Below are 71,058 nucleotides of genomic sequence, written 5' to 3' on the forward strand. Positions count from 1 at the left end.
ACGTAATTAACGTCCAAAACATTGGGATTTCTATATTTTGTACTTATGATATTAAAAACTAATATTTTCAAACTTTAGCATCAGACGTTAGAGTAATTACGACATCAATTTATAGTAAAAAATATCAAACTTTATTTCAAACGTTCAAGCCCTTACACCATGTAAAGCGAAACTCAGTATATAACTGGAGAAAGGTCAATGGACAGACTCATAATCCACCGAGTTTAGAAGATTATAATTGGTCCAAAAACAACGTGTCACCGAGTTTAGAAGATTATAATTGGTCCAAAAACAACGTGTCACGAAAGAGTTATTGTATTATAAAAATAAAAATAAAAATAAAAAATTCTCGATACCAATCGCACCTAATCAATTTTCACATTTCCCGCCATTTAACAAATTAGGGCTTAACAAATTCAGCTTCAATATCCAAATCCCCCAAAAATTTTACAAGCAAAGCAAAAAATTAACATCAATGGCGAACCAATCTGATAATTCTGTAGCGTTTTCAGCAGCGGAGGTTTGTTTACTTCTTAATCTTCTCTATAATTTGCTTAAAAATGAATTTATCATTTGATTTTATGCTGATTTATGGTTTTTAATTGTTGTTTTTGCATCTACTAGATTCATCATATAAGCAGTTGGATGTATTTCTCCAACTTGAGCTATATGTAAAATTGGGGGTAGAGGGAGTGGAAATGTGGGGAGGGGAGTTTAGGTAGCTAACCAGTTGAGCTATTAAGATTCTATGTAGATATGTGTGATAAGTATACACAGTAATATTCAAGTACTTGTTTAGAATCCTTGGTTCGCATTTGTTTCAAGTGAAAATTAAGTTGGAAATTTTTCATTTGATTTTGGGTGTGTTGGGTAGGAAGAAAAATGTTTTCCATGTGAAGTGTTCTAATGGGAAATAAGTGGATTTTTTCTTACTTATTTTTTGGTGAAATATTAATCCAACAAAATGCATTTTATGTAATATATTCAAATATGGTAACGGTGGGGCGGAGGGTTGGAGTGTGGGGATGGAGGTTGGGGTGTGTTAGAGGGTGTGGAGGAGACTATTGGTGTGATATGTCACTTATGGAACTTGTTCTTTCTACATATTTAAGGAGGTTGTTTTCCGAGAGAATATTTTCCAAAAACTTTTGACCAACTAAACGCGGGAATACACCCTTTGTGTTGTTTTGTGTTCTTAATGATCTTGGATCAGTGATTTTTAACTTCTTTGTTTCTCAATTATGCAGTTGGAGTTTCTAGCGGAAGATGAAATGGTTGAAATTGTGCCCAACATGAGAATGGAACCTCTCAATCTTATATCTGTATTATTCTACTCCTACAGTGACTAAATTGATTCATATAATCTCGCTTGTATTCATGCTGATTTTTGTTGAAAATGTACCAATTGACAGGGAGATTTTGGACCTTTCCGTCCACAAATAGCAGCACAGGTGCCTCTCTGGCTAGCTGTGGCTTTGAAGAAAAGAGGGAAATGCACCATCAGACCACCTGAATGGATGTCCGTCGGTAAGCTTTTGATTGTTAGGAAAATTTGCTAATCTGTTCTTCCAAATGCAGTGCTTAGTTAATTTATGTTGTGATTCAGATTTGTTTGTTGTGTTTTCTCTGTTACGGAGAAACAGTTAGTGATTCTATTTTACTAATTTGGAGTTAGTTGCTGGAGTTCCTTAGAGTTGTTGCTAGCTCAATTTGTATGTCTGAACAAGGATGTTTGAAATCTAGATCCCTTAAAATAAAGTGTTCAGTATTGAATGGAGATGAGCCAAAATAGAGCGGAATGATAAAGAGGAATCATGTAGCCATCCCCAACTAGTCTGGGATTCAGTTTAATACATACCTTCTTGTGGTTTGGATATTTACTTTATTTTTAGTTTGGTAAGGAGATAATAGTAATGCTACTATACTGGTACACAAATTCTCATGGTCCGTCTTTAACATCTTGTTTTTCCTAGAAATCAGGTTGTTGTATTAGCCTCAGTCAGAGGCATAAGATACTGACTTCTTGTTGGCGAAACTGTTCAGTACTTTGGTTTTCCCCAGCATGCTGTTATATCAGCCATTTCGGATAACAGTATAATGTCCAATACTATTATAGCCCTTGGTTAAATCTTCCTCAATTGCACCTCTAACTGGACATTTAAAATCCCATTCCTCTAGTAACTTCGTTGGTGCTTGAATTACTGGATAATTGTCAAGAACATGCCTTTCTTTACAAAAAGGATGATATTTATCTAAGACAGCAGGTCAAGTTCAACCTGTCAGCAATATGCAAGCAGTCTTTATTTCATGTTTCAAAACCTGTAACTGTTCCACAATCTCTCTTAATAAGTGGAAATTCCAGCTTTAAACTTAGCGGTTGACAATAGATGTGTTGTTTCATTAATTCCAAGAAAAAAAGATTACTGCATGAATGAAAATATTGACACAAGTATAATGGGAAAATCTCCGGTAAAGTATCTGGCTCCTATAACCAAGAGTTTTGTGTCTTCTCTGATTTCCTGTTTGTCTAGGCATAGCACACAAATTACTTCAACCAAGATAAGCCCGCTCTATGTTGTATTGGACAACCAGATGGTTAATTATTTTTTTTTGTTGTTAATCTGATGTGACTAATTTCACACTTGCTCATCAAGCTTTGTCCAGAACTTTAAGGTTTCCTGCTACAGATCATTTCAATTCCAATAGAAATTTTATATTCACTGCTGTCATATAATCATGTAGATTGTACTTGTTAGGTTTCTTACTAATCTCTGCTTTGTCGACTAGAAAAGTTAACCCAAGTTCTGGAGGCTGAAAGAGACTCTGAAAAGTTCCAATTGCTACCATTTCATTATGTTGAAATCTCAAGGCTTCTTTTTGATCAGTAAGTGATTTCTTTTTTTTTCTTTTTTTTTTATATCAAGATTTATCATGTTGGTCTACTGATGACACTATTAAATGATTTAGTGCCCGTGAGGATATTCCTGACATCTATATGGTGAGTCAATTATTTTCTCAGTTCAATTGGCTTCAAATATTTAGTAATTCAGCCAGAACTCTTATTCAAACATGCTCAATAGGTGAGGTCTCTTATTGAAGATATTAAGGATGTGCGGTTTCACAAAATTGGAACTGGCTTGGAGATAATTTCAAAGGAGGTCACATATGCGTTGAGGGTATGCTTATTCATTTATCAGAAAATGCTTTTCTCATTCTGATGCATGTGTCGTTTTGATGATCAATATCTTAGTCATGTGAGGAATCTGCCGGGTTTTTTAATAAGGAGGCATATACTGATTTAGTTACATTGGTGCTTATATCTTAAAATATGGAAGCACAATTACCATCCATTCTATTGGAGTTACTCAATACTGCAAATTCAGCTGACGGTCCCGTGGATGATCGGGTGTATTAATTTACAAAATCAATTCCGTTTGAGTTAATAGATGTAGTTTAACTACAATTGAATAACTAATTAAGCCTGAGTTGTGCATTATAAAATTTCTCCCCTGCATAGCTAGAGCTATCTAGAGCTGTGTAGCATTGGAGGAAAGAGATAAGATTAGGAATGAAGATATCGGGGACAAGGTGGGAGTGGCCTCTGTTGTTTACTGTTGCTTCAGTTAATACATTATTTGGCTATTGTTACTGTTCCTTGTTTTGTGAATGCTGTATAATGCTTTCCTTATTATTTGCCATGTCCTCTTTACTTGTGTATTTTTTTTTTCAAACTGCTTTGATGTGTTACTTGAGCCACGGGTCTCTCGGAAACAACCCCTCGACCTCCATGATGTTGGGATAAGGTCTGTGTAGACTCTACCCTCCCCAAACCTCACCTATGGAATTACACCGGGTCTGTAATTGTAAAATGCTACATTTTGTCCTGGGATAACTTTGTCCCAGATTGAGAATGGCCAAAGGAAATAGAAATCAGACTGATGATTATAAAGTCGTTCCATGCTTAAGGTGTAGAAACAACTGTAGCATTTGCCATAGCTTCCTATAAGATAATGGAGTGAACCTTTTCATATGACACAACATTTGGGGAGAGAGTGGAGAGGCAAATACATACTGTAATTCTTCCTTTTCTTTTCTGAGGCGGGGAGTGGGTTTAGGGGATTTTCCTTTAGTGAATTTGTGATTTGCTATTTTGAGGAATAAATAGAGACTCTTTCTGGTAGGATCTAATATATTACACCCGAAACTTTACAGCTTAAAAATCTCTCAGCAATGGAGGCAAATATAGTACGTCCATTTGTTACCAAAGCTTTGCAGACATTTCATAAGCTAAATACTACAGAAGCAATACCAGAATCAGGCAGCATTCCAAACAGACAGCGCCAAGCTGTGAATCAGCGGGACAAGGTAAGTTCTTAACTATTTTATCTCCCTTATCTAACCATTCACACTTGTAGTATGAAATTATTGAGTTTTATCATTTTGCTAGCAACAACATTTGTCATATTATTTCGTTGTCATTACTGTCCTTTCCTCTGTGTGTTATGTACCAATCTTCATTTCACATTATTCCATCGTTCTTACTTGTTACTTCTCTCATTTCTATATACCCTTTTTCAAACTGTTTGAAAATGCATTTGTTCAAGCCGAGGGCTATCAGAAACAGCCTCTTTATCTCTACGAGATAGGGGCATACACTCTACCTTCCTCAGACTCTACTTGTGGGTTTACGTTGAGTATGTTGTTGTTGCTAGTTATTCATTTTTTGACGCTGTTTTCTTTGACATCCAGCGCGTACTAAAAGGTCGATGAAACTATTCTCTCTTCACTTTGCCTCATGCTGTGACGCTCCAAAGAGACGTGAATTGAGCATCCATCCTACTAGCAAAGAAAGAACTATTATTAACATGCAAGTTCATTTTGTGTATGTATCATATATATTGCCACTTCTTTTAATCAGCAATGCAATGACTTGTACTATAAATTTTGTGGTTATCTTTGTTACCAGAGATCTCGAGTTTGAGCTCTTGTAGTGTCAATATTGATTTAGTCTGACCCTAATATGGGTATCGGACATCGGGATCAAAAAGCCTTATTTTTCATTAGTTTTGCACAACTTATGCCAAACTAACTTTTACTTGCCTCACACTATAACTAAACAAGAAGTTTTCTCTCTTCCATACATTTGCTTCAACATCGCAAATTAAGCAAAACCATATAATATACATGATCCTCAATTTATTCAAAAATCTCCTATAAATAATCCTTCGTTTTCATTCTTCATTTCTCAATAACAACCAAAAAAAAAAAAATGGAGGTGTCTAATAAGAAAATAACATCTCCATTATTTACTTTCTTGTTTATTTCATCTATCTTTATTCAATTTTTTCCTTATGTTTCTTGTATAGGTGTTAACTATGGTACCCTTGGCAACAACTTACCCCCACCATCACAAGTTGCTCAATTCCTCAAAGACAAAACTATAATTGATAAAATCAAAATCTTTGATGTTAATCCAGATATCTTAAAGGCCTTTGCTAACACAAACATCTCAGTTACTGTCACTGTCCCCAATAGTGAAATCCCAAAATTGCAAGACATTGGTTATGCAAAAAGCTATGTTGAAGCAAACATTAAGCCATTTTATCCACAAACAAAAATTGATGTAATTGCTGTTGGAAATGAAATCCTTCATTGGGAAACACCAGAAGTACAAAACAAGTTAGTTGGTGCAATGAGGACACTATATCAAGCACTAACACAAAGTGGTATCAACACTGTTAAAGTGTCAACACCCCATTCTTTAGGAATTTTATTGAGTTCAAATCCACCAAGTCTAGCTAAATTTAGACCAGGTTGGGATGTAGGTATCCTAGCACCAATGTTACAGTTTTTACGCGAAACGAAAGGTCCTTTCATGGTGAACCCTTATCCATACTTTGGTTACAACCCTGAACAAGTTGATTTCCTATTGTTCAAACAAAACAAAGGCGTTTTCGACAACTTTAGTAAAAGGACATACACAAACATGTTTGATATGTTGTTGGATGCTGTATTTATGTCAATGAAAAGACTTGGTTATGATGATGTTGATATTGTTGCTGCTGAGACAGGATGGCCATCATTTGGTGAAAGCTTTGAACCACAATGTACTGTGGAGAATGCAGCAGCATACAATGGTGGATTGGTTAGGAAAATTGTTGGTGGAGTAGGGACACCATTGATGCCAAATAGAAAAATTGATACATATATATTTGGTTTGTTTAATGAGAATACTAAACCAGGTTCTAATGCTGAGAGGAATTTTGGATTGTTTAGACCTGATTTTACTCCTGTTTATAACGTTGGAATCATGAAAGGACAACAAGTCTTGCCATTCCCACAACCACCAAAGGTAAACGTCATTCTGTCACTTACAATATCGTTTGCTTGTTTTTCTACCTTCACGTTAGGGCTGTGTATCGGCCGGTTTGGTTCAGTTTTAAAGTTTATCGGGTTGGCTTATTGGTTATCGATTTTGTAGAGATGCTAAACCGTTATAGAACCATTAAGATATTGGTTATTGGTTTATCGATTTTTGATCGTTATCGGTTTAACCGTTAAGATTTGGCACAAAACAAAAAACATTGAAAATCACTTAGAAACAAAGTGATTAACCAAATAAACCATGCACTTGAGTTCACAAGTTATATCTTGCTTAAAAGCAAACACTTTTACATTGTAGAATAATCAAGTATTTGAGACAACCAAAAATAAAAGTAGGAAATTAAAATCTAAGTCGAGGACTTTATATACAATATGGTATAAATATTATTATTTAATTTACTATCATGTTATCGGTTAACCCGTTAAGAAAAAACTTTAGACCGTTAAGAACCCGATAACAAAAAAAATCAAAACCGTCATCAAAAGCACTAACCCAATAATATAAACCAATAACTTTTTTATCGGTTCGACTTATCGGTTTAGATTCGATTTTGAACAGCCCTACTTCATGTCATGTTTTAACGACTCGAACTCTAGAACTTTCTGAATCAACACCATTTTGGTTCATAGTACATATATTATTTTAATGAGATAATTACGGCTTGAACGATTCAACTATCTAATTTACAAAATATGTGAAAAGTGGATATGTGTATATTTTGATACTAAATATACATATAATATGCATTAGTATACACAATTAGTATATATTGTGTATATTTTTGTCTTGTTGGTAAGCTAGTTAGCCGAATAATATATATTCATCAACTTTTTTTTTAAATGTTGTTAGTGCATAAAACTTAAACTCGATTTTATTAACAAGTTTTTTGATTTTGATGTATACAGCCTCTTCCACAACCGCAACCGCAACCGCAACCACAACCAAGAGGCCCAATTCCTGTGGCAAAGCCAGGCCCAAAAGTCCCAGTCCAACCAGCCCCAAGACTACCATCCCATCCAGGCCCAAAACATTCAGCCCGTCCAGGCCCAAAACTGCCAGCCCAACCAGCCCCAAGACTGCCAGCTCAACCAGGCCCAGTATTGCCAGGCCCAAAACCTGTAGGCCCAATGGGGAAGAAATTTTGCATGCCCAAACCACAGGCTACAGATGCACAATTGCAGGCCAGTTTAGATTGGGCCTGCACTAATCAAGGTGTGGATTGTGGCCCAGTTCAAGCTGGAGGCCCATGTTTTGACCCAAATACTGTTAGGTCTCATGCAGCCTATGTTATGAATGCTTACTACCAAATCAAGGGCAAAAATGACATCAACTGTGATTTTTCGGGTTCCGCAGCCATCGTCTTCGCTGATCCAAGTAAGTACTCAACATTTTTTCAATCAGTGTAAAGAATTTTTATACTATTAGATCACTTTGAAAAAACAACATATGTTTATTCAGAGTTTAACTCCATACATACGAACAATGTATAGATCATCAAAAAGACAAAATATTAAAGCACGTGTTAATTTTGCACAGTAACCTAAATATTAAGCAAAATACTCCAAAAACAAGTTAAATCATACAACTGTAAATTTATATAAGTTAATCACTGACGGTATAACATGTTTAACTATCTGTCGTACCAAGTGACCTGTCTTGTTTTCTAAATTACTAATTTCACCTTTTATTGGCTATTTACCTACATTTATCATTGAGGCCATCGTAAATCATAAAGATTCCTTTTGCACTATCACATTATAAGAGTTAAACTCAAAAAATAATTATCTAGACGTAGCTGTTTAAACTATATGAGATTAATAATTAATCTGAAAAAATAAGATAAATAACTTGATATGACATATTACGATACAATATATATATATATATACACACACTTGGATTTTGTTTTAATTGAAAATCTAATGATGTCTTTATTGAATTTGTTTGTGATTTTTTGTAGGTTATGGTACATGCAAGTACCTTTCTTAAATTCTATGGACAAAAAAGGAAGATTTTGAAGCTACTCCAACATTTAAAGGATTAGTTTTGACATATTGAAATTTTGATTTTTAAAGAATTTGTTTCTTTGATGTTTTCACAAACTAATCAAATTATGTTGATGTGTAGTATGTATTTGTTGCAAATAAAACAATAATAAAAAAAATGTTGCCTACTTCATTTGCCATGATTTAAAATTTTATCTATATTCTACATTCTTTAATAATTTGATAAATTAGTTTATCACATTCTACTAAAATTAAACAATAATATAATTACTATTTGAGGAATTAATTATTTTTATTCTTTAAGTGCGATTTATTTAATACTGAAAAAAAGAAAACACGATTAATATTAAGTTATCTATCTCATAAAAAGGCATGAAAATGCTATTGATGGATTAAATAATTCATGTTATACTTAAAATTCAAATTTGTAACTAAATCAAATGAAGCTTATAATAGAAATTGTTTATACATTATTGACTTGTTATAAGTAAATTACCTACAATTAATTTTTTTTTATTAAAATGAGAAATTAGTTCAAGTTGGAGGCCCATATTTTGGCCCAAATAATGTTAGGTCTCATGCAGCCTTTGATTGTGATTTGGCCCAATCTAGAGGCCCATGTTTTGGCCCAATTACTGTTAGGGCAAAAAATGACTTAAATTGTGATTTTTTGGGCTCTGGTGTCATAGTGTTTGTTGATCCAAGTAAGTATTTGAATCATTTTTTAGTTTAATTTCGAACAGCTCAGTTGAAAATTTGTCGTAAAAAAATTATATATAGAAAATTATATAAAGTATATTGGTCACAAATTACTTTTTTCATACATGTAGGTTAATTCTTGAATACTCTCCGTAAAACTTCTGATTTCGCCACTATTTTCGAGTGCAAAAGAATTCTATACTATTAGAATCGAAGCGAATTCAGAATTTGAAATATATGGGTTTCTACAATAATCTATCATAGTTATAGAGCTTAAAGTAAAATATTTATAGTTATTTAGTAAATTTCATACCAGAAATATTGAGTTTACGTATATTCGTAGCCTGTCTCTTACATCACATTAAAGATATCATAACTTCTATATACTGACAAAGCGAGGTAAGCTAAAATGTACCTAATCTAAAAATATGACGAGTATCTTATTACTACAACATATTACGATACACTGATAGTATAACGCCGATTCTTTATATATTGCATATATAAATATAAATTATTTTCTATTTTTTTCCCTTTATAGTATATAGTTGGAACAATTTTCTTTTTATTGACAATTTAATGATGTTTATCTTTTATTTGTTGTAATTTTTTTTTGAAGAGATCGATTTAATTTTTTTTTTACTGATATATCCTTTTGGATTTTTTGATAATTTTTTTTACCCTTTGTCTTCTGACTCAGTATATTATTATGGTGTACTTCATAATCATAATTGTATAAGGACTTAAGTAAACAACAAAATGATTTTTAAACGTATAAAATCAATATTGGATTAGTAAAAATAAATGCGGGAAATGAAAGATGTTTAATTAATTAGCTTAAGAGATTAACCAATAATTAGTTTCAAATGGAACGTATAATCATGCAAATAGATATTGAAACTTTGATTGACGTGAATATTGATTTGATAATTATAAAATATATTATTTAATTAATTAGATGCATAATTAAAGAAATAATAGGGACTTCATATTGATAAGACATTTTAATTGTTTTCTTGTTATATTAATTAGAGTTAAACTAATTTATCTATCCTATTTAGAGATTTGCTTAAGATATCGCGTGTGCCTTTTCTTCTGAAACTCAGCTGAGTTGGATGATGTTTTCTAAATTTTGAAATAATAACTTTACGTTAATAAGACCACAATTCAAGCTAATATCGTTGAATATTATTAGTTAAATTTTTGTTCGAATTTTTAACTTTATTCAAATTTATCAATTCTTCTTTTTAATCCATCCTTTTAACGATCCGTCCTACGTTACAAAGTGTTACATTTTAACCAAACTCTTAAAGCATCGTAAATTCACTCTAACGATATATAAACAATTTTGTTTGTCAAAGCAATTAATAATAATTTCAGTACCCAAACAAAAAAAGTTGATTTTTTTTTTCAATTCTGTGACTATTATTTAAATTTTTGAATATATAAATGATTGCTAAATTCTAGGAGATTCGAGATTAGAAAAATAATAATAGTAATACATAGGGAAAATAAAATTTTGTCATTGAGCTACATTGGGAAATAATTTTTGGCCCACATAATAAAATTATCACATACATTTTTCCTAGACAAAAATATATTTGATACAACATATTATTTGTCTCAAATAAGAACAAAATCTAATATTATTATGTACATTTGAAAACTTCAAAAAATAAAATCTAAATATGTATAATAAAGACAAGAATTTGCCAAAAAATTGATGAATAAATGATGATTGAGGGAAATAGAACAACTATACAAATCACAAGAGCAATAGTAGTCACAAGAGCGTATCTGTATTTAAATTTGATTAATCTACGTAATATCGAAGTCAAAAATTTTTTAAAATAATAAATATATATTTTTAAAGATGCAAATTATATGTTCATAATAGTAAAAATATAAATGTTTGCTCATATTTATTTTTTTACATGGAGAAATAATTCATTCATTTTATTTTATTTTTATCTTTTGCCATCTCTTTGAAATGATTGATATATATGGTGCCTTTGAGCACAAACAAACTTAATTTATAAGACTTTTTTGTTGTCACAAAAATAAGTAGATGTCAAAAACCTTATCCCTTAACAAGAAGAACCACACAAATTAAGTAATTATTTTCCCTTTTCTTTCATTTCTTTAATCACTTTGAAGTAAAAAAATAAAAATAAAAAATTCATACATTTAATAAGATAGTTAGAAAAGTTTTAAATGGATAACCATGGTTAAAATGCTGGGGTAATTATAATTCGAACACTTGACGTTATAGAACGATTTCAAGTTGAATTTTTTAAATATATGTATATCTGTCCAACAAAAAGCATTAATATTCGCGTCATGTCAATTTTACATGAAAATTGAAGAAGAAAATAACGATCAGTACACAACATCATGCTTGTTATATAATATATAGTACATCCATTTTTGAGTTTGATCGATAATGACGTGTTTTTCAAAAAGCAAATTTACGAGACTTGTTGATCGAAAACGAATCATACTTTTATCACGAATAGATCAATACACAATATTATGCTAGTGATACAATATATAGTACATTCGTTTTTGAGTTTGATAATAACGTATATTTCAAGAAGCAAATTTATGAGACTTATTGAGCGGAAACGAACCATACTTTATCATGATTCTTATTGTTGTGTTTCCTTCAATAAAAAAGTATTTTGGTAATCATGTGAGCAAACAGGGTTGAAAGAGTAAAGTAATTAATAAGAATAATTTTAATCATTTTATTGCGTTGATAATCGTGATTTATGTCTACTAATAATAGATATATTGTTTTTATTTATTTATTTAGATATATTCAAAAATTGATAAATTAAATATAGGAGAAAGATTATAAGTAATTAAATTCTTTGTCCCAAGTTTACTCCATAAATAATCATAAGCTTTACCTTTTTATGTTTTCACTTGAAGTTTAAATTACTTCACCATAACTTGAAAATTATTAATCCAATTTAATCTGCTGTGAAAAAAAACAACAAGATTATTTGCCTTATTTTTAGGATTATCTAATAATTAATTTCAATTATGTTTGAGAATACCTTATAATATGCTTGATATTAAAGATTCGATTTTATGAAAGTATTACGCTCGATTATAATTTTGATTCAGATTATTTCCTTTTCTTATAATTTTTTTTATCGTATGCAGAATATTGACGTTATTCAATATAATATAAATTATACTTATATATTTATCGAAAGAAATAAAAAAAAAGCTCAAATTAATTTTTGAATTTTAATAAATATTTTAAAATCATATGACAGGTTCAACATGTGCACATTTCCAAGTTATAATTTATTTTATTTACTTAAACAGTACATTGAACTTTGAAGAATATTCTCAGTAGAAAAATAAAGGTAATATATATAAATAAAATATGTAATAGACAAAAAATAAAATAAAATAGATGTGACTTCTCTTCGAACTCCGTATAAATTAATAATTGTATAATTTGGTTTAATAGTCAATGATTTTAGTAAAAATTATAAAAAAAAATCAATATTTCAATCTTAGCAAAGATAAAGAAAAATTAATTTCTTTTGATGTACTTATATTTTAGTGATTTAGAGTGAAACATTAAAATTAGATTCAATAGCGATAAAAAATAAAAATCAAACAATTAAATAAAAATATTCTGAAACTAGCTCAAATACTATTATTATAAAAGGAGTAATAATATTGAGCATATAAAATAAAAACAAATTATAATTATTAAAGGAAAAAAAGGACAAAAGAAGTGGCATAAATCATAATTGTGAAGCTTTCACAACTTTATCTAGACAAAATTAAAGAGAACAAATCTTTTTCTAGTACAAAAGCACCCAAAAGATTATAATATATAAGTATTATTTTATTCTTAAATTTAAATAAAAAATTTCGTGTGTTATAAGTAAAATATTTTTGGTAAAAATTTAAATTAATCAAATTATAAAAGTCAAATACAAAATATTAATATATAGTTGGTTTGAATTGATTTTTATCTTATAATTTATACTTTTGATTTATTTTTAATTATAAAAGAAACTTAAAACCAAATATTTATAAGCATTTTCTTTTATTTTATCTAAATAACATAAAATTAATTTGACTTAAAAACACCTCAAATAATTCAGTCCAAAAATTAAAAAAAAAATCCATATGGATACAAAATAAAATAAAAATCACTTATAAATTTATTAATTTAGCTCAAAGATAACATACTTTATATGCAAAGTATGATGTCATTTAAACAAATCGAACATCTACCAAAAATATTTTATCGATATATATTTCATCGATAAAATTATTATTATTATTATTTTACGAAATCTTATATATTTAAAAAATAACATTTTTAAAAATGAATTTAGATTAATCAAATTTTACGAATTAAGAAAAAAAAAAAATACAACCAACCATTTATGTAATGAAATAAATTAGTACAAAAATAAATATGGAATTTATGCAAAGTGGTATTCCCTTTACTTGTTATCATCATTACATATTATTATTATTATTATATAAATATATTTTTATATATTATAGTTTTTTTAAAAATAAAATTATCAAAAGCTAAATATTGTGTTCTTCTTCCTCATTTCTTCTATCTTCTTCATCTTCCATGGGAGAAAAGCAAAAGCTTAAAGAGAAAGAGAAAATCAAGAAGCAAAAACACAAACACCCAAATGATGAATCTCCAAAACCCACTTCAGATTTCACTTTTAAACCCATTTCCGATGTTAAAGGTCTTCGATTCGGCGGTCAATTCATCGTTAAATCCTTCACAATCCGCCGTGCACGGCCGTTAGAACTCCTCCGTATCCTCTCCCTTTCTCCGCCGTCAACCAAAAACTCCAGTTCTAGTTTCAATTTCACTTCAACTACAGCTTATTTACCCACAAATTTCACAATCTTAGCTCATCATGCTTGGCATACACTTACATTAGGTCTCGGAACGAAGAAATCGAAGGTGGTTTTGTTTGTTTTTGAATCGGAGAAAATGAAATCGGAAATCGATCGGGTTTGGCCGGTGGAGATTCCATTAGGTGAAGTGAATAAGAAGATGATTCGAGGTTTAACAGGTACTGAAATGGCGAGATTTAAGTTTAGAAAAGGTTGTATAACTTTCTATGTTTATGCTGTAAGAAGAATTGGGGATTTAGGGTTTACTTGTGCTGAAGATCTGAAATTGATTTTACAATCTGTTGTTGCACTCAAAGATTTCTTCGATCATACTGCTATGTTAGCTATGCCGAATCAGAGAAGTATCAATTTTCCATCGGAGATTCAACAAATGGGAATTGCTCATTAGCCGCCGCCTCCTCCTTCATCTTCTTCTTCTCCGTCCATTGTCGCTCGGATTATTTAAAAATGTTGATAAACTCAGTGATACAGAGGTTCTGAATCATCATCATGTCGTTCGGATTATTCAAAAATATTGGTTACCATCTGTTGATAATTCGAGGAGTTTGAGTAATATAGGTTTTTGAATAATCATAGCTGAGTTCTATTCTATGTTGTTCGGATTATTTGAAAATGTAGTTTGGATTCTGATAAGTACTTGTTGATAATTTTTAAAGAATCCGAGTAATATTGATTTTGAAATCATTTAAATTCTTTGTTTGGATTATTCAAACATGTTGAGGGATAAATTTGTGTTGCTTGAATTATTTGAAAATATTTTGGGATTTTGATATGTATACTGTTGAGTAATATCGGTTGTGAATCTATCATTTGCTATTTCTTGTTTGGATTATTTAAAAATGTTGTGGGATTCTGATACGTATATATTATATATTGATAAATTTGAAGAGTTCGAATAATATAGGTTATGAATCATTATTTTATCGATTCTCGTCTGTGTTGCTTGGAGTATTTGGAAATGTTACGAGATTTTGATACTTATGTGTCGATATTTTTGAAAGGTTCGGACAATATCGGTTCTGAATCATCATTTCTCGAAGTTGTTTTCAAAGATTAAACATATTGTTGGTGTAATTATGTGAAGAGTTCGAGTAATATTGGTTCTGAATAATTATTTATTTATTTTCGTTGGTGTTGTTTGAATTATTCAAAAATATTGTGGAACTGTGATATGTACTTGTTGATAATTTTGTCTTGTTCGAATTATTCAAAAATATTATGAAATTCTGATATGTACATGTCGATAAATTTAAAGGGCTCGAATAATAGAGGTTCTGAATTATCTTTTTATTAGTTCTCATCTATGTTGCTTGAATTATTTAAAATATTGCAGGATTTTGATATGTACTTATTGATAAAATTTTAAAGAGTTTGAATAATATAATTTTTAATCGCCGTTTCTGAAAGTTTTATTTGATGATTAAATATATTGTTAGTGTAATTTGTTTTTAGGTGATATAATAAGTTTATACGTGTTGTAATTGGAGTTTTTATTATATTTTGAAGGTTTTTGAGCTTAGTTTTACTAAGGACAATAGCATTTTAAAAATATATTTTGTAAAGGATAAATAAAAGTTTATGTCTAGTTATATTCAACTCTAACATATTTATTTTTAGTTAATTGAAGTGTTTGGTTTTTTAGTTTGTTGATGTAAGAAGTTTGATATGTCTAAACTATTCTTAGAATAATATTACTATTAAATATGAAGTAATAAGTAATAAAATAATTAATAATTATGTTAATTTATTAATATTCACTAGTAAATATTGCAATTAATTAAAGGTAAATATTATAAGAAATAAATAAGATTGTTTTAATAATAAATAATTAACTTGATCAATCGAGATACTAAATTTTTTTCTACAAATCATTTATAATAACCTTTAAGGTGTAACAATATTTTTTTTTTGTAAGTTAATTTGTCGGTAAAATGAATTCAGAATTTAAACTTTGAATTCAAAATTATATTTATTAATTTCAAAATTTTATTATTTATACCTTAATACTTGTATTGGATGAGGAGTTCATTTCATTTTTTTTTTCTCTTTGTTGACTTGAAATATATTATAGATATGAAGAGGGATTTGTTTAATTTTTGTGGAAATCTTTTATACTCTCTTTTTTTTTTATTATATAGAGATTATTTCAATATAATAAATATAGATTGAATATGACAGAGTTAAGAGTTCAAGAATTGAGATTGAAAGCAATTGTTTTGATTATTTAATGTCATTTAAATTATTTTGAATTTTTCCCAACATATGAAAAAGTTGACTATTTTAAGATCCAGCTCATGAATAAACATGATTGCTTAAATTATTGAACATTTCTAAAAAAAAAAAATTTGCTAAATTTTATAAATCATTTTCATGTGCTTTCCCACAAAAATTTAATACATTGTTGAAATCATTTTCTTATTTTAATTATAGTTTATGATTTAAAATCATATTTATATCTGAAACATATTTTTTCGATGTTAAAGGCATTCCGAAGAACAAGAAATATATGTATATATATATATATTTTACTGGTAATCAATTAATATTTATTTTTAAAAGTTTATTTTAGTTATTTTTTAATATCAATCTCTAGTAAAGGCGGATCAAATATATTGTGAATGATATACATAAACATTGAAATGTGCTTAGTTTACTCAAACTCTATAAATATATAATTATATTCGTGAAATATTTAAAAAATATATTTATGTGATTTAAATTATTATCACACATATATTAACTTAAATTATAATAAAAATTTATAAATTTTAAATTTCAAATCCATCTCGGAATATATGGTGAGTTAAATTGAAGTGTTATTAGCTAGTATCCTTTTAAGATGACACCAAAATAAATGCACATTCTGTTATTAATTTAATTTGATGATTTATAATAATGTCTTGAACAATTTTAAGAAGGTATTAAATAGGAGTATATAATAAACTTCATGAACAAAGACCAAATTTATGAAATTTAATTTGCTTTTTTTTTTTTTCTGTCATTCAAGTAATGTGAACTTTACTCTCATTCATGTGATTAATATTCAGGTTGTTCATGTGAACTTTATTACATATTAGATACTTCGCGTGATTTTACTTGTCATGTTTTTTATGTATTTTTTACGGATCAATGAAAGAGTGTTTGATTAAATTGTCCCTATTTATTCTCCGACCTCTATTTAATATTTTTTTTTTTATTCTTATTTACTTGTTCATTTTTTACTTAATATGCCTATTTTAAAAAAATAATTGATATTTTAAATTTATCATTTTACTCCTATTAATTGATAGAATTCCAAAATCAATTTACTTATCAAAGAAACTCTTCCTTTTTCAAAAATATATATTCTCTCAATAAATTAAGGATATGATAGGTAAAAAAAAAAAATTAGGAAATTGTCTTTTTTTTATTTGTTAAAAATGACAACTAAATATGGAAAAATAAAAATTTTCAACAAGCAAAAAGAGATAGAAGGAGTATCATATTTATTAAGGATAAAGTTGGTAGAAATAAATAGTTAATTATATCTTGATTTTTTAAAATAACAATTATTTTGAATCAACTATTTTTAATAAATATGATGACCAACATGAATCGGAGGGAGTAAAATTTTAAAATAAATAATCGGAATTGCCAATTAAGCATACGACGGTGAATTCTACCAAAATGGAGTATGGTAGAGGCAGAGAAAATTTCTCTTATATAACGATAAAATGCATAGAAATTAAAAAAAAATATCAATAACGAAAGCAATCTGCTGAATCGACATATTTTCATGAGCCAATATTCTCTTTCTTCAATAACTATTTCATGCTTGCATGTCCCATGCAATTTTTCTAAATACAACCTTTTAGTTGGTTAGAAAAATTGCCTATATTATAGGCAACTATGTATATAGTGTTATTAATATGTAGATATGTAATATCTACATCAAGGAAGTAGGGCATAGTAGTAAACACATCTCCACATGGTCATTTTTCCAAAATTGAGAGGTGGCTAATAACGGATTGAATCGAATTTGAATGAATTAGACTGTGTCAATATGAGATAAATTGACAAATACTTAATTTTGGGCCTTTAATTATGTTTTAAACAGTGTTTTAAAACTATTTAGTGACTTTTCACCTTTTAACGTAAAATAAAGTTTGCCAAAAATATTTTTAGTTAAAATAGATTCTTTTTTATTGGAGTTTGAATTTGATGAATTGCTTTTAGAGTTTCAATCCATAGAGGAAGTTTGAATTAAACCCCAACAAATTTATGAACTCCAACATATTGTGGTGGAATTTCACTTGTTAAAGCTTGGAAGCTTAAATACAATAAGGTGAAATTTCAATTTGCCGAATGTTTCAAATCGTATTTTAGTTAGGTATATCTTTACTTAATTTGTATTTGTATATTAAATAGTGAAAATCCTTTGATTACATTTAAAACAAAAGATCAACTTTAATTGCCGACTCAGATTTTTATCAGACCACCTAATTTTTACAATCAAACCAACAAACAAAATCATGATCCAGTCCGTCCAAGATTACCTGAATCAATTAAATATATGTCATAACTCAACTCGCTTAATATGACCCAATTACCAAACCCTCAACCCATTTATTTTGGTTCTTCAAAAAAAAAAAGTACTAATTCTAAGTAGTTTGATTCTTTTAAGTTACATTATTTTGATTTAATAACATATTAGGTCATTTTAAATTTAACCTATAGAATTAAGTCAACAAACAGATCATAATCCAATCGTTTAAACATAAACAAATTAGGTAAAATTACTAAAAATGTATTATTTAAGTTTATTATCTCTACACAAATTGTTACCTCATTTTATTATAACTATCAAATTAAAAAAAATAAATAAAACCAAGTAATATATTGATGAAAAGGATGTGACCTTGATGATGATTATGAATAATTAGATAGTGAGGAAAAGTTAGCTAGAAGAAAATAATGAATCATGGGGGAGACAAGAAAAAAAAATATAGTGCCAACTCTTCACAACTTTATGTATACCCACAAAACACTAAAAGTGAAAAAAGATTAGAAAATGAATTTTAAAAGCTCACAACTTCAATTTTTTTTTTTTTTAAAAAATATTATTCACTACCTTTATCTTTAATCATTTCTTGAGAAGGTCCCTCCAATAGAAACCAACTTTTTTTTTTGGTAGTTGTATATGAATTGGGATGTTTCATAGGTGTGGAATTCCACAAGGGATCAAAAATCTACTTTTTTTTAAAAAAAAAAAATTATTGTTATCGTTATTTATAATGAAAGTTGATGAATTTAAATTTGCGTCAGATGAAAATCAAAGAATGTTACTATAAGAAATAAATAAAGGATGACACAATAACAATAGTAATATATTTCGTGTAACCTCATAAGTGCGATATATGAAAAGAACAAAATAGAGAGATCGTTTTCGATAAATAATTAAAAGAAGAAGATGAAGAAAGATCAAGGCATGGCATACCCTACATTCACGGGGGTTTAGAAAGGGTCGAACTTTAAAGAAGTGTGATATAGACAGTCGACCTTGATGTAAACATTAATAATTGATTCTATGGCTCAAACTCAAACTCATGACTTATTAATTGTACGTAAATAATTCTCCGTCATTTCAAAATAAATGACATTACATGTATAGATTTAAACCATGCTTATTTTATTCATTTATTTGTTCCAATTTCAATCTATATATTAAAAATTAATATAAGGTAGTTCTAACTTCCAACTGCAAAAGCTAGAAAAGTAAGTATAAAAAGGCTAATGCTTAGATCACAATGTCTTGTGCACCTGTGATTCTTTGATTTGTTTACTATAGGTTTGGTAAACTTTCATCCATTTATAATTGACAAAAGTATAATTTTGTTTTTAAATAAAAAAATTAATATTATTAATACCTGATAAGTAATGATTTTAACAACCATTAGAGTATTAAAGCTAATCAATTTATATTGAAAATCAACTGTGTATTATTTTATCGAAAGAAACGAATTCGAATAAAATGAAACATATCATGATGATTTATATATCCGAATCCAAGTAGTTACTGAAGTGTAATATCTCATTAACATGGTTAGATAAGAAAGATTAAAATAATATTCAATAAATATGTAAAGAAAAACAAAGGAGAAAAACAATATTAATTGCACAGTCTGTCTTTCAAATAAATTGATATTTAATTTTTGCTCTTAGCAATCGAGCTTATGTCTAGCAGAGCCTTAGTTTTATAAGAGTGTAGAGTATATATTCTAATACATTGGTGATCTCTTCCTTCTATGAATCAAAGTCAATGATTAGTTACTACGAGATTATGTCTTTTTCTTCAAATACGCATATTTCGCGAAGTGCAAGAGAACGTATAAGCCCTTTCATATATAGCAAAAAAAAAATCATATTTATATAATATAACAAACTTTGCATAATTGCGCTCCATAGCAAACATAAAAACTGTATAATTCGCTATACATATACAAGTGTATGATTCGCTGGCCTAAATTGTATAATTCGCTGGCCTATTTCGCTGCAATTGTATAATTTGTTTTGCATACAGTTGAATCGAATTAAAATGTATGTATATTGCATAATTATAAGTGTATAGCAAGAAGATATATGTTTTTCTCGCTTTATACAAAAACAGAAACATAATATATACACTTCTATTGTATAAAGCTAGAGAAAATTGTATTTCACTGCAATTGTATAATTCGCAATTGTATAATTCGTTGGCTATTTGAAGTAAAATGTTTGTAAATTGTATAATTAAGTGTATAACATGAAGATATACATTTTTGCATGTGTATATACAATTTTCTCTCGCTTTATACAAAACAGAAACATAATTATACACTTCTGTGTATAAAGCGAGAGAGGCGAGCGAGAATGGAGAGTGGCGAGCGAGATTTTTGGGAGAGAGACGCTGACAAATTTTAGCTAATGTTTGCTATGGAGCACAATTAAATCAAACCCTAGCTATTCCATTTAATTTAGGTTATTAGTTTGCTATTATATACAATTTTCCCAAAAAAAAAATCAGTTTTTTTGGGCCTATAAGATAAAGGGCCTGGGAAAAAACATAAATGGGCTAGACTTGCAGAAAAAAAAACAGTTACACGCCCACCGTGGGGCTCGAACCCACGACCACAAGGTTAAGAGCCTTGCGCTCTACCAACTGAGCTAGACGGGCTTTGTTGTTGGAGAAGGTTTCTTAGTTAATATTATAATCACTAAACATTTGATTCAAACATTCTTGTGTCCAATTTGGGAGCCTGTTCATGCGGATTAAAAAATATACCTTCAGACTATTGTAAATGATATGCAGATGTCTTTCGTCATATTTTAGTGCCATTGGTACCTTTTTCGTCCAAAAACTAGAGCATATACATCCTTTATACAAATGGAAGAAAAATAGAGCGAAAGGTATATATGCTTTAGTTTTTAGACGACAAGACACTAATGTGTCAAAAGTATGACATAAGATATTTGTATACCATTTACGATAGCTCAAAGGTATATTTGTCCTTTTTCCTTTAAGGATTTAACAATTGTGAATGTTCAAACTAATTTTTTTTCTGCAAGCTTACTAATATTTTATAATTCATTCAGTAATTGAAGTACAAGAGATAGAAAAGTTGACGAACAATAATAAAAAAAATATGAGCAAAAAAATCAAATTGTGAAAATGTATATAAAAAGAAGAGAAGAAAAACTATGAAGAAATTTGAGTTTGCTCTATTCATTTAAAAAGGGAAAAAAACAAATATATATGTCTCGCTTTAAGGAAAGACTAAATAAGGATATGTGGCGTAATTGTTTTCTTCGATTCGATATTTAATAAATGTTGAATCGATGAATAAGATTATGACACAAGTATGTTCGTTAGTACAAATAATATATATACTTTAATTTTTGAATAAAAAATGCACTAATGTTCCATAGTATAATGGAGAATATATGCATATCATTTAAGCTAATTCAGAGATATACTTATTCTTTTCCCTTTAAAATAACGAAGAATGTTATCACTTAATTTGGTCAATAAGTGAAAACATATTATATCGAAAATGTTTGTATATAGCTTATATACGAAGTGAGAGTGAAAATGGAGGTAATACGAATAAGTGCCATGGAGGCTAAGATAGAACGTATTTTAAGGTAAAAAAAAATTATCAATATTAAACGCGAGCTATATAATAAAATTGTAACACAAAAATAACATAAATATATAAAATTACATTACACTATCAAGTGCGACCTGATTAAAAAATATGTTCATAAGCTATAAACTTATAAATCAGAGGTGATCAACTTATAATTGATTTTTGAATTAACGCATAGTCTAATTTTTTTTTTTTACGTTACATCATCGATCACAACATTTAAATTAAATTTACTTAACGTGAAATATTACGTGCACTGAACTCAATTTTATAGTGGTAAACTTGTTGACCTCGGGTCAGTCGGGTCACTTTTTTTTTTTTTTTTTTACAGAAATCTGTTAACTTCGATCTTCACTCAATTTGTTCGATTTAACCCTACAAAAATGGAATCAATTTGGGCGATTTTGGAGTTACTACTGATCTCAGCTATTGTTCTTGCATTTGGATTAGCTGCTGCAATTGTATTCGAAACATTCAGAAGAAGATTCAATCATACGTATGTATTTACAATAACCCCTTCTAATAAAAAAAACCCTATTTGCAGTTCTTCTGAAATGTTGGTGTATGGGTTTTCGATTTTGATTTTGTGCTTTAAATTCGGAAATTCGGAAGAAGATTTGATCATATGTGTGTTTATAATAACCCCTTTTAGCAAAAAGCTCTATTTTTTTTTAATTTTTTTCTGGATTTTTGGTGTATGATTTTTCGATTTGGATTTTGTACTTTGAATTCTTTGATCATTATGTATGTTTATAAGAACCCCTTTTAGTAAAAGAGCTCTAGTTTGCATTTTTTTGAATTATTGTTGTATGAATTTTTTGGTTTTGATTTTGTACTTTGCAGGCATGTGGAAGCTCCTCCTGTTTTTGAAGATCCGACTTCATTTAAGCCGGTACTTGCTTATCCACCTCAAAAAGTTGAATCTTTTACACTTGTTATGTTTCCCCTGAAAAAGATAGAGTAGAAAGTTAGTGTCTTTATTGTTTTGATTGTTTACGCGAGCAGTACATATGTGATATGTTGTTTACTGTTGGAATGAAATGGTGCCCCAACGAGAGATGGATACAGGATTTATAATTGACGGGTTCAATATTTAGATTCTTATTGCTGAACGTTTTACACTTCTGAAATCATGGGTTTATAATGTTTGATTTTTTGAAGTGATCTTTACATTTATTATTATGGCCTGAATGTAGCAGAGTTGTTCAGTAGATTCATATAGGCAACCCAATGTAGTGTCTGGTAGATAGTGGGATATGTTAATCGATTGAAACATGTCATTTGGCATGCGGTTTGAAAGAAGTACCAAAAACAAAGTGTGATTCTTTTCCAAAGTGCTTACCTGTGGAAATGTAGTTGACTCTTGAGCTGTGAAATTTGGTTAAGGAGAATGCTATATTAGATTTTACTTTGGGAACTGTGCGATTGAGAAGCTATTTTTTTGTCCTGGACTTGGGGAATCTTGTGTTTGTGACAGTTAATTGATCTTGCAAATTCAATGTATCTTCCAGATTTGAAGTTTCTTAATGTGCAGTGTAATCTGATTAATTGCATAAATTGAGTATTGAATTTGTAAAGAACTTGTATCACATTTTAAGATATGGGTGGTTGAATTGGATATAACAAAGGTGATTTAAATAGATCCGGTATAGGAATGAGGGGGGTGGGTAAGGAGGATCAAGCTTATGTTCCTATAGCTGCAGTAGACATGTCAAAGTGATTGACTTAGGTGTATCCTAAGAGATGTTTTAAGAAATTGTGACTTTCCTAAATACTCGAGCTTACCGATTCACCGGCTGAATGTATTTGGATCAGTTCTGCGGATGCTTCAGTAATTGAATTTGATCTCTAGTACTTTATATTGGACTGTGAAACAATCTCTAGCCATTGATCTTAGTCTTTGAGCTACTTTACTATCTTGAAACTTCTTAATGGCGTGAAGTAATATTTGTAATTCAGTTGCTCTTTGAGTTAACCTTTTGAGCATATAATTCAGGTTCCTTGTCCTCATATATTTGATCCTGCTGAGAAGTACATATCCTTGGTCATACCTGCATACAATGAAGAGCACAGGCTTCCTGGAGCCCTTGAAGAAACTTTGAAGTAAGCGAATGATCTTCTATCTCTACTGTTTATATTCCTGTGATGTCTGATTCCATTTTTTTGATAGAATCTGTGATGTCTGATTCCATTATCTTCTTTAAAAAATTTTGGGTTCGAAATTTGCAGTTATCTTCAACGACGAGCAGCCAATGACAGCACATTTACATATGAGGTATGAATTAAGACGTAATATGTTTTCGTTTCCTTTAGTTTGAATTCTCAAAGGTTAAGACCCATACTACCCCTCCCGCATTTAAATTTGAGAAAAATAAATTCTCTCCCTATAATCTCATAAGGAAGCTGACTAGAGAAGATGATTGTTTAAAGTTATGAATATACAATATTACAGTCCAGTTCATGTAGACTTTATGACAATATTTCAGGGCTTATATTTCACGGTGTGTTAGCTGCTAATATTTCTAATTGGACAAACTATCCTTGGTGGCATAGTTATCTTGTTATTACATGGATTTGCTACATTTATCCTAGAGATAATAAGATTCCAGTTTTTTAGTTCTTGAGATTCAGGTTATCCACTGAAAGTCTGTATTTCTGACCCCCTTTTAGTATAGGATGGAGCACGAAAAAAGGTCACAGAAAAAAGTGGGATAAATACTCTACACTGTTAGGGTCTGGGGTTGTGCTATCTTCTTTCGGGTGTGTGTGTGGGAATTCTGATCTTCTTCTAGCAATTTGAGCCCATCTGCCTGCTAACAAAAAAGACAGGATGCAGAAGAAAAATATGGTCTTTGTTTTGTGTTTTTTATACTTTATATCTTTCCATCATTTTATTTATCGAAGAGTGGTGAGCAGAAAGGAGTGTGAGTTGGGTTTTGAAGGAAGAAAGATAAGAGTACAGTGCCTGCACTGATTGTCAGTTCATGCTCCTTTACCCTAGTCGAGCAGTTCAAGTTATATTGGTATTATTGATCAGTAGGTAAAGCTATAAAAATCTGAAATAGAGATGAATGTTTCACCATAGACATGACATGAAGTGTATATAGATCACTGGGAAATGCATAAAGTTGGAACTCAGGGCTTCAAAAATTTGGTTTTCCTATGAATAATCCTCGCTATTGCTGTGGAATTTATGCCTTTCTACATTCTTAACTAATTGATTCTTCAATAGGTTATTATTGTTGATGATGGGAGTGCTGATGGAACAAAAAGAGTGGCTTTTGAATTTGTGAAGAGACACTCTGTAGACAACGTGCGAGTCATCCTTCTTGGGAAGAACCACGGGAAAGGGGAAGCTATAAGGAAAGTGAGTCCAAGCTCAATATCCGATGAACTAATTCAGAAAGTCCTCTGTACTATGTGTTTACGAATTCATTTTTACTCTCTGGCAATTGATTAAAGCCATTTGCTTCTGCGAAAGCATTGTAAAAACAGGGAATGCTTCACTCACGTGGTGAACTGCTTTTAATGCTTGATGCTGATGGTGCAACCAGAATAGATGATATGGAAAAGCTTGAAAACCAGGTTTGTGGCCCTTCACTGCTGATTTCATGCATCTTTAATTGCACCCATCAAACTCTTTGTTAGTGGAAATTATGGCTATTTTCTTTGTAGTTAATTATTTTCCAGCCAGATTCATGCAGTTGCTAAAAAGGGACAACAATCTGAAGATTCTGCTGGTAGAGATTCAACTATAAGAATATCAGATGTACCGGCAGCTGTATTTGGTTCACGTGCTCACCTTGAGGAGAAGGCTCTAGCTACAGTTTAGTTTTGATTGCTCTTGTTTATTGTGTATATGTTGAAGTATTCCTTCATAGTTCTGTGTATATTTTGGAACCTTCTTATGGTTTTAATATCTGTGCCATGTTTCAGAGAAAATGGTATCGCAATTTCCTGATGAAAGGTTTCCATATTGTGGTTCTCTTGGCTGCTGGTAGTGGAATTCGTGATACTCAGGTAATCTTGTAAACTATAAGTAGCTCAAATCTCTCGTCTGGATTGAGTTTCTGCATAGAAGCCTCAACTAGGTCTTCTACTTTTACTTGATTGAAAATTGCTTGGTTTATGCAGTGTGGATTCAAGATGTTCACCAGATCTGCTGCCAGGAAACTTTTTCTAAATATCCGCTTGAAAAGGTATTTGTTCAAGCGCTTTCTTCCCTACCACTGTGTTTAAGAGGATCTATATTTTCACAGATGTTTTCCTTGTCCTGTGCCTAAATAGTCTTTTTAAGGAGCATTATGAGCATTTCAATAAGCTGGTATATATTTTACCATCTCCTTTTAACTTGTAGAAGTTTTTTTGCTTAAGAATATGCACTCTTCAAGTGTGTCTTTTCCTGGTTGAATCAAGTTTCTGCCGGACTTGCATAGAAAGCTGTTTGTCCATTTATTAGACCTTCTACAAAGCCATTGAATTCCCGATACCTTTATGGGTTGTGAAAACTAGATTCATATTGGGATGTCTTGAGAAATTCGTGTATATTCTCTGTGTCTTCATGGAGAAGGACAACTTAAATGTCCTGATATTACATTTGCGTTGTTTCCCTATATGCTACGCCATTGGTAAGCCACCTTCTACAAACATTAGTTGAAAAACGCCATCAGGGTTCTCTCCTGATCTCTCGCTGTCTGTACGCGTAGGTATTTGTCTCATAATGCTGTCTGCAACTTTGTCATCGTCAATTTGTTTTGCCTTTCCTCGAGATCTCTTACTTTGGACAACAGGAACTTACTGAGAATCCTTTTTCACAGGTGGTGTTTTGATGTCGAACTAGTCTACCTATGCAAATGGTTTCGAGTTTCTATGAATGAGATATCCGTTAATTGGACAGAAATACCAGGATCAAAAGTCAATCTGTTAAGCATCCCAAACATGTTGTGGGAGATGGCAATCATGTCTTTAGGTTATAGAACTGGCATTTGGAGAATCTACAGCTGAGTTTCTTATAGTACTTGGACCACACTCTTTAACACATGTAATGCTTCGCGATATTGATACCTTGTTTATGAACTATATAATTTGCTCGTTTAGAAAGATTGTATAAGAGTTCGACAAGTTTTGACAGTTTTTCACAAATTGTGGGATTTTTATGTTTATGAGAAAAATATACAATCTCTTAACTTCAAACCAATCTAATTGCAAATCACTATTTGAAATCTTGTCCAAAACAGGCCTCAAATTGATATGCATTGATATTGGATCTCATTAATTGATACAATATGAAATTTTGATTCAAATGTTTGAAAGTTGATACCAAACCAATTTTATGCATATGTTTCGAATAGCAGGTGTTTGATCATGTAATATCATATTACGATATGAAATTGTGAGATCGAACAAGTCTTTGGACTTGCAGTTTCAGGCTATCATGAGATAGAATCTCATATTCTCTTAATATCATGATTTGAGATTTTTTAAATATAAAAATTGAACTACAAGTTTACATTTTGTTAAAGTAAACTACATTTTTATCTACTAGTCATTTATTTCCTTCATATCATTATTTTTTATATTTATTATATTCATCAACATAAAATTTATTATTACTGTAAAACAGTTTCTATTTTATTATTTATTTTCGTCAAATTCATTATTTTTTTATTAGATTTATTTGTCAACTAAATTTATTACTGCTACTATAAGGTTCAGTAATAAAATATCTATATTGAGTGAGCGATTTTATAAATTTTTATTTATTTGGTAAGATTGGATAAACAACTTGGACTATTTTAATAGTTTTACAACTTATGAGATTCTTATTATTATGAGAAAGTATACAACAACAGAACTCCAAATCGCATATCGAAATAAAACTTCAACTCCATCTCATGATTTCATATCGTATGATCAAACAGACCCTTTTTTAAAGCATAGTTCAAGACTGTCTCTTAAATTACTAGATATAGGACCCCGTGCTATCATGACCCTAATATTTATTTTTTGTTTCAATTTATGTGATATTATGGAACTTGAGATGTTATCCAAATTTTTATGACTTTAGTTGTTAGTACTTTTTTACATTATTTTAAATAAAATAATATATATTACTCTCTTTATTTCGATTTATGTGACATATAATGAATTTAAAAAATTAACCATTTTCTTATATGTTTTCAAATATATTAAATTTTTAATTATTGTAATTTATACGTACTTCTTAAATATTATATGTTACTTACCATGTCTCGATCTATGTGGCATTGTTATATATATTTTTTTGAGTCAAGTGATTTTTATATGTATCTTTTTCTTTAATTATTAATTAGTGTGACTAATAGTAATACTTTTTACATCATTTTCAATCAATATATATGTTTATCATCTAACCTATTTTATGTGGTATTCGAGAGTCAATGATTTTTATATAGCTTTTAAAAATTTAAGTTGTTAAGTTTTGTGATTTATAATATTATAAATAATTTCCAAATATATAACAATATTTTTTTTTTAAAAAAAACATAATTTTTCAATATAGGACATTTCCAAATATAATTACATAGTGTGAGTGTGTGTTTACATAGGTCCAACAATTGCACTTTAATGTTTTGCTTTGCATTAGATTAATTAAATTGTGTGTGTCTGCACTTTATTTTTTTTTTATTATTATTAGATACTATTATTATTGTTAGTTGAAAAATAATATTTTTCATAGTTTAAGGCTTGTCACCTTCAAAATAAATGATTTTTAATTATGTAGTGATGAAATTTGAAGTTTTATGAAGTATACTGATTTCTTCTAATTTTCAATTGATAATATAAGCATTTTTATTTTAAATTATTTTTTATGAGATATAATATATCAAATTTTTTCTAATAATTCCTTGATTTTTCATGAAACGTTTACTTTTTCTACAAATAATATTCAATATTTGTTAAAAAAAAAAAACTTATAACCTATTATTTTAAAAAATAAATTCCCTTAAATTTGGAGGTTTAAAACACATGTCTTTTTGTAACACTATCGAGTCAGCTCCGAAATTCATTACATAGTGTGTGTTTACATAGATCCAATAACTACACTTTAATTTTTAGTCTTCGTTGGATTAATTATATAGTGTGTGTGTTTACATAGATCCCCAACGAACTGCACTTTGTTTTTTTAGCTTTGCATTAGATTAATTAAATTGTGTGTGTCTGCACTTTAATTTTTTTTATTGTTATTATATACTATTTAATGGAAAGAACTTTTCACTTTCTTCTAATCATTTTTTACTTTAAGTTGTTAGTTGAAAAGAATATTTTTCATAGTTTAATGCTTGATGATCAACTTAGTAAAACTTATGTAAATATATTATATTAAAAAAAATATTTATTATTTATAGTAACAATATTATTTTTTTCACTTGATAACTTTTAATACATTTATAATACAATTAAATACATATTACAATATTTTATCACACATTTTAATACATTTATAATAACAATGTGTCAATTTCTTACGAAAATAACTAGTACTAGTATATTTTTTAAAAAAGTTGTACTTCAAGGCATTAGCCATATATAGTTTATGTTATGTTATTGAAATCTACAAGACATTAGTCTATGTTTACATCTCAATATATTGAATTATGCACTCTTATCATGTTTTATTAGAGTTAATACCTCATATGATCAATCGATTATGTACTTGTTTCTCAGAGAGTTACTTAACTTTCAATTTTAACTCAATAGTCATTCAACTATGCATTTCTCTCTCTCAAAAAGTCACTTTACTTTGAATTTTAACTCAATATTCACTCTTCTCAGAAAGTCACTCGATCTATTTAATTATTTTGTAATTAGAATTTGCTGATATTAATTATTTACATAACAAACTAATTTTTTTTTAAAATAAAAATATAATTTAAATCATTTAGTGATCCACCCACCTAACTTAACCTATTAAAAAAAGTATAATATTACCCTTTTTTTTGCCCTTAATCCTAAATTATTCCCTCTCTTTCTCCTATTAGATTTAGGATTAAGGGCAAAAAAAAAAGGATCATATTAGATTTTTTAATAGGTCGGTTTAGGTGGATGGATCACTAAATGATTTTTTTTTATTTTAAATTTTTTTGATTGTTATAAATAATTAATATCAATAAATTTTAATTTAAAAATATAAATAGATTGAGTGACTTTCTGAGAGAAAGTGAATAGTTAAGTGACTTTTTATTTAAAATTCAAAGTTTAGTGACTTTTGGAGAAAGAAGTGCATAGTTGAATGACTTTTGAGTTAAAATTATAAGTTGAGTGACTTTCTGAGAAAAAATGTCATAGTTGAGTGACCATTTGTGATATTAACTCTTTTTCATATGCTAGTGAATCTTCAGAAATCACAATTATGTGATACAATTTCAAAAGAGATAGTATATATCATAAAACTATTTCACTCGTTCTAAAATAAAATATATCTTAATAAAACGTTACGTTTATTAAGAAAATAATAAATATAATATTTAATTGACTAAATTGTTTCATTTTAATAAATGTCTTTTAAAAATTGAACACAATAAAAACAGAAGGCATTTTTAAATCTTTGATATTAACATTTTCTCCATCCTATATTAGTTAATTATTTTATTAGAAACATTTATTCACCTAACTAAATCGAAAAAACATTAATTATTGTTTCTATATTACCCTTACAATGATTGTTCTTTGTAACGTTTATTTATAAAATTTTCAAGATTTTTTTATTGAGTGAATTAATAAAATTATTAAACCTATACCATATTTTTAAAATTTCAACAAATTATATCAATATAGAAAATTTTTATGTTTTCCATGTAATTATATATATTACTAACATTTATCATCGACAATCTCTCTATATATATACACACGCCATTCTACATATTTTAATTACATAGTGATGAAATATGAAAATTCACAACTACACTTTAATTTTTTGTTTTTAGAATTTCTTAGATTAATTCCTAATCAACTATCTAATTTAATGATATTTATTATCTATAATTTCTCTCCTCTCTATAATATATATATTACTACTCTACCCCTCTACTAAATTAAAATAAAATTAATTAATTTATTAAATACTAATATTTAATTACACAATAATTGTGTTTACATAGGTCCCCAACAAACTGCACTTTGTTTTTTTTTTGCTTTGCATTAGATTGATTACATTGTGCATTTGCACTTTAATTATTATTATTATTAATTATTATTATTATTATTATTATGTGGGAAGAACTTTTCACTTTCTGCTAACCATTCATACTTTTAAGTTGTTAGTTGAAAAGAATACATTTCATAGTTTAAGGCTTTTCACCTCCAAAATAAATAATTATTAATTTTCATCAGTTACCTAACTTCATTTACAATAAATTATCTTATATATTCCATTTGAATGATCAAATTTAAAGATACTTACATAAATATTCTATATTAAGAAAATATTTATCATTTATAGTAATAATAATTTTTTTTCACTTTATCACTTTTAATACATTTAAAATATAGTTAAATACATATTATAATATAAACTTTATTAATGATTAATACATTTATCACAATCTTAATACATTTTATAATAATAATGTGTCAATTTCTTACAAAACAAACACATCATATTTTTAAAAACAATTGTAATACATATTTATTGCATACATAATTCACTTTTAATGGATATTGCAGATTTAACATAGTGTTGATATAAATGGTAATAAATAAAAAATATCACTAAAATCAATAATTATTTATTAAAAAATATCAATTCCAAGTAATTTTTCCTCAACTTATATAAGCTGAGTTATAAATTAAGAATATGTACAACTAGGAGTATGCACTATTTGGATTAAACCGAAAAACCAAACCTCAAACTGAATTTTAATTTTGATTGGTTTTTTGAATTCTTGGTTCGATTTTGAATTTTTAACTTACTTTGTTTGGTTTTTTATTTGGTTTTGGGTTTAGAAAAAAAAAATTGAATTATATATATATATATATATATATATATATATATATATATATATAAGTTGGAGTTTACCACTTTTTTCCTTTTTTAGTTTATTTTCATTGTGATTTATTTATTTTCTTATGTTTAGATATCTATAATTGATATACTTTTAAGTATTGTGTTTTATATTTTACTTGTGATTTATATTTAAAAGTATATTAAGAAATTCGATATATATATATATACACCGTTCTGGTGGTCGAATATGAAGTTCAACTACACTTTAACCCTCCCCCCTCTATATATGTAAATTAGGGGTTATACCCCTTCACTAAATCAAAATAAAATTAGTTAATTACTAAATTGTGACAACAATATTAATATTTTAATTATTTAGTGGTATATGTATTTGAATTATTGTATGCATGAGCTGTGGAGTTTAATAATTAGAAATTTACATAAATATACTAATAATAAAAAATACTTACCATTTATAACAATAATTTTTTCTTTCATTTAGTCACTTTTAATTCATTTATAATACATATTACAAAGAACAATTTATCATTTATATATAATACAAGTTTTAATGATAGTTAATACATTTATCAAACATTTTTTTAATACACTTATAATACAATATGTCAAATTTTTACCAAACAAATATAATATATTTTAAAAAACAATTATAATTCATATAAATTGCATACATAATTCAATTTTAATACATATAGTAGATTTAACATAATATTGCTATAAATGATAATAAATACAAAATATAGCTAAAATCTGTAATTATTTATTAAAATGTATCAATTTATGTAATTTTTTCTTTAATAATTATAGGATATTGAATTACTTAGTAATAATATGCATTTTTAACAAAAGTATTTTCCCCATCAACCTTAGAAGCCGAAGAAAAGCGATCCAATAACTACACTTTAAATTTTTTGATTTTTAGTCTTCGTTGGATTAATTATATAGTGTGTATCCCTAGTTAGTTTTTTTGTTACTATATTTATGTTAATTCGATTCTATCCCTAGTTAATTTTTTTGTTACTATATTTATGTTAATTCTGATAAGAAACGATTATTTGTGTCTTTGTTAGGTATTTGGCTATAACAACTTCTAAACCTCGCACAGATCCTTCGACTTTTACAACTCCTACAACTTCCACATATCCTTCGACTTCTACAGATCCTAACATAGAACCGGATTTTGAATTTGAATGTGAATTCAAATAAAAATTGGAATCGGGACGAAGAAGGGCGAAAACAACACATATTATAGGGAAGGTTAAATTGACAAAGGTCTGACGGAGGATAGTCCCTTTTATTAATACTGCAAGGCATTAGCCATATATAGTTTATGTTACGTTCTTGAATACTACAAGACATTAGTCATGTAGTCCCTTTTTATTAATACTGCAAGGCATTAGCCATATATAGTTTATGGCTAATGTCTTGTAGATTTCAACAACGTAACATAAAGTATATATGGCTAATGCCTTGCAGTATAATTAATAAAAAGGGACTACATGACTAATGTCTTGTAGATTTCAACAACGTAACATAAAGTATATATGGCTAATGCCTTGCAGTATTAAAATAAAAAGGGACTACATGACTAATGTCTTGTAGATTTCAACAACGTAACATAAAGTATATATGGCTAATGCCTTGCAGTATTAAAATAAAAAGGGACTACATGACTAATGTCTTGTAGATTTCAACATAAAGTATATATGGCTAATGCCTTGCAGTATAATTAATAAAAAAGGGACTACATGACTAATGTCTTGTAGATTTCAACATAAAGTATATATGGCTAATGCCTTGCAGTATAATTTACATGACTAATGTCTTGTAGATTTCAACATAAAGTATATATGGCTAATGCCTTGCGGTGGACTATCCTCCGTCAGACCTTTGTCAATTTAACCTTCCCTATGGGATTTTTTCTTTATACGCTTCTTCTTCTTCTGAATCCGAATGCCATTTCTGTTCCGATTCCTGCAACAGAAATAAATAATTAGCACATAATAATTAAGATAAATAATCAAATAATTAAGATAAATAACCTACCGGTGCTGTAGAAGTCGAAGGATATGTGGGAGCTGTGGAAGTCGAAGGAGCTGTTGTAGGAATGATAGGTCTATCATTATAGCCAAATACCTAACAAAAAAGACACAATTAAATCGTTTCGTAACGAAGAAAAAAAAACTAAGTAAGGGATATATAGAGTGTTACTATTAAAGAAGCACCCATAATGGCCGGTATGAGAGGGAAAATACATCCGGGCAAAGGAAAAGGAAGATAGGCCGTTTCGAACATCCGTCTTAGGTGTAGTAAAACCAAAAAACCATATATGGATCTCTTGACGATTTTCTTCACCATCATCTTGCCTCTCGTCCTATATATATCATCAATAAATTGGTATAAAAAGATGATGAAGATGGAAAATAGGTTTGAGATGAAGACAACTACGGATAAATCGTCTTCGTAAAACATGTATCGACCCACTTGAAACCCAGTAGAAATGCAATCAAATATGAATCTACTTTCCCCCGATATCAAAAAGCGTACGGCTTTCCGTAGTAAAACTTCAAAATGGTAGGCACATAATACCATCAAAAGAGGAGGATTCAACAGTAAAATAGGTGTAATGATGTTTTGAACATTATGACTCAGAAAAAATTCTAAGAAATGGAGGGGTTGAGGAAAAAAGTAGTGTGTTGTTTGATAAACTAAAACATAAAATAGAAAATACAAAACAACAAACAATGGTATTTCTTGATCCATGACAACAATGTGGAGTGTGGAATGAAGTTGCATGGTTTTATAGCATTTTAATGGAATTTGGTGGTGAAAAGCCTTAAATTATGAAAAATATATTCTTTTCAACTAACAACTTAAAGTAAAAAATGATTTAAATAGTATATAATAATTTAAAATAAGAATGCTTGTATTATCAATTGAAAACTAGAAATGTCCGTTTGACTTTTGCTTTAGGCCACTATTAATATACTTAAGCCGCTCTCAATGTGAATCCAACGAAGACTAAAAGCAAAAAAATTAAAGTAGAGTTTCATATTTCATCACTACATAATTAAAATATTAGTATTGTTGTCTTTCCCTTGCTACCACGAAGGACAATATAATCACGCTTCGCTTTTCTTCGACTTTTAAGGTTGTTGGGGAGAATACTTTTGTTAAAATAGTAGTATTGTTGTCACAATTTAGTAATTAACTAATTTTATTTTGATTTAAGATGCTAAGTATATATAATATTCTTTTATAAACGATGTTCTTATGCTTTGTTGTTTTGATTGTAAATTTCAACTGTTAAAATATTTTCCACGTTATTTATCCACTTATAATTTTGTGATTAGGAAACATTAGTAAATATAAATCATTAACAAATTAAATATGAATATTCATTCTTTTTCTTTCATTTATCCACCTTTTCTTAATAATTTCAGCAAATTTAAGGCATAGAAAATATATTAAAGCTTCACACAACTTCAAAGTTAAGCAAAGACTCAAACTAATGAATAGGCATGACAAAGAAGAGGATCAAAAGTCAAATAAATATATATTTTTATGAATATATTCACGAAAAGTAATAAAACTTGAGAATATTGTATTATGGTATGGTATCATGATATGAAATCATGAGATGAAAATTAAACTTTTGTTTGGACATGCGATATAGAATTTTGATATGTATATTTTCTCATAAACATAAAAATTATATAAGTTCTAAAAATATTAAAATAGCCCAATTGCTTATTCAATCTTATCAAATAAACAAAATATATTAAAAAATGGCATGATAAATTATTACAAAGTAATTTGTTCTCCACTTAAGTAATTATTTTATCAATATATTTGAGTAAAAATGTGAAGTGTGAATTAAAGTCACTATATATTGGTGAGAAGAATAAATTTTAAAACATAATGATGTGATTATATATTTTATTTACATGTGAAATAAATGGTAAGTAGATCGATATAAATATTCGATTGTTTCAACAAATATAAACTCGTGAATCAATTTTTATATTAAAATATCTCAAATCATGATATGATATTCTCATATGATTCCATTAATTATAAAAATTAGTTTAATCGAGTCAATATAAAAATCATATTTTGAAAATGGATCCATTGATTTCTTTTTTTTATTTGTTATTATATATACCCTTATATTACTAACATTTTTATAATATTTCTCTCTATATATATTTTAATTACATAGTGGTGCAATACGAAGACTAACAACTCACCTTTAACTTTTTGCTTTTAAAATTCCTTAGATTCTAATTAACGATAATTTAATGATATTTATTATTATTAATAATTTTTCTCCTCTCTTTCTCAATATTACTATTCTATTCCTCCACTAAATTAAAATAAAATTAATTAATTTATTAAATATTAATATTTTAATTACATAGTAGTGAGATATGAAGTCTAACAATTGCACTTTAATGTTTTGCTTTGCATTGTATTAATTATATAGTGTGTGTTTACATAATTCCCTAACAAACTGAGCTTTGTTTTTTTTGCTTTGCATTAAATTAATTACATTGTTTGTGTCACTTTAATTTTTTTTATTATTATTGTTATTATATACTATTCGATGGGAATAACTTTTAACTTTTAAGTTGTTAGTTGAAAAGAGCCACTTTGAGGTTCTCTCTGAAATGAGGCATGTAAGGGAGCCACTACGAAGAAGTTTCGGAAGTTTCTATTATAGTCATTTCTGTACATTTAATGTACTCTACGAATAGAGGAATACATAGAGTTGAACATAGTAAAATAAGAAATTGAAAGATTTCGTTTGGAGATTTTACGAAAAGCTAATCATAGGTTCTTCTTTTCATTGGAACAATGAAAAGAAAGATCGATTCTTTGGGATCCTTCCTTTCTTCAAACGGAACGAAAAGAGATAGAATCAGATTGATTCCTGAAATCCTTTCTGGATATTCCTCAATGTCCCAGCTATTCACGAAACGTGAGAAGCAAATGATTAATTATCTGTTTTCAAAAGAAATCGAAGAATTTCTTGAGAATCGTACGAGATTCGTTCGTCAGAAATATTTTTCATAGTTTAAGGCTTTTCACCTCCAAAATAAATAATTATTAATATTCCTCAGTTACCTGACTTCATTTACAATAAATTATCTTATCTATTCCATTTGAATGATTAACAACTTAGATAAATATACTATATTAAGAAAATATTTATCATTTATAGCAATAATATTTTTTTATCACTTTTAATACAAAATTAATGTTAAAAAATAGACAAAATTTTATGGGAGGATCAAAAGTGCATCAATATTGCAAACATGAGGAACTATTAATGCACCATGTGAAAACTCAAGGATCACTTTGAGTCTTAATCGAAAGACGAAGGACTGTTTTGAGTCTTTCCTCTTCATATTTATATAAACTTTTATGAGCTTAGGTTTATTCTTTATCAATATTTTATATTTATATTTATGAGTTCAAACTAAAGCAAACATTCTTACATCGAATTGATAGAGATTGACTTTTGATCCTCTTATTTGTCATGTCTATTCATTAGTTTGACTCTTTGCTTAACTTGAAGTTGTCTGAAATTTTAATTTTTTATGTCTTAAATTTGCTGAAATTATTTTTAAAACGTGGATAAATGAATGTTCATATTTAATTTGTTGATGATATATGTTTATTAATGTTTCCTAATCACAAAATTATAAGTGGATAAATGATCTAACAGTTTGAAATTTGTAATCAAAATAACAAAGTGAAGCACACCACAAGAACATCGTTTATAAAAAATATCATATATACTTTAACATGTTTTTCAAAATATAACTCATTATAAATTTTACCTACTTTACCATATTTAGTTCAATTTTGCAGGTTCAGATAATATTTAATTATGATCTATTTTTCAACAAAGAAGTCATTTAAATGAGTGCACTATTCATCTATTTCAGCTTGTATACATATCAAAAATCCTCATGGAGAAGAAGAAATCTTTGTGAATTGACCTCATGACGACTTTGATGGTTCATCCTAAAGTAAGGATCCCATGTTATATCCCAAGATTTTGATACACATTTAAATCGTAGAAGAGACTTCACATTTTGACCCCAAATAATGTCAGATTCTGTACAAAGTCTTGGAAAAGAAACATGAATTCTGTTTCTATGACTTTATAGTGATAAAAACCACAGAAAATTGGAATTTCCAATAGCAAATAAATCCCCTGCAACGAATATTCATTAGATTTTCTCGGAAATCAGATTCATGTGAGAAAAATATCAATAATAGATTGTTCGATATGGTTAAATATTAGTAGACAGCCACCAAATGCCTTAATTATAAACAAAAATAGCAAATGTGAAAGAAACAAAACGTAAAAACAAGTGAGACAGAGAGTGTATGTACGTAACAATCAGAACAAACATCGTATTTAAAACTAACATTACGATGGACAAGACATCTTCGCAATATATTCATTCCCAATAACTTCCTTATTCGTGTTAAATTCGTTCAATCTACCACAACAATTGACAGAAATATTACGTTTAATTAAAATATCAAAACTGAAATTTGAATTTGAAAAAGATCATCAAAAGATGAGACCTTATCAAACCAGAAACAATGAAGAAAAAAACAAATAGAAACCTTCCAATTGTTGAAAGTAACCTCATTATGGAGCCAATCACGAACAATATAATCCTACAAGTGGGGTCTGGTGATATGTATGTACATATAATTATTACTATCTTGTGCAGATAGAGAGATTGTCAAAGGTATGCATAAATATGAGAATAATTCTCGGTTCTAGTATCTCTTCCCCATCTGATTACTTTTATACTCTGTATTATCTCTTTAGTTAATATTGCTATTACCTTTGTTGTTGATCAAATTCTAAGTTGAAACTCATATTCAGTGATTATAATATATATATATACCAGTGTTTGTGTCGGAAATCTGATTGCAACTCACATTTATGTCCTGCAAGTTTGGGTGTGCACAAGTATACACTTAAACTTGTATAAAATTAAACAAATAGATATACATGTCTTATGTGACATCCTACATGATAATTTTCATCCTACGCTGGAAGAGTATATATGTTCCAAGATATTAGGTGGTGTGGTCCCCAATCTGACGATGTAAGCTTAATGCATCAGACGGCTTTGAGGACAATTTATTTTTCCTTTTCTTTATATTCTTCAGTTATCCTTAATTTTTCGATCTTCAACGTCACCTTGAACTACATATCACCTCTAGACCTAAGGTTATGGGCTCGAGTCAGCAAAGGAGCAAAAAGGGTGGGAGATCCTAAAGTAGGGTAAAAAAACGAGTAAATATCAATAATACTCTTCTAGTTTAGGAGAAACGAAATAATCTCAACTTTATGACAAATCCTGTCCTGATGTCTACATTCACGATCAACTCAAGCGTTCATACCTTTGTAGACCAGCTAGTATACGTTAAAGAAGTGAGAGTACGACAAACTTCTCTGTAAAGTAAAGTGAACAAGTAATACGAAACAAATGAAACTTTTTACTAATTGAATAAATATAAAAGAATTAAGTTCATCAAACAATCAAAACTCTTTGCCCTCTCAAGGTTTTCAATAGAAAATGAAAACATTAACAAAAATACAGAAAAACAAACACAGAATACAATATCACAAGCTGCATTCCTCTTATCAATGTTGTTGTTTTTGGAAACTCAGAAGCATTTTCTGTGGACGATGGACGGACCTGATTCATCGTACTCCGCCTTTGCAATCCACATCTACAGACAAAATATAAAACTCCATCAGAAACTGTATGAACCTTACAACTAGAGACAGAGCTAAATAACTCGGAGTCGTCCTGATATGAATCCTCACTAACCATGTTCATGTTCTTTCACTTAAGCTCGACTCATGTTATCATAATACTCCTTCTGTTCATTTTTACTTGTCATATTTTGCTTCTCGAGAGTCAAATTGTAACCAACTTATAGTATTGAAGTGATCTAATTTGGCTTAGCTTTGAAAAATAGTCAAACTAAAGGGAAACGTGACAAAACAAAGATAAGATGCAAACCTGCTGGAAGGTACTGAGGGAAGCCAAAATAGAACCTCCAATCCAGACACTATATTTCCTTTCTGGTGGTGCAACAACCTTAATCTTCATGCTGCTCGGAGCCAACGCGGTAAGTTCTTTGCTCATTCTATCGGCAATACCGGGGAACATGGTAGTACCACCACTGAGGACAATGTTACCGTAGAGGTCCTTTCTGATATCAACGTCACACTTCATGATCGAGTTGTATGTAGTTTCGTGGATTCCAGCAGCTTCCATTCCGATCATTGAAGGTTGGAATAGGACCTCAGGGCAACGGAATCGTTCAGCACCGATGGTAATGACTTGACCATCGGGAAGCTCATAGCTCTTCTCAACGGAAGAGCTGGTCTTTGAAGTCTCGAGTTCTTGTTCAAAGTCTAAGGCGATGTAAGAGAGTTTTTCTTTCACGTCCCTGACAATTTCTCGCTCAGCTGAGGTGGTGAATGAGTAACCACGCTCGGTGAGGATCTTCATCAAATGGTCAGTCAGGTCACGACCTGCCAAGTCAAGACGAAGAATGGCATGTGGGAGGGCATATCCCTCGTAAATTGGGACAGTGTGGCTGACACCATCACCAGAGTCCAACACAATACCTGTTATAAAAACATTATGAATTAGCGACAATCGTCAGAACTCTTCACAACAAGTTAACGAAATACTAATTCAACGTCCTATCCTAGAGTCACGTATGAGATAATAGAAATGACAAACTGTACATTACGTGCATCGGTTGAACTGAATACATCAGATGTAGACTTCTTTTTTCACAAATCAAATAATCGTATTCACCATGCGTCACAACTACAACAACAAGGTACCCAGTGTAATCCCATAGGGCAGAGTGTAACACATACCTTACCCCTGCCTCGAGGCTATTTCCGAAAGTATTCACCATGCATCAGACATAAATAAAAGTTCCTTTTCATGGTAGAAACATGAGAATTGAACTTTGACAGTCGAAAAATAAATATGCTGATGAATGAAGATTTGCTTACCGGTGGTACGACCACTGGCATACAGCGAAAGAACAGCTTGTATAGCAACATACATAGCTGGAGTATTAAAAGTCTCAAACATAATCTGTGTCATTTTTTCACGATTAGCTTTCGGATTAAGAGGTGCTTCAGTTAGTAGGACAGGATGCTCCTCTGGTGCAACACGAAGCTCGTTATAGAAAGTATGATGCCATATCTTCTCCATATCATCCCAATTGCTAACAATACCATGCTCAATCGGGTACTTCAACGTTAAGATACCTCTCTTTGATTGAGCTTCATCTCCTACATAAGCATCTTTTTGACCCATACCAACCATCACACCAGTATGACGGGGACGACCAACAATACTAGGAAAAACAGCTCGTGGAGCATCATCTCCCGCAAACCCAGCCTAGATAAAAAAAACAACATCAGAGTCTAAGTATCATCAAACCTATGTTGCCCGAACTCTTCAAAATATGTGGACAGGTGCAGCATATCGGATCCTCCAAAAGTAGTGCATTCTTGGAGGATCCGAAACAGATACAACAAACATCCTGAAGAGTCCGAGCAACATAGGATGAAAAAACACGCTGCAGCATTAACTCTGTTCGATATATATACACAATTTTCAGCTTACCTTAACCATTCCTGTTCCATTATCACAAACGAGTGGTTGAATATCCTCGCCTTCTGCCATCTTATCTTACTTCCTATATCGAAAAAACTGAATCTTTAGTAAAAAAACACAGCTTCAAAGGCATTAACGTTAGAAGTTCCACATCGGTTGTAGGATGGGAAACTGGTCTCCTTATATAGCTTTAGCCAATCTACGCCTCATGAACTTAACTTCCGAGGTTGAATTAGGTCAAAACTCCATTTCTTAACATGGTATCAATGTCAGGCTCATCCTAGTGCTTGGTTTATCTATGATGTTGTCTACGCGATATATAATTGACAGGCTCGGGTGTGCAGGGTGCTCGAATTCCCACATTGATCTCCTAATATGGTCGTACCAATCCTCACCTCATGAACTAGATTTTGCCGTTGAGTTACAATAATTAATATCCATTTCTTAACCTATAATCAACATTTCTAAATAGCAATTCACCTAAAATAAATTATGAAATATCAAAATCCCCTAAAATTTACTAACAACAAATCAATCAAATATAAGTTATATTCATCAAATTACATACTTTACACAACTCATGATTCACATAAATCAGATGCAAATTAAACACATGAAAAAAAAGTTCTCGAATTTTGTTGTCACGTAATCAGGAGGTCATAGTCAAATCGTCGAAAACAAATCTCGTAGAAATAAAAGGTAAGACTATGTCTACATAATTCGATTTGAAACATGTGCACCTACATATACATTTTATAAATCGCGATAGACACTTAGATTATTCCAGGAATACCTATCACCTCGCACCAACAACATATTCATACATATAATACTAGAACTCGCAAAACTCAAAATCTTAGATCCAATTTTACAACACAACAAATTAATAGATTGAAACATGAAATATAACAAAAAAAAAATGTACCTTTGAGAGATTTGGAATTAGAGAGAGTTTTTTCTTTTTTTTTCTTCTTTTATTTTTTTTTGTGTGTATTCCTTATTGGAGAAAATAGGAGAAAAATTGAAGGGGTTATATTGAAAATGGAGAATAAATATCAACCGTTGGATTAAATAACAGAATTGATCGAACGGACATTAATGATACATCGTGAAAGGTTATCATTTTGTTTCGTTAAGTGGTCCCTACTGGCCCCACTTATTTCGCTTTTTCTCTCTTTTTTATTTGCTTTTTAAAAAGAAAAAAAAAAGGTTATTTTTTTTATTTTTTATTATATTTTACTCGAGACAGGTTATTCGGAAATAGTTTATCTACAATCATTAGACAGGAATAAGGTTGTGTACGTGCTATACTTTCGGATCTCAGTAAGAAATTATACAGAATATATTATTATTATTATTGTACTTGGTTAACAAAATAATTTATACATACATTATCTTTTTTTAATGTACAATACGTTATTAACAAAATTAATCCATTCAAATGTCGAAGTTAATCAAGAGTTAATAGTTAAATAATTGATTTTAAATTTCTAATCATTATCAAATCTCAATTTAATATCATAAAAAAAAGGATAATGGATCTTGAAAATCTTCTTAGTGTCTATAAAATTTGATTTCATTTTATTAAGTACACAAGTCAATAGACTCATAGTTGGAAAGTTATTTAACAAAAAGTGGGGGCCAGCACCAAGATTCTGGACCAAATTATTTTTACATAACATTTCGGTCGGTTTTCGAACTTCTTAACTAATTTCATCGAATTTCTACTACTTCTTATTTGTATAAGTACTAAAATCACTTAATCCTTCGCTGAAATTTGAACTCGAGAGCTCATGGTTCACAACCTGCTTCATTAATTATTAAGTTGCACCATTGAATGCACACAAACTCAACGTCTGTATTAACACTCGCAGATAAAGTTACTCGATAGCTAGAAAAAATAGTTCAAGTACACACAAACTGATTCGAGAGTCGGATATTTCTACAAGCAAGGAGGATCTATAGCAAAGGCCCCTCCTAGTAAAAGAAAAGTAGAGTGTGGGGGGTCATACTCCATATAGCCATTCAAGCTTTTTGTAAAGACTTCTAAAGATGCAAAAACCATGTGTAATTGTCTTAAAAGATAGTTGCCTTTTTTTTTTTTTCTCTTCTTATGATTAAAGCATTTTAATACAGTAGTTGCACACTTGAGCACATGTCAATCCAACACTTTTGGGTTGGAGTTCAATATCAAACAAGTTGAACCTCTATGCTCATTCTCTTGTACTACTAGATTTATACATAATCGCGGTGTCTGGACCAACTGGTTCAATGGTATACCTGCTACCTCCAACCAACACAAGTATCAGATGACTCTGATCATCTCACCAACACAGGTAGCGGGATAACTCTATCTACCAAGACTTCAATGTCACAGAATTGTCATCCTTTGTTTTACCATCTAGATCCATTATTATATGGATCTTTACAGTAGGATAACAAAGATAAATGGCACTGTAACATTTTATGCCATCTATAGAGCTAAATCGATTTAAACGTGATGGATTCAACCTGCAAATTTCTCTAGACAACACTCTTATGCTTCTAAGATTATGGGTATAAAATGGAGAATTGAGGATTTCTTCACACATATCTATGTTCTGTATAGACAATACTGAGTTCAGTTGAACTTAGATAGGCTAAATCGCCTCTGCGGCTCAGCCTGTATGATGCATGTGAGTTTCTTGCAGACTGGTATATATTATAAGGATCACTTTCATAACTCATAAACAATAGATTAAACAAAGATGGTTCTTGAAGCCATCACAAAGAAGTGGGAACTACAAAATATCATGGAAGTCAGATCATTTGGTATTAAAAAGAGGCAAGACATGGAACAGTAATACAAAAGAAAAATCTGAGTATTGCTTCCTTTAGTGAGAAACATAAACCTTCAAAAGTTTGCAGGTTCATAGAAAATGATCAACTAAATAAATAAGTCTTGGGCTTTTTCTCACATCGTCGAGGAAATGGTCTACAGGAAAGGAGGCAATATCACCCATCGTCGAGGATACTTTGGTCTTCCTTCCTTTCCATCAAAGAGCTGCAAAGAAAAGGCGACAAAGTTAAGAACCAGAAGTAATGACACATTAAGATAGAAGCTTCCCGACAAGCACAAAAAAATGTGCTTATAGATAGAATATAATATTGCTAGATAGGAGTTCTGTTAGCTTATAAGTTGACTTAAAAGAAAAAAACAAAACTTATTCACGATAGCATCGTAGCTGTTGTAGTCATGCGTATGGTTAGATTCTCACTAAAATGGACCATGTTAAGTCTGAACTGTCTACTGTGACAATAAGGAAATGGTACAGAGCATTCGGAATAGAATAACCGTGTTTCATATATCTAAGTTCTCTAGGTGATAAATTCAATATGCTTTGGGAAGAATGAGTTTGTATTTTTTTTGGTTGACCTTTTTTCCCCAGTGAAGAGAAGTGCATCAGCAAAAAGAAGCTGATAGAATAGAATAGATAATATCTGTTTGAAATAGAATCACATGCATCCAATTTGAAGTCTACTGATGAAAGAGGACTGGTGAGAAGCATCAATTTAGATTTTAATCATACGATGCGTGTAAATCCTAAGGAATTTAGGCTGTGGTTATATTAGTAAAAACCTTCTTTGTTCCTTTTTTTAGGAAGAATGTGGCCAAACAAACAATAGTTTACCTTCTTCAGACGACGATGCTTTCCAAGAGCCCAGTTAGTCATAATGCTAGCAGCAACAATCATGAAGATATAGCCAGCAACAGTCTGAGTAGCAATGTTGAAGCCCAACCACTGGTAGATCTCTGTTGTGTAATTTGCACAGGTGACAATATTGAACAAGAAGCCACGGGGTATTTGGTAACCTCCATTACCACTGGGACTTCGAAGATTTCTCAACAATAAATGACAATACAAGTTTGCCACTTGACAAACTATCCCAAATCCAAATCCAATCTTCATCTGGAGATCACTAACAGGAGTATAAAGAGGATGATTCACGAAGTAAGCAATGAAAGCTCCAAAAGACCAATAATAGGCACAGTTCCGGAAAACATTGGAAATTGGAGAAGTGGCGTGGCTGAAACGGTGCACAAAGAAGGTCTCCATGATCCGCTTGAAGTAGTGGAAACACCAGTAATACAAGGCATAAGTCTGGACAGGGTGGATAACACGCTCTTCTTTGTAACCAAAAAACTTGTAGACTGGGAAGTAGTAAAAGATAGGATAGAGTAGCAGAGGCCCCAGATATTCAAAGAAGAAAAGAGTACTATACTTGACTTGTGGACCTAGATCCTTGAAAACTACAGTCAATTCGCTTGTGCTACCTTTAGTATACTCATTTAGGCTCTTCTGGTAGTGAAGAACAGTTGGCCTCTCTTTTGAACCAGGTTGAATAGGTAGAGTGAGTCGTTGTCTAGAAGGATAGTATTTTCTGGCTGTTGAGATCAGAAGTAAACAATATTTAATGAAGGTCAAACTCATAATAATGTAACTTCTGGAAATAAGAAACTGGCATCAACAAAAGACGATAACAATTCACAGCTTGTATAATGGATTGATCCTTGCCCCTTTGCATTCAAATTCAAACCGCATGGAATGCAACATACTAATCACTAATGTTTAATATTTTATACCTCATACGATCCCATAACAATGTCAAGCACAAATGTAGAAAGATTAAAGGATTCAATAAAGAAATTGCTCAACAGTAATCTGCACAACTGGGAATGACATGTTGACATGGAACTAAAACCTTGCATGTACGTAATTCATCACCCCAGCATTCACTAAAAAACCAAATCTGTACATGATCACTTCAAAGCAATAAATGCACCATAACATCATTGAAGTGATTAACATAAACTCTTTAACCACGTGTCAAGTGTATCAAGTACCAACTACATTGAAGTGATTCAGTTTAGAAAAGCATCGTCACTTTTTACACAACTTATGATCCCCCTAACTGGACTATATCTTCTTCAATTGAGTTTATGCAAAAACTGTTCAGATGCATTACAGTTGTTATCAGATCAGCCATCATTAATCAATACAATCTAATTGAGCAAGTATCAATTGTTTAAATGAAGTCAAATGGTGCTTCTTCCCTTTTAATCTTTTATGCCACATCTTAGTTCTAATACTTGACTGCATGAAACTTTACCCCTTCATGCCATTTTAGTCGCACAACTTAAAACGTTTTTAGGTCAGCTTTTCAAAACTGAACTGAAATCAGTATCAATTAGTTCTAAATTTTGATAATGATACTTGAACAATGAAAACCCATTTTATAATGATGACTATATTTTCAAATTGCTATTATATCATACTATTTAGAATGCACAACGAAAACGAAAAAAGTTTGTCAAAGCTTAATTCGTGTCATCAAATATTCATCTAGGGATAAAGGAAATACATAATTCTTATACATGTTACAAGTCCATTCCAAAGTGGTGAATATATCCTAACTAGCGTCCGGAGATGAATGGAAGTAAGAAAAACCTATCAATAAGCACAGTGGTTTCATTCCAAGATGTCTTCCTCTTACTAAAAATCAAACAATGAACTCTATGTAAATTGATGATTATATTTTCAATATTTTTAATACCCCCTCTGTAACAATGGGATTACATCCTTCTAATTATCATTTTATATCAAGAGAGTACATCTTTCTAATATATGTTAGTATTATATCCTCAAAATATGTTAGCCTCACTTATCAAAAATACATGTTATTTGTCTCAATCCAAGGTGATGAACTTCTGCCCAGTGGTAGACTGGTAGGAACTAAATGAAAGCAAGAAAACATTTTTGTGACTTGATTAATGCTCACATGCATGTACAGAATAGGAGCAAACAAACACACATACATACATACATGTTCTCATACACTATATCTCCTGATATTGCAGCTAACAAAAGATAGAACAAATGAATCAACCAAGGTCAAGAGGTAGAGAATTGGAAAAAGGACATAAAAACATGGGCATCATATCAACTTGCTTTAAATCTCCAAAACCACTCTATATTTGAGTACAAAACAAAGATATAAACACAAAAATAGATAAAATTCTTATTTTTGATGGAGCCGTTGAATCATATTAAGCATTCAGAGAGTAGAATCACAACTAAAAAATTGAAACCATAGATTTATTAATCCATGAAATGCCTAATCAGTAGAACATTAAAATTACCAGGCACATTTACTTCGCACAAATCAAGTTTAAGTAATAAGCATGGTAAAGCTATTACTCCCTTCCCCCTAAAACTACTCTGCCTTTTCATTAGTCAAATGCCTCAAGGATGATATGATGATATTTTCCTCCAGCTAATGGCAAGCCTTTAACTAGTACATCAGAGCAAAACAAATGACTTCACTATCACGGAACTTTTCAAGGGACAGATCTTCTGTTTTCTTTGAAAGATGCATGAAGTATGAACTTGCAAACCTATGTTACGATTTAGCACATCAAAGACAAAAAAACACTAGGTGATTTCTCCATATACGCCTACACCTTTGTGGGGAGAGTTAGCCGATGCCTGTGCTAGTGAGAGATAATAACTACCGGTATAGTAGTCCAGATACACAGTTATTAAAAAAGAAAAGATTACGAACAAAGTTACCATTTCCATACACAATAACACAGTCAACTGATTACCCTTAAAAAGGTTTAATCTTTGAAATCACTCAGAATAATAAAGACAATATCACATAGCAATAGAAAAAATACAATAGCCCACTTACTTCGTTTATGAATTGCCTCCTGCAGATCAGCAACTGTAGCCTGAAATGATGACAACAACAACAAAAACAATAATAAGCAGAATTACATAAACAAACCAATAAAACATAAAATAAGGCATCTTTATACATCATTTTTAACAAATGGACCACAATCATGTAGGAAAATTTAAGCATCAAGCAAGCTGTTTTTTTACAAAACAAAAACAAACCCAAACGAGGAAAGATGTCGATACATACAGAATCAGTGACTACAACAACAAGAAGCAGAATTACATAAACAAACCAATAAAACATAAAATAAGGCATCTTTATACATCATTTTTAACAAATGGACCACAATCATGTAGGAAAATTTAAGCATCAAGCAAGCTGTTATTTTACAAAACAAAAACAAACCCAAACGAGGAAAGATGTCGATACATACAGAATCAGTGACTACAACAACTAGAAGCAGAATTACATAAACAAACCAATAAAACATATAAACTACACATCTATATGCTTCATTTCTTACACAAATCTACTTAAAATACACATTCATGTAAAGCATCAATCAAGCTGAATTTCACTAAACAAAAACAAACCCAGATGAGAAACTACATAACCCAAACCAATAAAACATAAATTTTCAAAAGACAAATCTTTGACAATATCAAAATTAACCATCAACGAAGCTATATTTCACTAAACAAAAACAAACCCAGATGAGTAAACATACCGACTCATTGAGTTCAAGTCCACCCTTGATGAGTTCTTTGCCGCTACGTGTAACCACTAAAACCTTCATTTTCGCTCCCCAAACTTTGGGATCTACGAAAAACAACAATTTTTCTGAGAAATGATGACGAATGTGAGATCTTTGACGGTTCTAGATAAGTAGTAATAGCAAGCAATTAATGGCGGTATAGTAGTTGGGTAGAAAGTAGCTGAACGAACCAATTTTATGTTTGATGAACTACCATCTCCTTCAAAATCAATGTTCAAATTATGAATCACCCATACTACTGTTCATTGTGATGAGGGTCCACATCACTAGGCCCATGACCCGGAAAATATCCTACAAGTCCATGTCTTGACGGTTTCGGGATAAAATACGAGATTATTTTAATTTAATTTTTTCACAATACTATGTATGTGAGCTAATGTATATAAGTCGGAGGGTCTTTTAGAAACAGACACTTAAGTCGAGAGTCTTTTGAAAACAGCTTCTCTATCTCTATAAGTAGTGGTTTGGTCGTTGTGTATCCTATCCCTCCTCTTATTGGATCCACGAAGTACTGTTAAGGTCTACATATACTCAATTCTGCTTAGATCTCGCTTAGTTGGATAGGTTGTTGGTGTATGGTGTTGTTTTCGTGTATTTTACGCCCCTCCTTGGATTGAATCCACGAAGTAGTGTCAAGATCTACATATATTAACCCTTCTCAAATTCCGCTAAGTAAAATTTCACTTGATATATTATTGGTGTTTGGAGTTGTGTTATCTCTAACGAAGTAAAGGTAAAGTGTTTGTACATTGTTGTTGTTGCATTAGGTTGAACTTTTAGTTTTGATATAAGCATCTCAAGATGAAAGTCCATTGAAAATAGACTCTATGTGATGTAAGGATAAGATTTACGTATATTATATTGGGTCATACATAGGAAATCTCAAGCTTATTAACACTGAAACGAAGGACTATCAAAAACAATCTCTGTATATTTACAAAATATGGGTAAAGATGCATATACTCACTTGATTGAACTTTTGATTCCAATATAAACAATCTACAGATTTACCATTGAAACTACAAATCTCACTTTTAGTTCTCAATAAAATCAAACATCTACTGAGAAAGTACATCCATCACTTAATAATTCCAGTGAATATTGAAGAAATGATAAACAGCTTCTTCTTAACTTAGATCATTATTGTTCCCAAAAATACAAAGATCATCAACAACATAAGAGCATGGTAACATCACAAACACTTGATTGATTACTTACCAAAACGAAAACATCAAGAAGAAGTAACGAAAAACTAGAGACAACCAACAACTACGAAGAATCCAGCATTAGCAAGAAGAAGTTCTTGAACAATACAAGTTCCTTTGACATCCTTTTTATTCCTCTTCATTCAGCAATTTTTGATATATCTTCGTAATCAATGGCCTTGATAACCTTACCGTCATATATTCCCTTCTCAATTTGTACTCTAGCACTGAAGTTCTTTGTATCAACTGCTAATAGTCTAGCATTTGATGAACGATATGCACCATTAACGATCCTCACAAGACCACCAATTTGGGGAATGACAGTCTCAAGCTCTTCCTGATCAACCCGTAGAACATGCTTAGTTTCAATCATTTCAATCTCCCCAACATACTTATCAATAACCTTGCGAACAATACCCTTTTGCTTATAGTAACCCTTTTCAGCCAAAGCCTTGCTCATTACCTTCACAACTATCCCTGAGCATAACCAGTAATCTTTCCTATTACTCCGCTCCTTTTGTTCCTCTTCCTCTCTCATTATCTCATCCAACACAGGGCAATTTTCACGTTTACCATTCTTACCACTGTCCTTACCTTTTTCTCTCTTCTCATTATCTATCTCATCAAACACGGATTTTGAGCTTCCTGCTCTCTCTTTCACAACAGATTTTGATGTCGAGCCTAACGTTAACTTGATCTTCTGCTCAGTCTCCAATTTCTCCATGAGCACCGGATGCAACTCTACAGAACCATCCATATTTTCCATACCATCCATATTTCCTGCACCCATCAACTGCTCAGCACGCTCTCTTTGCTTCTTAATCTCCCTTTCCTGCTTCTCTTCATCTGCTAGGTCGGACCTAATTCTTTTGTTTTTCATTTTTTCTTTGAAGAGAGTCTCGGAGTCTCGATCAATATAGGTAATAAACCAACCTTTCGGTGTGTCTTCAACTTTACACTTTCCTGTTTTTCCCAAGTACTTCACAAACTCAGTTAATGTTGCCCATTGAGTGGAATTCATATGGACATGGTGGCGATCAGCGATATACTCATTGTACACAACAGTTGCAGCAATACGACTAAAGCGGTGACTACGCTTCATATGCTCAAGAAATAAGCTCTCAAATTCCTCGGAATAGCCACCGACAATGCGATTAGGGTTCTGACCAAAGATTTCCATTTGACGTTGATGAGACTCACTCATGCAGTGGCACTTGAATCCATTTTCATCTCGACATTGCTTTTGGCACATTTGGCAGTACCATCGCAGCTTCTGCAGGCCCTTTGCTTTTATTCGGTTGGCAATTGCCTTAGGGGTCAAGAAATCATTTTTCCCCATTTGAATTTGGGAAGTTCAAATCGATGGACTTCTTAACAATTACCTGAAAAAATCACCACAACTCAACAGAAGGCCAAGACATCACACAAAAGAAGAGAATGAGCAGATTTTAGGAAAGGCAACCAGTAGTTACAAGTCAGCAGAAAACTAAAACAGTAAAAATTAGAGTGACAACCGGCAACAGGCATAATATTGAGGCTTTAGATCAAACAAGTTTCTGAATTTAAACAAGAAACAACATGTCATGACCCGAATTAGATCGTGACCGGCACTAAGGGGAAAGAATCACAAAGCAAGCCTTACCATAAATCTACAGAAAATCGGGCAGAGTTTCCTTAGTGTCAAACATAAAGATAGAAAGGAAAATAAATTAGCTAAGGAAGAATGACATGGAACAAGTAATAAATTGGCAAAAGAAACTAAAATAATACAAATGAAGTTATTATCTAACAACTTGAATTAACCAAGACAAAAGACATAAATGTGTATAAAAACAAATGAAAAGGATGAGAAGGATCAGTCATAAAATTCACTCACTAACTTCAAATAATGAAAGTGAAGCTTATGATGGCAATAACAAGAATGAACCACGATGAAATTCAAAAGAGTCAGTGAACACTACACCATCTAATGCCCCAAAAGTGACTATTAAACAATCAACTAAAGGTGCATGCTAGATAAAATATGATAATGTACTAAAAAAAATGTTTCAACTTCCCGTTGTTTCCCAAACAAGGACGAAAAGCATGTTAGAGTAGATTTCGAGAATGCAATTCAATTTATCTCTGATAACCAACTAATCTACAAGATTAAGCTGAAGATAATAACCAACTAAAGCAAGCAAATTTCATGACTATTAATCATGGTATCAGATTAACACAAACTTGCTATTTTACGAAAAGGTGAACATACTCATAAACTCATTCGAATCAATTAATTTTAAGCCGATCACTGTAACGATGCCCAATTAAGGTTATACAAATATTTACCCCAAATTCATGGGTCCAGATGGCTATCAATACAGTAAAACCCCTTAAACAAACTGCTTCCACAAAGTCATATCCTCAAGTAAACGAAAATACACATTCTTAAGCCAATCGAATCCTTTAATTGGGGAAATTACAAGCAAGGATCCAAACTAATAAGAGGAATTAATACACTTGGAAAGCTAAAATCGATAACGAAGCTACATCTTCATAGAATTAAGTCTCCTAAAAGTGATAAAACTAGAACAAGACTAAAGCAAGTACAGGAAAGAACGATAACCTTTTCCGGTCAATGTTCCGGGACGACGACGAGGCAGTTTCCACCACCACAATGCGAATTCCGATGGGTTTCGCGAGGAAGAAGGGCAAAATCTGTTGTACGCTGATTGTATTGTGAATTGGAATTGGGTCGGGTACGGTGGGCTACTCGGATTTAGAAGTAAAATTTTGGGCCGGTTTGACTGAACAAATAGGCCCAAATTAGGGGGTAAGGGCGTATCTGTCGGTTCGATTCGATTTTATGCGCTATTAGTTCGATTTTTCGATTTTCGGTTTGTAAAAGTAAATCATCTTAGATGATCATGTGAACGTTTGCTCAAAATTCGGTTTTTGTCTTAAATTACTTTTTAATGATTTTCGTAAAATTAGTGGTGATTTTATTACTAATATTATTATGTTTCAAAATAAATAAATAATTTTTGTCAAGGTATGAAAAGTTTTTGGATTTGGTTTGGAATGTGTTGTAGTAACTATGGGAAAGGATTCCAAACTATACGAGAATAATTATACTTTTGAATTTATCGTGACTGATAGCTATCTACATATTCTCGATCTCATAGCTCTAAAGATAAATGGAATTATGATATAGTCTTGGATGTTTGCAACACTATCCTCAATCTTCTAACATACAAGATCAATTTTATTGGGCATGTTTATGTGTGATTTTTGTTGAATCGCTTAATTAATTTATCTTATATTTTTTGATTCGTTTATTTATTTAATTTGATTTTTTCCATAAATACTGTTATTTAAAAGTGCAATATTAATGAACAAGAGTATTGAAAATTAGATAACATAATGTTGTAGAAAAATGTATAATCATATGATTGGAAATCTCAGACACTTTCTTTTCTTTTTTCAAACTAGAAACTTAATTTCAAATTCACTTGCATTTGAATTTTTTTTTATGTTTTTATATTGATTTAGAATTATCTATTTTATTTTTATTGATATTAGTATAGAATCAATGATGTTCAATTATTTGATAACTTTGGTTTCAAAGAAACATAAATAAAGGTTTATTGCTTTGTTTCTAATTTGATATTGAAGGAAGGTATTTTTTTTTATTATGAAGTTTTGGACTCTTCAATTAATATGGAGTTGTTTGAGTTATAGACATTGTAGGATTGTTGTAGCCTGAGGGGGGACAAGTCAAGAGTGACACTGTTGGATCGGTGTAGATTTGTCACGGCTTGAATCTTCTTAAAGAGAACGACATATTTATATTTCGATCTAAAGATTTACTTTCACATCAGATAATTTATGAATGTTTTAGTGAAATTACTGAAAATTTGAATTAATTAACTTAGCCAACACTTTATTACATTATATTATATATATATTATAAAAATGACAGATTAGTCTATAAATATTTCGATCTAAAAATTTACTTTTACATCAGATAATTTATGAATATTCAGTGAAATTACTAAAAAATTGAATTAATTAACAAGTACAACAAAAAAGTAGTTATAGTATATAACAAGAGAATGACAAATTATTATTTTTAGATGGAAACAGAAAAAGACTTGATGTAATGGATCAGATAATTTTTTTTTAATCCGAGATTTTAATTTTGAGCTTTGATATATATAAGAAATTTCTCTCAAATAAGTTATATTTCAATTCAAATGTAAGTTAATCAAATATTAATATAAATACTAAACATCGAATTTTAAAAAAATAATTAGATGACTTTGTAGCATTTAATGAACAAAGTTTGGACGGTTAGTTAAGTATTTGTTGCTCTGCTTGGCTAAGAAATTATCACTTACGGTCCCACATGAATAGTAAATATATTCCCCGATTATGAGGTATAAATAAGATTTGTATATATTATATTTTTTTTTGATTTTTACTTGTGAGATTATATTATATATTTAAGTACGCATAGATACAAATTTAGGAGGAGTTCTATCTAATACAATTAAATTCGTTATTTTCAACAAACTATATAAAGTGAAAATGTAATAATATAATGAATAGTTGATTTTTTATATATGCGTGTGTTAGAATATCCATTAAATAATTACAAGTAACACTATTATTCTAGCCTACTAAATCAGAAGAATTTTAAGACAATTACATGAATTTAAAGTAAGTTTTTGAGTTCGAATGAATTTATTACTTTCACTAAACTAATATACAATAATGAGATCATTTAGCTAATTAATCTAAAGTCAATATATAATAAAGTCACTAATTGCATTGGATTACATCTCATAATCATCAACTTCATGTTAGATGATGCAATAATACTACATTTTTCAAACACAATACTCAAAAAACCAAACAATGAGAAAACATACAATCTAGATGAGAATACTGTAGAAGCAAATCAAAGTGAATGTCATACTTGCTCGTAAGCTTGGATGAGCAGAGTTACCCAATAAGTAGGAACGTGTATATAAGTTAAACGAAAAGCACAAGTTTGTTGCATTTAAGTCTTGATAGGCAAAGTAATATGGTATGTGCTGATTAGAGACAGTAGGTACACATGTGACATAATGCGTACAAAAGTTAGCCAGGACGTCACCATTATCCAAAGTAAAATAAGAACTACTCAAGTAGCTTTATAGGGTTTTCTCTTGAAGATAGATCAAGAAAATCACAATAGTTGGCTAGTGGAAGTACTAGAAATATTATAATTTGTCCAAAATTGATTAACCCCCAAATTGTTATTTCTTTGTAAATTCATCCCTTGGGTACTATTAGTACTACTTTTATTCTCTTCCACCTTCACATTTTCCAAATCATGATGATTAATCCTAAATTCACTATAAATTGGATATAAATTACTAGGTTGTTCTAAGGGGGAGAAGAAAGAAAATTTTTCCATTTGTTGATGTCTAAATTGGTCAACAAATGTTGGATCACCCTCATGAGGTTGAATTTCTCCAAAATTTAAACAATTTTGAGTAGAATTGAAGTTATTGAAATTATGAAAAGGGGTATTAAAGAATGACAAATGTGTACTTGAAGGAGGAAAATGGCTAGGAGTAGTAATAGTATTAGTACTATTAGAAGTACTAATTGGAACATTTCTTGATCTTTCACTTCTAATTGGGGATTTTCTTGATCTTTTACTACTTGATCTCTTGTTGTTCCTCCTACATCCACCTCCCACGGGGACGTTCCTCAAAGTGCCACCTATAGTCCAGTACCTCCGACAAGTCTTGCAAAAATGACGAGGTTGAGAAAGGTTGTAGTTGTTAAAGTAACAAAACTTAGTGTTTGTAGACTCACAACGTGGACATTTTAAGGCCACATCTGGTTGAGTTATCTTTGGTAGCCTGGCTCTTTCTGTTATCGAGCCAGACCTAGTTGAGCCAACTGGACCACCACCTCCTCCTGGTGCTGCTCCTGGAGGTGGCAAAACAGTTGGCGAGAGCTCAGAGGAGTTCTCATTAGTAATTCCGAGATGTTGTTGTTGTTGATGATGATTTCCTTGCTACAAATTTTGCAAAGAGAGAAGAAAAATCAAATACTATTATATGGTATATACTATATAGTATATATTCAATTTAGATTTTGAAAAATTAAAGAAAATGGAAACATCTAGCTTTTCCCCCAAATAACTAGTTTTTTTTTTTATGTGTGTGATAAAGAAGCTAATATATATGAAAACAAATTCTTATTTACCTCATGATGCCAATTGGGAGGATCTTGATAGAAAGGAATAGATGAGAAAGCCATTAATATTGTACTAGGTAGTGCTCCAAATATTTCTTTTTTCTTTTGTATAAGTTTGATGTATAGTGGAGAATATCACACTATATACATAAAATGAGAGAATTAAAGAAAGAAAGTCAAGCAAATAAGAAAGAACAAAAGAGAGAGGAGAAGAAATATAAAGGAATAGACTTTATTTAATTTTCTTTTTCTTTTCATTTTGCTTTACTTAATTAATTAGCTTGTAAATATTAGGGTTTGAACAAGGATATAGTTAACATTATTTTATGATGTGTAATTTCAATCATAAAAGAGTCCTATAATTTCTTTTTTAGAGTTTTAGTTATATACGTAATTATTACTATTGTTAAATCATTTAAAAGATTTTTATAATTAGTATGCCTTCTAAATAGCGTCGTTTTTATAATATTAAAAATAACAGAGATTACATTGCTAAAATAGACCAAGATAACTTGAACTAATTAATAATGTATATATAACTTAATTATACTAATTCTTTTATGAGTCAAGTATCTAGAAGTTTCTTTTGGTAATATGTGATCGTGAATGCACTTATACTTTCGATCATAATAGACGTAGCTCTTCATGATACGATACGAAACTGAACAAATCGATCAAGCTAAAATATTGCTTATGTTCAAACAAATTAAAGAATCTAAGATATTAGGTTCAAATCTTAGGAATGAAAATAATCTTATTAAAGTAGTGCACCCCCCTCCAGAAATGCGACACATAATACACAAATCCTAAATAAATTAAACTTAATATAGATATCGAACATCAAATCGAAAACTATATAAACATTTGATTTTAAAAAGGAAAAGGCAAACGTTGGTGGGATATCACCGTCAAAAGTATCTTTCTTTCTTTTCTCCATGTCTCCTATGCTTCTTTTACTAGTTAAAAAAACGTGAATTTTCAACGAACATTTCATCAAAACACTATCGGAAACACGTACCCTTATAGGGGGCGTGTACGCAAGTTAATTAGTTTATTATGTTTATATATATTACATGTTGAATTTCGAAAATTAAACACATTGTTCAATTGAATTACTTGAATAAGCGTTATATATTTCAATTATATATCTTAACCCATAATAAAGCATACTTTCACAGTCCAAAATTTAAAATTTCTTGTTCACACGAATTCTCAGTTAATTTAATCAAATAAAATGAGTTATGTTCTTTAATTATACTCATGCACTTCAATAAGCCATAAAATCTCAGTTATTTTGTATTAACATTGTGTATAATTAAAGAATAGATCAATAATGGTGGAGTAAGAATCTAATTCCTTTGATTAATTATTTTTTAAAAAAAAAGGAATATATATGTCTTTTGAGCTCATTTTCATGCAAAAAAATAAAAGTAGACCCAATTTTCTATGCCATGCATTATTTTATTTATTAGTTGTAAAGTAAGGCAATAACCTTTAATTGTGCAGCTTTTTTTTTATTTATTTATTTATTTACATGCAATTATTTGTGCAATATATTGCTGTCACATAATTGGGACACCACTAGTTTGAGGGGTGGATCTATCATTGAAGTTATGGATAGTAATTATTTGCTTTTAAAATCTCAATATGAAATATATTTCACTTTTAAATTAATAATAATAATTTAAAAATTAAAAATATGTCAAAGAAATTGAATTTAATTGAACTCGTAACAAAATAATGCGCCGAATAATGTAGCATTTTAGTAGAGTCTAGGAAGAATAAGATTTATATAAATTATTTTTATTTTTATGACAATAAATGCAATCAAAAGAAGGATATAAGTAAAAATAGTGTATTTATTTTTTTTCAACTTAAATCATATATGCTAACTCTATAGGAGTAACAAATGTCGACGAATATTAGCGGATTTCCAATATGAGTTGTAATCGAATGGTTGAGATTTTCCATTCTTAATTAGAGGTGTTGAATGCGAGTTTCTACGAACGAAAAAAGTAATGTTAGAATTATCATCGTTAGAAATTAATCATGTAATGTACGAATTTCAATTTAATATCGAAATCGAACATGCATCTTTAAAATCTTAGATCTACTTTAGGTTGTTGAAACATGTTCCTCTAAATAAACCTCACGTGATTAATACATCGAGATGATTCTCATGAAGATTCCAAATTATTTGTTAATTATGAAGGTTAATGACATGATAATGTTGTTTAATGGATTTTATAACTTTTTGCATGCTTGCATGCATGATAAGAAAAGAAGAAATAATTAATATCTAAATTCTAATTAGAGAATAATTAACAACCAAACTAATTTGATTCTATCGATGGACTAGTGGGTGTTCAAAGTAAATTCAAAATTTAAAATTTATCAGTTTAATAAATAAGGTTTTAAATATTAAATGTATCGTATTTGTAAATTGTATTCAAATTTACTATGTGTTGTAATATACCTTTAATGAATTTTTATATTAATCTATATTTCACGTCAAAAATATTGAACTTAAGCAAATTTGTTGTCGTAATTATGCTAATTATGTATTGAAAAGTGACATGAACTGTGTGTGGACATTAATACTTAGCACTTAGCTATAGTTATTATATTTAACATGTATTTTAATTGGATTGTATCACTTAATTATATAAATTTTGATGATTTGATAAAAACACTTTATATTTAGCGAAACTTTTATTTATGGCTTTTTGTAAGGACAAATTGCATCACAAGATGTAAGTTGTAATACATTACTATACTTTTTGGTGATAGCTAAAGTTATTAGTTCCAAAAATAAAAATTAAGGTTTATGACTAGCTGTGGTGTCTGGACTAGCTTGCACACTTCACGAGGATCTACTAGCGTGGAACATTAGTGCAGGAAAATGAGGTTCTATCGATCATCACAAATAGCTATTAGTGCGGAACATCAATGCAGGAAACTGAGTGGCTCCATTGATCGTCACAAGTAGCTACTAGTGCGGAACATTAATGCAGGAAACTCAGTGGCTCTATTGATCGTCACAAGTAGCTACTAGTAGGGAACATCAATACAGGAACCCGAGTGGCTCAATCTATCATCACAAGTACCTATAACTGCGGAACATCAATGCATGAAAATGAGTGGCTCCATCAATCATCACAAGTAGCTACTTGTACGGAACATCAATGCAGAAAACTGAGTGGCTCCATCGGTCATCACAAGTACCTACAACTGCGGAACATCAATGCAGGAAACTGAGTGGCTCCATCGATCATCACAAGTAGCTACTAGTGCGGAACATCAATGCAGGAAACTGAGTGGCTCCGTCGATCATCACAAGCAGCTACTAGTGCGGAACATCAATGCAAGAAACTGAGTGGCTCAATCGATCGATCATCACAAGTACCTACTAATACGGAACATCAATGCAGGGAATTGAGTGGCTTCATCGACCATATAGACTAGACTTGGTTGCAACTTCCACTTCTTTCCTAGGACATTGAAATTGAGAAAGCTTTCAGCTTGAAAATGGTTCGCAGTCCCACTTCCTAGCAAACCACCAAGGCTAAAACCCTTAGAGGTATCAGACATGGTAACTTTCCACTGCAAAGGCTTAGGATTTGATCTTATGATCTCTACCCAGCAAAAAAATTGTTATTCTAGGCTACACATCAGACAATGAAAAATTAAGGTCAAATACATACACAGATCCCTAAATTTGTTGGGGTTTTACCCTCAGATGTCTCAACTATGTAATTTTCCTATTGAATCACTGAATCACCCATAATTTGTTCTTTTTAAACACCGTTAGCTGATGTGGTACCAGGGATATTGATAGAGGTTACATATGTTGTTCCAGAACTCATTAGTCCAACTGATAGTAAAACTGTTCGAGAATAATTGTGTTTTACTTTAAGTCAGTTGAACACATTAGAAAACAAATGAGACTAATACACAGTTTGTCTTCATTCCTTCAATCAAAATTATTACAATACAAATACAATTGAAGACATTTACAATAGAAAAACACCAAAATCAGCCAACAATGGTACCTGAAGGGAAAAACTCAATACGTCAAAAATGAATATAATATGAAATTGATAACAAATGAGAACTACCGACTGGAATGGCAACTACGGAACACCAATCAGTGATATTTGCTTGGGTATCGATTTTACTATTGCGTTATTAGATAAACCGATAACTAAATAAGACGGTAATAATTTATTATGTTACCCTTTTTAATTATTAAATATTAATAATTTAATACATAATTAGACACTGTAATTATATCAAATATTAGTACTCTACCAACTTCACACTAGACCGCTTTACTAGTTTTTACTGTTTACTCAAAACCTAAAGATTAAAGTAACCGATTTACGATTATAGCTATTTGATTTTAGTTTTAGTTTTAGTCTTGTTGGACTATTTTATTTTAGTTTTAGTTTGTAATTGTATGTCGTATCATATGCAAGTTGTAAAGATCCATAATTTGATCAACATAAAAAATTTCATACTATATTTCGATGGTATGTAATTATAGCCTTCATACTATATTTTCTTTTATTGATGCAATTTCTTATTATCTTTCTTGTTTTACTAAATCAAAGTTCTTAGAGAAGTGAGAAAATATATAATATTTTAGGATAAATTGAAAATTGAATCGATAATAATCAAAAATCGATATGAAATATTTTATTTATTTGTTATTGAATTAACATATCTAAAAATTGATAAATCGAACGGATAATACATAAAATCGAATGGAACTTATGAGGTAACCCTAGTTGGACAACAATTAAGGTACTGAACAAAGAGGGGTATAAGAGTCCAAAAAAAAGGAATTTGGAAAAACTTAAAAAAGTAGAAGGGGCGTGCATATGCCTTATTACAACAAAATTAGTGAAAACTTCGAATCGCCGGATTTTCTCGCCGCCGGCCGTTTTCCGACTAGTCCCTACCATGGCGGAGGAAGATAGTGATTTTCTGAGCTTATCCGATCTAGAATCTGAGCTAGATTCAATCTCTATCCCTATGTTCTTCGACAAAAATCGCCATATTTGTTATTTAGAGATGATGCTTGAGCTACTACCTTCACCTTACCAATCGCAGGAGATCAATCGTCTCACTCTTGCTTACTTCGTCGTCTGCGGTCTCGATATCCTTCGCTCTCTCGATCGCGTACGTATTTCTCCCGACCTTTCAGTTCACCGTCGATTAGATATCAACAATGTTTTCTCTGCTCTCAGAGAAGTGAAAATATTTATATTTTTGTCTATATGTAGTTAATACTGTTTTTATCACAATTGATATCTGTATTTGCTTCACAATTGTTATATTATATATTGCATCTGTGCTGTTTATATGACGCTTTTATAGCCAAAGTCGTTGCTCAGATACCAAATGTAATGTTCTAAACAAAATAAACTCAGATAACTCAACCAAATTCAATTAATATCGCATGAAATTGAATTATCGAGCTAACCACTAATAGAATTATATCAGAAATGAGCCAAGCAGTCCGACAAGGACTCGAATCACAATGAAAGCAATAAAAAACACCTAAATGAGAAAAAATCCAGATATGACTAATCTTCACTCCTATCACAATAATGAAATCATCACCATACCTGAAAAGATGAACCCGATGTTAGGTGAGTGATTTAGGAAGTTTCCGTGGATCACAATTGAGATTGATTGAGAAAATTGTGAGGATATAGAGAAACTAGAATTGGAGAAAGAGAGAAGATGAACACGAGAGAAGATGAACACGAGAGAAGAGAGTATCCTACCAGATTTATGCCTATTCTTTCTTGTTGAATCGGTTTTATATGTGATGACAGGATTAATTTGAGTCGTTGCTTACCTTTTAATCTCGTCATCCACCCGTACTGACTAACTTTTGAATTGTTAATCCCTGTGCTAAACTTCCATATACGCTGGTGTTTGAATAAGTAATCAGCGCAGTACACCCTACTTTTTAGATAGTGCGAAAATAAAATTTAATGCAGCATAATCAAATTTGAAGCTGTTTGCAAACTGGAAAAGCCTAAAATGCAATAATGATCTAAGTTTAATGTTTAGTAAAGCTGGCTAGCAAAAGTGATATTTTTATTGACTCCAGGTTGACAAAGAAGGGGTGATTAATTGGGTTTTGTCACTGCAAACTCATCTGCAAGACGAAGCTGAACTGAGCAATGGTATGGTTCAGTTAATGTAGAGAAGCGACTTTGATTAGTCAAGCAGGCCTTCTGTTGATAACATTTGAAATTTATTGGGACTTCTGGTTTCGTGCAGGACAATTTTATGGGTTCCATGGTTCTAGAAGTTCTCAGTTTCAACCAAATGACTATGGGGTACAAGAATGTGGTTATTATTAACTATTAATTGTTGTTGAGGATAAAAAAACTGATCTAGAAAACTTATTCCTTGGGACTTACTGGTCTTATGGTCTGTACACAGAATGCGATCCCAAATTGCAGTCATTTGGCAAGTACTTACTGCGCACTGTCCATATTGAAGACTCTTGGTTATGATTTAACACTAATGGATTCCATGTCAATCATCAAATCAATGAAAAATCTTCAGCAACATGATGGGAGGTACTTTTTATGGCCTTCCTTTCTATTGTTTTCAATTCTTTGATCAGTGCTTCTGAATCTAACATGGCCTCCTTAATTTGTCTCTAACAAAGTTCTTTGTTCTTTGTTACTTCATTAAAACAAAGAAGTTCTTTGTTAAACTTCAAAAACTCTTGATTTTATACGCCATTCCCCCCCCCCTCCTCTCTCGTAGCACGTATGGTAGAAGGTAGAATGGTAAATGCACTCTGTACCCAGGCACCAACCCCATTGGTTCTCAATTTGGAGATATTATTTTCTTATCTTAATATCAGTAACTAGTAAACTTTTGTCCAGCAAAGCATGTTGAAAGAAAATGAATGAGACAAATAGGGGTAATACTATTGGGAAGTCCTACCTCGGGAAAATGGTATACCCCTTTCTAACCTTTACAGACCACCACTTCTGTTATTAGCATTCACAAAGTAGAGCAGCACATTTCAGCTGGTAGGCGTTGTCTATGCAGCATCATATTGATCTAGCTAGAAGTCTGGCATTTTCAGAAAGACAGACAGAACCATCTACTGTTCTAAAACTGAAGCTCCCCATAACCAGGACCTCAACTTGTAAGGATCATGTGGTAAGCACTGTTATGTTAGCTAGAACCATGGCATCTACTGGTCTACTGCAACTAATGCTTAAACCCTTATCCATTTATACCATTGTAGTTCACCAGGGAAAGCTTCATTTCTTTTGTATGCTACAAGTGAGTTCTAAAACTGAAGCTCCCCTTAACCAGGATCTCAACTTGTAAGGATCATGTGGTGAGCACTGTTCTGTTCGCTAGAACCATGGCATGTTCGATGAGTTACAATAATTTTTTAGCTGTTCATGATTGTCAACTGTTAAATGGTTAATTTTTTCAAGAACACTAAAATGTTATCAATTAGGAGTATGGGCTAAAAGGTGAGTGAATGAAATAGAGGGACCAAGTGTTACTCAAGTATGTTTGGGCCTTATTAGTAATATTGCTGGCAAAATTAACCTGCCCAACGTATTTCCTCATTCTCTTCCAATTACTTTTTGATAGAGAATCTATACTTGAGAGTTCTACCCTTTATTCCTGTCTCCTGAAGCTAAGAGTTTGGACATGTGGCATCATCAGGCTCCTTCACCCATACTGCTCAAGGCCACATCAACTGACCATACTGGATGACGAATTTGTATCTTTCTTTCTCTGTGTGCTGCAAGATCTATGTACCGAGTTAACATTTTCTTAGCTCACAACATTAACATTTTTTCAAATTGCTGTGTTTACTAGAATTTCCACAATCAGGCCCTTATCTACTCTAGGAGTATGATCTTCTTTGCTTATTTTCTACGAAAGCATGATAAGATCCAATAGATTAGACCTACTGGAATGGGCTAGATTTAATTGGTCAACTGATTAGACATCCTTAGAAACATTAAACAATTGCAGTTGGAAAGCTAGTACATACAGATTGTTATATGCATCATTGATTCTGCCAATATGTCTTGAGAGCTATACCATTAGACACATCTTTTACATACAAATACTGATAAAGCTCCTGTACACATGTCCCAACTGTGAAATTAGTTTGTCATATTTCTTCCACCCTCATTTCCTTATCCACAACATATTGAAAAACTTTTACATGCAACTGAGTGTGCCATAAGAATGACCTCAGAAGATATGGGTGTTTATTTATTCCTATTTAGGTTCTTTTTATTAAGTACTGCTTTTTTTTCTTCAACTTGCAGCTTTATGCCCATTCATAGCGGGGCAGAGACAGACCTCCGCTTTGTATATTGTGCAGGTATAAAGATACTCTGCTATTGAGCTTATTGAACTTAAATACTTTTAGAATGAAAATTGATTTTGCTGATCTGCATACCAGCGGCAATCTCTTCAATGTTGGAAAACTGGAGTGGCATTGACAAAGAGAAAGCCAAGGAGTACATAATAAACTGTCAGGTATATGAGCATCTGTTTTCGCTAAATTTCTTGTTCTGTATCTTTGATATGTTTAGTTTATTGGTTGTAAACAAACCCAGTTAAGTATTTATTTTTATATAGAGGAGGTGCGCTAGCTGTCATAGACAGGACTGGTATTAGGGAATTTATTTACTTCCACAGACCATTTGAGCATTCACATCCTTCATTTGAAATTTAGATTTTGTTCAATATTTGTACATTCTCAATTGCAATTTAAGGCTGCCACCTGAAAAACCTCTTGAAACTTTTCAGGATTTAAGGTCTTAGAAACGGTCTAAGTATTATAAATGACACCCTTATGATAAATAAATCTCTCATTCCTTAGGTTATTAATGAGAAGAGTCAATGTTATAGATTCATCACTTGATATTTCATATCATTAGAGTTTTCTTTTGTACTGATTTATTGGTAATGCTTCTCATTTCAAATATTGTTGTCTGGTTCATGCAGTCATACGATGGTGGCTTTGGTTTAACTCCTAGTTCAGAATCACATGGTGAGTGAATACACCCATTGGTGCATCTTGTTTGATCCCTAGTGTTTACCATTCATGCAAGTGATGTCCTACTCTTTTGATGTCTCATATTAGAATTTTTTAATTTGATAATTTTATTACTAAACAGTTCATTTATTCCTTTTTTTTTTGGGGGGGGGGTTGGGGGGGGGGGGTGGATTGGTGAGAAATAAACTATTGCAAAGTTCATCTTAAAAATCTAAAATGGGTGGTAGAATTAAAAGGATATTAGGCAAAGCACTTAAGTGGCTCCTTCCATTTGCTGGGAAGTATGTGTATCATTCAATAGGATGATATGTGATAAACATCAGTTAATCCAGCTTGTCAAAAAGGAAAAAAGAAAAAAAAGATAAATAGATAAGCGCATCTTTGAATGTTTCCTTCTATGGGCAGCCTGTCAATCGGATTACATATTTTGAATATCTTGAACTTCTTATAAATCATCTATCTTTTCTGATCATTTCCTTTTATCAACTTGGGTCAATAGTTTAAGTGGTAGAGTGAAAGATGATTCATTTGCCTATTAATATAATAGTTCTCATAGAGGGTGATTGTTTAGTATCACAGGTGGTGCCACTTTTTGTGCTGTTGCATCTCTCAGATTGATGGGATTAATTGAAGATGATATATTATCGAAGAATGTATCCTCTTGTTTCATAGACGTGCCCTTGCTTCTAGACTGGTGCCTACAGGTAAAATTTTATCGAATACTGTGTGAACGGTTTCTTATATTGCTCTGCTAAATATGTTTTTCAGTATTCCTCCAAAGATATCAGATTAAAAAAAGTAAAGAGAGTGTAATGTAGAACAAAGTAAGGAAGTAGGAAAAAAGATCTCCAGCAGCGATGACTATTTGTCAAATTTAATCCTTAAATCTGGTCCTTTGACGGAGAAATTGTCCATATGTCTTGCATTTGGTGTAACGCAATGTTGCTTCTTGCAGAGACAGGCAGCCACTGATGGTGGATTCCAAGGTAGACTAAACAAAGCTACTGACACCTGTTATGCTTTCTGGTGAGTTTGAATTGCTTTATCTAATAGATATCATTTTTATTTCTCCTGGCCTGACAAGTTGATATTCTTGATTAGGGTGGGAGGAGTTTTAAAGATCTTGGGGGCTCACAAGTTCATCGACTATGAAGGCTTACGTAAATTTCTTTTCACCTGTCAATCCCAGGTGCTGCGGTTTCTCCTCTTTCTTTTTTCTCATCTATGATTGCTCGAACATTAGCACCGACCTTTTTCAGCAAGCTAAAATTCAAACCTTTTTTTTTGTTGTTGTTCTACAGTATGGTGGTTTTGGTAAGACTCCGGAGCAGCTGCCAGATCTTTACCATGCCTACTATGGATTTTGTGCATTTAGTATGTTAGAGGAACCTGGCCTCAAATCGATCTGCACTGAGCTGGGTATAACAAATGGACCTGTGCAGCTGCTATAAATCATGCTCCACGCTCATGATCACAACGATTTGCAAGGCTCAGGTACAATTAAGTTGCTTGGAGATAGAATTGATACTTTTTATCTATTTCTTTTCGTCTTTTCCGTGTATTATTAAATTATAGCATATTTGATTCAAGATTTTTTTTGGCATTGATGATACAGCTTTATTTTCACCTTGTTTTGTTCATTTGAAAGTGATCGCTTAATTGTTGTAGCATTTTTGACATTTTGCTCCGAGATAGTGGCTTTGTCACAAGTAGTCGCCTATCTAATTATCGGTTTTTCTAGTGGTAAGAGCGTAACACGTGATATGTGGATTAAGTGCATGTCATGGGTTCGGATCCTGCCAACAAAAGCCTAGTATTTAAGCGGAAAATAGTAAGTGGGCTCATTGTCCATCAAGTTTTCGACCTTGTACAATTGGCTTTCGGGGATCTGTTGGTTATCAAAAAAAAAAAAGATTCTGATTAATCATGGTTTGCGGATCTGTTGGTTATCCAAAAAAAGATTTGGATTAATCATGGATCGTGGAACCCTACTTTGTGGAATTATACAAGGTATGTTGTGGGTCCCCCTCCAGACTACGTGGAGCGGTGGTGACAAGTTCACAACAGACGACCTCATGGGTGTAAAGTGTACTCACAATCATCAATCCACAATCAAGTAAGGTTATTTAACTCATAAGCTAGTCAATACATTAGTTCTATGTGTGTAGTAAAATTTTCGATTCGATAGAGTCCTCCTCGTCTTCAAATCTTGGGTCCACATTTACATGTAAAACTCATGAAAAGGAGGATACACTTTTTATCCTTTGTATTTTTCATTTTCGAGATATGAATTTTAGACTTCTGATCAAGGATGTGGGGTTATTGTTCATTCCACCTCAACTTTGTATTTTAATCAAGGTGTCTTTCATTTTCATTTTGATGATTCTATTTAGTAATATTTTCATTTGTACTTATATAATATAGTAATATATACATAAAGAAAAAGGTTGGTAAAGGCAAATGGACCAAATGATTCTTTAAGGTGAATTTTACCTTTCGGTCTGCGACACGAGATATAATCACGGGTAAGTGTACATGTTTGTTCTTTACAGAAAATGCCAATTTTTCACCACTCTCCACAATTTATTATTTTCATCTCTCCTACTTTTGTCATTATGTTTTAGTTGGTACTTTTATCTTTGGTCCAACTTTTATATAATTTCACTAAAAATGAAAAGTACTTAAAGAAACGACAAGTTGTTAATTCAAAATTCTGATACACATGAATCCATATAGAGATGTGATAGAAAAGAATCGAATTGATCAGGCTTGATGATAGAAAAAAGTAAATCAAAATTAGTATTTGATCGTAAAAGAAGTAGGGTTATGGACATCATAATTATCTATCTAAATCAAACATTCAAAATATATTGGGATTATTGAAAATGACATAACATTTCTGGTCATAGTTATCACCTTTTATCATTAAGTAGGGATGTTGAATTTGAGTTTAAAAAATGGACACTATTTTGATAAAGAATGTTTTGTTAGATTTTGAGTTTGAACTCTAACAATAGACTCTTTTCATATGAATTTATTTGATGCAAATTCATTAATATATTTCAGATGTTAATTGGTGAGTATTTAAAGGGGAAAATGTATTTATTTTCATTTTAAAGTTTTTTATTAGACGGGAAAATTTAAAAAGTGAAAAAAGAAGGCTTTTCTTGATCTATTTGTCTCAGTTTTTTATTAAAAAAAAGTGAAAATGTATAAACCCAAAAAAAATCAAGAAAGTGCTTTAGTGGTGGGTCAATCAATTTTCAAATGAAAATTATACATGTGTTAAAGAAAAGAAATTAGTGAAAGATCATTATGATTCAAGAGCATGCATAAAAAGATGGAAAAGTAAGAAAATTTCAACCACAACCACAATATTCTCCGTATAATTTTACAAGTGAATCTGAATAGAATAAAATATACATAAATTTTACTCATAAATTATGATGTATAGAGTGTTTTCAACATACTCTCGGCTCAAGATTAAACAATCGAAACTAACAATGTGGGTTCATATTATGGTAACAACTCGATTCGGTGAAGGAACTGATCACATTGAATTTCATATACACAACTTTTTCTTGCATTTCTATCATTATCTACTTGAATTCATGATCTTTTTATTACATGAAAACAATTTTTTTTTCTTTGGTAGTGTTGTCATTATCTCCTTGAATGATTACAGGTGTATTTTTGACTGAAATTGAATAGAAACAAACCAACCCCCCACCCTCCATCAAATAACCACTTGCATAGTGGAATCTGGACATTATTTGCAGTGAAGCAGACTGCAAAGAATGTTGTTCCCCCTTTGAAAATTTCAGAAAACATTGCATTGTGAGTATTGTGACTTGGCTTTTATTCATTAGCTTTACCTTTAACTTAACTTCATTCAAGTATGATAACAGAACTTCACTCATAGTCTAAAATACAAATAAAAAAATGGTCAACTTTTAAGTATCAGATTATGACTCATCACTTGTTATGCTAACACTTTGTAACTCTGTATAGATATCATGCAAGAAATTCCACTAATATTGCACTATGACTAGGCTTTTAGTCATTAACTTCACCTCTTAAATCACCAAGATGATGCAAGCAAAATAAACTCATATACTAATAAAACAAAGAAAAGTGAGTCATTCTCTTTAGTACAATCAAATGGATGGGTTGGTTGGTGGGGGTTGGGGGTGGGGGGATGAAACAAAATTTTACTCTTGTTGGTTCACCTGTTGGATTGGAGGTGAAGAAGCTAAAGGTAGTACTTGTGAAGAGCTTGATGAGTGTTGTACATGATGTTGATCAAGTTGTACCTCTCTGTTCTTAGGGAAAATGAGTGTAATGAATGGTCCACTATTCTCCTCATGATCTTTAGACAGCTTTGAACTTGATGAAACTTCAAGATTTTGATCAAATCTTCTACAAAACTTGTCTTCTGCATCTCTCAAGAATTGAAATGTTGGTGGTGGTGAAGAATTAGACCTTATAAACTTATTAAACTCAGCATCACTTGCTGATTCAAGAAAAGGGTTGAAACTAAAACCATTTTTCGACATAACAATAGGGCTTAAAGGTGGAGTAAAACAAGAAGGTGAAGCAAGTGGTGTTAAAAAAGGAGTTTCAACATTTAGACATAAATCACTCAAACTTCTAGTTCTTGATCCTTTTCTACTCTTGGATTTACCATCTTCAGACTCTAAATCCTCTTTAGTTTCCTCTTTGATAGTAAATAAAAATCTTGGTGGTCCACAAAGTCCCATAAACTCATCATCCATTGTGTCATCTCCAAAGGGTTTGAACCAAAAATCACTACTTGAATCCACATTTGACCCAAGTTGAAGTTGTGTTGGTTCATGGACTAATTGTGTATCAGATGAACAAATTTCTTGGGATTTTAAAGCATTGGAGGGAGGAGTCAGAGAAGTTGTTGAAGGTTTACCACAAAACATAAAACAAAACTCTCTTGCTTTGCTACTATTGCTATAACCATCTTCAAGATTTGTTTTAAGAATCCTATTTTTCCACCATAACAAGTAGTAAAGCTCAGCAATAAGAGCTAACAAAAGACAACCAAATACCACACTTAAAGCAAGTCCCACTGAGCTTAAAGATTTCATCTTTACATCTATTTGAACCAAAATCAAGAAA

General features: G+C 30.9%; 10 protein-coding genes, 1 long non-coding RNA gene and 1 other non-coding gene across 12 annotated transcripts in view; 5 read left to right on the forward strand and 7 right to left on the reverse strand.

The window, feature by feature from the left end:
• The first annotated feature begins 353 nt into the window (after positions 1–353).
• LOC101265438 (DNA replication complex GINS protein PSF2) lies at positions 354–4,942 on the forward strand. The gene is made up of 8 exons (XM_004239746.5): positions 354–520; positions 1,248–1,322; positions 1,413–1,527; positions 2,788–2,884; positions 2,968–2,998; positions 3,081–3,176; positions 4,213–4,365; positions 4,750–4,942. Exons 1-8 carry the CDS (start codon positions 476–478, stop codon positions 4,768–4,770), a joined length of 633 nt encoding a protein of 210 aa, XP_004239794.1. The 5' UTR covers positions 354–475; the 3' UTR covers positions 4,771–4,942.
• Positions 4,943–5,237: 295 nt separating this feature from the next.
• Positions 5,238–8,558, forward strand: LOC101265131 (glucan endo-1,3-beta-glucosidase). The gene is made up of 3 exons (XM_004239745.5): positions 5,238–6,352; positions 7,291–7,759; positions 8,346–8,558. Exons 1-3 carry the CDS (start codon positions 5,270–5,272, stop codon positions 8,372–8,374), a joined length of 1,581 nt encoding a protein of 526 aa, XP_004239793.1. The 5' UTR covers positions 5,238–5,269; the 3' UTR covers positions 8,375–8,558.
• A 4,977-nt stretch (positions 8,559–13,535) lies between these two features.
• LOC101264825 (uncharacterized) lies at positions 13,536–14,856 on the forward strand. Its single transcript, XM_004239744.5, has one exon. It carries the CDS (start codon positions 13,715–13,717, stop codon positions 14,402–14,404), a length of 690 nt encoding a protein of 229 aa, XP_004239792.1. The 5' UTR covers positions 13,536–13,714; the 3' UTR covers positions 14,405–14,856.
• Positions 14,857–21,135: 6,279 nt separating this feature from the next.
• Positions 21,136–21,208, reverse strand: TRNAK-CUU (transfer RNA lysine (anticodon CUU)). Its single transcript has one exon. It is a non-coding gene; the product is annotated as a tRNA-Lys (tRNA).
• Positions 21,209–22,339: 1,131 nt separating this feature from the next.
• LOC101264522 (uncharacterized) lies at positions 22,340–27,374 on the forward strand. Its single transcript, XM_004239743.5, has 10 exons — positions 22,340–22,677; positions 23,025–23,073; positions 24,178–24,284; positions 24,411–24,456; positions 25,414–25,548; positions 25,677–25,766; positions 25,876–26,007; positions 26,118–26,201; positions 26,316–26,380; positions 26,999–27,374. The coding sequence occupies exons 1-10, from the start codon at positions 22,565–22,567 to the stop codon at positions 27,183–27,185; spliced, it is 1,008 nt and encodes a 335-aa protein (XP_004239791.1). The 5' UTR covers positions 22,340–22,564; the 3' UTR covers positions 27,186–27,374.
• Positions 27,375–33,809: 6,435 nt separating this feature from the next.
• Positions 33,810–35,015, reverse strand: LOC104647561 (uncharacterized). Its single transcript, XR_011221468.1, has 3 exons — positions 34,402–35,015; positions 34,237–34,326; positions 33,810–34,164 (listed from the first exon to the last, which is right to left on the reverse strand). It is a non-coding gene; the product is annotated as an uncharacterized lncRNA (long non-coding RNA).
• A 4,691-nt stretch (positions 35,016–39,706) lies between these two features.
• Positions 39,707–42,943, reverse strand: LOC101264220 (actin-58). The gene is made up of 5 exons (XM_004239742.4): positions 42,814–42,943; positions 41,898–41,970; positions 41,276–41,669; positions 40,260–40,873; positions 39,707–39,963 (listed from the first exon to the last, which is right to left on the reverse strand). The coding sequence occupies exons 2-5, from the start codon at positions 41,955–41,957 to the stop codon at positions 39,898–39,900; spliced, it is 1,134 nt and encodes a 377-aa protein (XP_004239790.1). The 5' UTR covers positions 41,958–41,970; positions 42,814–42,943; the 3' UTR covers positions 39,707–39,897.
• A 1,644-nt stretch (positions 42,944–44,587) lies between these two features.
• On the reverse strand, positions 44,588–49,694 carry LOC101263911 (very-long-chain enoyl-CoA reductase). Its single transcript, XM_069298606.1, has 4 exons — positions 49,339–49,694; positions 48,621–48,660; positions 45,560–46,314; positions 44,588–44,931 (listed from the first exon to the last, which is right to left on the reverse strand). Exons 1-4 carry the CDS (start codon positions 49,405–49,407, stop codon positions 44,863–44,865), a joined length of 933 nt encoding a protein of 310 aa, XP_069154707.1. The 5' UTR covers positions 49,408–49,694; the 3' UTR covers positions 44,588–44,862.
• A 793-nt stretch (positions 49,695–50,487) lies between these two features.
• LOC101263612 (KIN17-like protein) lies at positions 50,488–53,355 on the reverse strand. The gene is made up of 2 exons (XM_004239740.5): positions 53,197–53,355; positions 50,488–51,973 (listed from the first exon to the last, which is right to left on the reverse strand). The coding sequence occupies exon 2, from the start codon at positions 51,928–51,930 to the stop codon at positions 50,731–50,733; it is 1,200 nt and encodes a 399-aa protein (XP_004239788.1). The 5' UTR covers positions 51,931–51,973; positions 53,197–53,355; the 3' UTR covers positions 50,488–50,730.
• A 2,881-nt stretch (positions 53,356–56,236) lies between these two features.
• LOC101267120 (dof zinc finger protein DOF2.4) lies at positions 56,237–56,992 on the reverse strand. Its single transcript, XM_069297638.1, has 3 exons — positions 56,838–56,992; positions 56,442–56,646; positions 56,237–56,370 (listed from the first exon to the last, which is right to left on the reverse strand). The coding sequence occupies exons 1-3, from the start codon at positions 56,889–56,891 to the stop codon at positions 56,306–56,308; spliced, it is 324 nt and encodes a 107-aa protein (XP_069153739.1). The 5' UTR covers positions 56,892–56,992; the 3' UTR covers positions 56,237–56,305.
• Positions 56,993–61,681: 4,689 nt separating this feature from the next.
• On the forward strand, positions 61,682–67,536 carry LOC101263319 (geranylgeranyl transferase type-1 subunit beta). Its single transcript, XM_004239739.5, has 11 exons — positions 61,682–62,012; positions 62,956–63,031; positions 63,129–63,187; positions 63,294–63,433; positions 65,174–65,229; positions 65,311–65,387; positions 65,859–65,904; positions 66,490–66,614; positions 66,866–66,936; positions 67,012–67,099; positions 67,212–67,536. The coding sequence occupies exons 1-11, from the start codon at positions 61,794–61,796 to the stop codon at positions 67,359–67,361; spliced, it is 1,107 nt and encodes a 368-aa protein (XP_004239787.1). The 5' UTR covers positions 61,682–61,793; the 3' UTR covers positions 67,362–67,536.
• Positions 67,537–69,889: 2,353 nt separating this feature from the next.
• Positions 69,890–71,058, reverse strand: part of LOC101263027 (uncharacterized) — a 1,593-nt gene continuing 424 nt past the window's right edge. The window contains exon 1 of the mRNA XM_004239738.5: positions 69,890–71,058. This exon is cut by the window's right edge and continues 424 nt beyond it. Within this exon, the coding sequence (XP_004239786.1) occupies positions 70,122–71,027 (906 nt within the window). The 5' untranslated portion in view covers positions 71,028–71,058 and the 3' untranslated portion in view covers positions 69,890–70,121.

This window comes from Solanum lycopersicum, chromosome 5 (assembly GCF_036512215.1).
Source record: "Solanum lycopersicum chromosome 5, SLM_r2.1".
Lineage (NCBI taxonomy): Eukaryota > Viridiplantae > Streptophyta > Magnoliopsida > Solanales > Solanaceae > Solanum > Solanum lycopersicum.

Bases quoted from the DNA above. Each gene is read 5' to 3' on its own strand.
- LOC101263612 (XM_004239740.5), bottom strand. From the start codon at position 51,930: ATGGGGAAAAATGATTTCTTGACCCCTAAGGCAATTGCCAACCGAATA.
- LOC101263319 (XM_004239739.5), top strand. From the start codon at position 61,794: ATGGCGGAGGAAGATAGTGATTTTCTGAGCTTATCCGATCTAGAATCT. The intron at 62,013-62,955 runs GTACGTATTTCT...TATTGACTCCAG, and splicing joins TCCTTCGCTCTCTCGATCGC to GTTGACAAAGAAGGGGTGAT. The intron at 65,230-65,310 runs GTATAAAGATAC...TCTGCATACCAG, and splicing joins CCGCTTTGTATATTGTGCAG to CGGCAATCTCTTCAATGTTG.
- LOC101267120 (XM_069297638.1), bottom strand. From the start codon at position 56,891: ATGGCTTTCTCATCTATTCCTTTCTATCAAGATCCTCCCAATTGGCAT. The intron at 56,647-56,837 runs GTAAATAAGAAT...CAAAATTTGTAG, and splicing joins CTCCCAATTGGCATCATGAG to CAAGGAAATCATCATCAACA. The intron at 56,371-56,441 runs GTGAGTCTACAA...CATTTTTGCAAG, and splicing joins GGCCTTAAAATGTCCACGTT to ACTTGTCGGAGGTACTGGAC.
- LOC101265131 (XM_004239745.5), top strand. From the start codon at position 5,270: ATGGAGGTGTCTAATAAGAAAATAACATCTCCATTATTTACTTTCTTG. The intron at 6,353-7,290 runs GTAAACGTCATT...TGATGTATACAG, and splicing joins CATTCCCACAACCACCAAAG to CCTCTTCCACAACCGCAACC. The intron at 7,760-8,345 runs GTAAGTACTCAA...GATTTTTTGTAG, and splicing joins CATCGTCTTCGCTGATCCAA to GTTATGGTACATGCAAGTAC.
- LOC101264825 (XM_004239744.5), top strand. From the start codon at position 13,715: ATGGGAGAAAAGCAAAAGCTTAAAGAGAAAGAGAAAATCAAGAAGCAA.
- LOC101264220 (XM_004239742.4), bottom strand. From the start codon at position 41,957: ATGGCAGAAGGCGAGGATATTCAACCACTCGTTTGTGATAATGGAACA. The intron at 41,670-41,897 runs GTAAGCTGAAAA...TTTTTTATCTAG, and splicing joins ATGGAACAGGAATGGTTAAG to GCTGGGTTTGCGGGAGATGA. The intron at 40,874-41,275 runs GTAAGCAAATCT...TTTTTATAACAG, and splicing joins TGCCAGTGGTCGTACCACCG to GTATTGTGTTGGACTCTGGT.
- LOC101265438 (XM_004239746.5), top strand. From the start codon at position 476: ATGGCGAACCAATCTGATAATTCTGTAGCGTTTTCAGCAGCGGAG. The intron at 1,323-1,412 runs GTATTATTCTAC...ACCAATTGACAG, and splicing joins AACCTCTCAATCTTATATCT to GGAGATTTTGGACCTTTCCG. The intron at 2,885-2,967 runs GTAAGTGATTTC...TAAATGATTTAG, and splicing joins TCAAGGCTTCTTTTTGATCA to TGCCCGTGAGGATATTCCTG.
- LOC101264522 (XM_004239743.5), top strand. From the start codon at position 22,565: ATGGAATCAATTTGGGCGATTTTGGAGTTACTACTGATCTCAGCTATT. The intron at 22,678-23,024 runs GTATGTATTTAC...TGTACTTTGCAG, and splicing joins AGAAGAAGATTCAATCATAC to GCATGTGGAAGCTCCTCCTG. The intron at 24,457-25,413 runs GTATGAATTAAG...ATTCTTCAATAG, and splicing joins ACAGCACATTTACATATGAG to GTTATTATTGTTGATGATGG.
- LOC101263911 (XM_069298606.1), bottom strand. From the start codon at position 49,407: ATGAAGGTTTTAGTGGTTACACGTAGCGGCAAAGAACTCATCAAGGGT. The intron at 48,661-49,338 runs GTATGTTTACTC...TCATCATTTCAG, and splicing joins GACTTGAACTCAATGAGTCG to GCTACAGTTGCTGATCTGCA. The intron at 44,932-45,559 runs GTAAACTATTGT...TTTTCTTTGCAG, and splicing joins AGCATCGTCGTCTGAAGAAG to CTCTTTGATGGAAAGGAAGG.